At 35.9% G+C, this 72,089-nt stretch overlaps 4 protein-coding genes across 4 annotated transcripts; all 4 read left to right on the forward strand.

Annotated features, from left to right (window-relative positions):
- Positions 1 to 11,661: 11,661 nt before the first annotated feature.
- LOC117340588 (cell wall protein DAN4-like) lies at positions 11,662 to 13,534 on the forward strand (the record flags this gene model as incomplete). Its single annotated transcript, XM_033902348.1, has 3 exons — positions 11,662 to 11,850; positions 12,586 to 12,807; positions 13,053 to 13,534. Coding segments are annotated over exons 1-3 (879 nt in total), but the record flags the coding sequence as incomplete, so codon positions are not given.
- A 10,590-nt stretch (positions 13,535 to 24,124) lies between these two features.
- On the forward strand, positions 24,125 to 26,164 carry LOC117340589 (zinc finger MYM-type protein 1-like). The gene has a single exon (XM_033902349.1). The coding sequence runs from the start codon at positions 24,125 to 24,127 to the stop codon at positions 26,162 to 26,164; it is 2,040 nt and encodes a 679-aa protein (XP_033758240.1).
- A 3,500-nt stretch (positions 26,165 to 29,664) lies between these two features.
- Positions 29,665 to 34,970, forward strand: LOC117341154. Its single transcript, XM_033902999.1, has 3 exons — positions 29,665 to 29,890; positions 33,293 to 33,511; positions 33,845 to 34,970. The coding sequence occupies exons 1-3, from the start codon at positions 29,719 to 29,721 to the stop codon at positions 34,171 to 34,173; spliced, it is 720 nt and encodes a 239-aa protein (XP_033758890.1). The 5' UTR covers positions 29,665 to 29,718; the 3' UTR covers positions 34,174 to 34,970.
- Positions 34,971 to 38,418: 3,448 nt separating this feature from the next.
- Positions 38,419 to 60,100, forward strand: LOC117340590. The gene is made up of 6 exons (XM_033902350.1): positions 38,419 to 38,428; positions 40,974 to 41,150; positions 41,743 to 41,902; positions 51,575 to 51,867; positions 52,544 to 52,723; positions 59,417 to 60,100. Exons 1-6 carry the CDS (start codon positions 38,419 to 38,421, stop codon positions 59,629 to 59,631), a joined length of 1,035 nt encoding a protein of 344 aa, XP_033758241.1. The 3' UTR covers positions 59,632 to 60,100.
- The last annotated feature ends 11,989 nt before the right edge of the window (positions 60,101 to 72,089 follow it).

Raw genomic sequence — 72,089 nt, forward strand, 5'->3', positions numbered from 1 at the left:
GTGTATTTTCATTGTGTTAACTAGATATTACTTGGCGCACATTAGCGCATAAAAGACATCTAGCAATGGAAAATAAAACATATGCATACACATGTACATGTATGCATGAAACGTACAGTTTATAAAATAGTGTGAATAGCGTATTCTATATATAGACTGAAATCTCCCGCTTGAAGCACAGAAGAACATTTGCTATGGCATTTATGGACTAATTCCACATTGGAATCATTTTCTTAGAATATGTAAAATCTGAGTTAACTGCCGGATCTGTATCAACAATAATTAAAGACGGATAATGCGGGAATATTGGCACGACAGTTTTGTGTTGCCCAATGTACAACTAATCGTCTCTATATACATGTTTTCGTGCCTCTGTAATTTATGTAAAACGACCACACAACAAGAGAGGGCAATTCGATTGCTGCATATGCATGACGAATTCAAGATTGCTACAGAGACTGTGGCCCATTCCTTAGCTACGCACGGCAGACCCATCAACACTCAAACTGATTAGATAATAACCGCGCGCCGACTTTATGTCAGGCTACATCTGACGTCACGCGAAGGGCAAGAGCGTCTTGATTGGATGAACATACACAACCTGAATTTGGGATGCGTTTCCATTTAGGGCCAAATTTCCAATATCGCTCCTTCGACCTAAACGCGAAGGAGCGAAGGAGCCAAAAAAAAAACACGATGGCGAAGGAGCGAAAACACGATAGCAAGGGAACGAAAACACGATGGCGAAGGAGCGAAAACACGACGGCAAAGGGGCGAAAACACGACGGCAAAGGAGCGAAAACACGACGGCAAAGGAGCGAAAACACGACGGCAAAGGGGCGGTTTTCGCTCCTTTGCTATCGTGTTTTCGCTCCTTCACGTTTAGGTGGAAGGGGCGAAGGAGCGATATTGGAAATTTGGCCCTTACGGAACAATATTGTATGATGTTGACGACAAGACTAGATTCTCACTGGATGACGATCTATTTCTCAGAAACACATTCAAAGTACTGATATAAGTTCTGTACAATTCTGTTAAGTAATACATTGTTTATGTCATATACATATTAGTGGCCGTGGAGTTTTTGTATTCTAACAATGCATATGGTAATACTGAAATAAATGGCCAAAATGTAACAAAAGAAATACTGAAAATACATTTGACTTGTAGTTTTATGCAAACATACGTTGTATGTGGGGTGAATATAAAGACAAAATTCCTCCAAGAAGGCTCCATCGACTTCTGTCGATAAATTTAACACTTGTATAAAAGAAGAGTATAAATATTTAACTAATTTCTATTCAGACACAGAGAGCTTTGTCAAGTAAAGTACACATGACCGTTAAGACTTCTGTAACCAGTAATTTGTAAAACAAATATGTATATGATACTTGAATAAATAATTATGTTTACTATGTACATGCACTTTCCTCAAATACAGTATGCAGTAATAAAGTTAAATCATTTTACTTTCTTCAGTCCCGGGAAACATAATTACATATTATAGAATGGAACGTAAATGGATGTCGAATCGGTAATGGAGGTACATTTTTGAACAGGTAAGTTATTTCGTAATAGTTGCGTCTTTCTCAAACAACAAATGCAATACTTATTCATGTTTTCATAAACAATGAGGTAGACATTAGTACGGATTCTAAATCTTCGGAGAAATACGAATTCAAACTTCAATCACGTGTTTTAAAGAATTAGGTAATTGTTTTATCATAAGATGCATACGGCAAATTACATTTAATTATAATTAAATTGTTAAGAGCTCACCTTCTTCAACACCTTGAACGACTTTTGACTGCATCTTTTGCTCCTTCTAGTAGGAAATAGATTTCTGAATTTTGTAATGATCAAATTAAGGGAAATCAGAGCATAAATAGTCAGGGTCTTGTGAAGGTATCTCATTCTGAAGATATATTGTTTAATTAGTAAAATTATGTGATTGTCAACTTTGTATGCTACAGAATTGTTATCACTGAACTTTACCAAAAAGCAATGTCTGTTTATTTAATGTAAAAGATATGAATAGGGCTTCCAACGATAGATCAAGACTCTGGATAAGATTTTGGACTTGATCACGTTCCCAAAATAGATGTTCAATGGTTTCCCTCTCAGAGTTGCACAAATTACATAGAGGACTATCTACAAGCTTGGCTTTAAAAAGAAATGAGTTTGTGGTTAAGAAATGATGTGAGATTCTAAATTGAAGCCATTGTAGTTTCGAAGTTTTAGTACTTTGAAAAGGCAGTACATATATATTTAGTCAATCTGTATCATTGAAATTAAAAACTTCACCCCACTTTTCCTTGCCCTTGGCCGTTAAAGTTTTTTTTACTGTTTAACAATTCATAGAATAATTTAGAACCTTTGGTCTTTTTTAAGAATATAGCAATGTTGACAGGTAGAACTGGGCGGGCCATGTTGAACTCTTCATTTTGATAGTCTTGTAAACATCTCCTAATTGCTGTAACTAATCCATTATATTTTAAGAAATCAGTATTTATATTATATTTGTTTATAAATTCACCATACAAAAATAATATTTTTGTACTATAATCTTTGAAAAAGTCTCCTATTAAATAAACACCTTTTGCATACCATTGTCGATAGAATACAGATTTACCACTGATAGTTATACTTCTGTTGTACCATACAGGTGCTTGCAAGAGTGACTTACCTTTAATTCCTTTCATATTATTTGAGCTATCTAATCTATACCAAGCCCTAAAACATCCCTCCAGAAGATATTATTACAGTTTTCTACACATAAATTAATTTAATTACCACCAATATTTAGCAGTCTATCCAAGTTAACTAATTTCACCAAAAAGACTTTCCATCGGCTTGGAGACTGAAACAATCTCTTAATCCAACTTACTTTTAGAGCATCAGCAAACTTATTAATATTGATCATTTTTAAACCACCATGAGCATAATCTTGTACAATAACATATTTCTATGGTGCTCTGTTTTGTCTACTCAATGGTCAACCAGTTTCCAGGTCTTATTTTGACCGTACACTCCAGGCTTGTTTAGCTTTTTGTCACTTGAATTCATCCCTTTACAAGGGACATAGTTTCCGGATAGTAGCAGCCACATTTGCTGTGGAGAATGGTTTATCTGATGCTCAAATTCGCTCTTTTGGGAGATGAAAGTCTAACGCTTTTAAAAAATAAATAGAAATATCATCAGCTTAATTTTAATTCAGGGATAATCTCTAACAGTTAATTTTTTGACACCTGTTACTGCCAAGTGAATAGATTAATGTGGTGCGAGTCTTTTTGGAACTTATAACGCTTTTGATTTAAAGCTCTTGCTGGAGCCGGTGCAAAACATCAGCGGAATGTATGTGACGCGCACGTAAGACTTGTGACATTTTTTTTCACGGAGACGTCTAACATTTTTTAAGGACAAAGTTATGTAGCGACCTTATTTTAGGGGTTTGTGATTTAGAATGTTATAACATGAAATCACTTGTTTGAGCCGGTGATTTTTCTTACAGTGTAATAATATCACATTCATAATCTTGTAACAGTTTTAGCAAGGCAATATCACATTTATAATCTTGTAATAGTTACAGCAATGCAGGTATGTTAGTTGTACGCTCTTGCTTGAGCTCGTGCTATTATTATTTGTATTTCACATATGTTTTATGCATATATATATGTTGTTTGCAGCAGAACGTCAGACTATAACGTATATAATTGGTCCACATGGAGTCACCTGCTTGAGACAGTGATTTTTCATATAAGTAACAGCATTCTCAAATTGTTGCTTTCAGTAATTTAGGCAAAGTATGACTTGCAATCACACGCTTGAGCTAGTGCTCCACATTGGTGGATAATGTATCAAAAGTCAGATGCCCCTTTTGTTGCCAATCTTGTTTCTAGCAGTTTATTATTGGCATGTACTATAAGAGATACTCGCTTGAGCTAGTGTTCTCTAGTTCGGGGAAGAGAAAAATTTAAACATTGTTTTTTGTTTGTTGCTTAATGCGTACAGTTACACATTTAAATAATGTCGGCTGTGAGTACTTTCTTCATTTGGCATACTTCATATTACATTACTTTTCCATATGAGCTAGCGTAGGCACCCTGAGTGTCTGAATATTGGGAAGTCGTACATGTGCCTTCGTGAAAATTGATGATATAGTATAAGCTCTTCTCCCGAACTCTCCTAGTCAAGGATTTGAAGTAAGAATTGTTTGTTGACTTTGAACATAATTTTAGTTTTTGAGCATTGCTGGCTGCAGAATGTATAACACTCTAGTGTATGTTTTGTCGTTCTTATATTGTCTAATATGCTAATATGCTAATATCTATATATGTCTAATGTTTGTTTCACGCAAGCAGACAGGAGTTGCAACTCAGGGAAGCCTTCTTTTCATGCATGTTGCATAGGTCACATAACTACCAGTCTGGAAAGTTAAACATTAACGTTTCAAACAGTTATATTCGCCTTTGTGGGGAGAGTTGTGTTTGTCTGTTATACATATATACACACTTTTGTTGACGGATTTTCACATCCCTACTAAGGCGAAATTTAATGTAACTGACAATTGGGGAAAAACTTTACTTTGAATTTATGCTTTGTTATGTATTAAAATGTCACTTATGATGGCTATTTTAATGTCTGTATGTATTTTGTTATTTCTAAGTTTGAGGAACATAAAAGGCAGTTGATTAATTAGCTTGATTTATGCTTACAAAAACTTAAGAATAATAACTTATTGATAATATCGAGTTTAATATTACTAGTTTGATGTATAATGTATTGATGCACACCTAAGTTTACTGATTTGCTACAAATGTATGGGTTAAGCATTTTTAGCATGAGATTATTTGTAAAAAGTATGGGTTAAGCATCTTTGACATAAGAGATTGGTAAACAAAGGGGAACATAATTCTGGTTTATTCGATTGGTCTAAAATCAAAGCTCAATGTTACAGCCTTCGGCGCATGCGCATTCATATAAAGAAAAGAGAAATCCTTTGTTTATACCAATTTGATCGTCATCAGTTTTTTCATCAATTTAGTGCCTGCTGTCAATTTTATTAACCCACCCACTTGCCAACCTATTCAATATACATTACTTTAGTGTTGTGTATAAATGATTTAACTTGTTTTTTTAGTTATGACGGGTTTTTACACCCCTACTTAGGCGAAATGTAATGTAACTTACTTGTGGGGAAAAAACTTTACTTTGAATGTATGCTTTGTTATGAAATTGTTTCAACTGATCTAGAATCATTCTTAAAATGTCACTTGTGGTGTCCATTTCAATGTCTATACGTATTTTGATATTTCTAATTTTGAGAAACATAGATATATTTACTATGTACTTTCCTCAAATACAGTATGAAATAATACAAGTTAAATTATTTTGCTTTCTTCAGTCCCGGGAAACATAATTACATATTATAGAATGGAACGTAAATGGATGTCGGATCGGTAATGGAGGTACATTTTTGAACAGGTAAGTTATTTCGTAATATTTGCTTTCTCAAATTCTAATAACAAATGCAATACTTATTCATATTTTTACAAATAGTGAGGTAGACATTAGTACGGATTCAAAATCTTTGGAGAAATCCGAGGCTTCGGTTCCCATGTAATATGATACAAATTATTATAACGATAATTTATTCAATACAAGTTTTAAACTTTCATTACGTGTTTTAAAGAATTAGTTAATTGTTTTATCATAAGATGCAAATTGTAAAGAGACACAATTGTTCACGTGCTTCTGAAGTAAACTTCTTGAATTTCATGTACATCCGAATTGTTGTGAAACGGCAGTGAAACTTTGGAGAAGAAAATGTAATGTGTATATAAATGTCGCTAATGTTTTATATGAGTCCATGAATCATGATTTAGCGAGAACAGTTAACGTAACATTACATTCATTTTAATTATTGTTTAATCCCTGGGCAAGTAGTAAAATAATAGGGCACAATTTGGAATTGAGACCTTAATGGTTACTTATCTAATCATGTGGAATTAACATAATGTCTGGCAACAGTGAGCATCACACATGACAACAGTGAGTATCACACATGACAACAGTGAACATCACACATGACAACAGTGAGTATCACACATGACAACAGTGAGTATCACACATGACAACAGTGAGTATCACACATGACAACAGTGAACATCACACATGACAACAGTGAACATCATACATGACAACAAAGCATCACACATGACAACAGTGAACACCATACATGACAACAGTGAGCATCACACATGACAACAGTGAACATCATAAATGACAACAGAGCATCACACATGACAACAGTGAGCATCACATATGACAACAAAGACCACACATAACACCAAAAAACATCACACATGACAACAGTGAACATCACACATGACAACAGTGAACATCACACATGACAACAGTGAACATCATACATGACAACAAAGCATCACACATGACAACAGTGAACATCATACATGACAACAGTGAGCATCACACATGACAACAGTGAACATCATACATGACAACAAAGCATCACATATGACAACAGTGAGCATCACATATGACAACAAAGACCAACACACATAACACCAAAAAACATCACACATGACATCAATGTGTCAACACAACATTCAAAGAACTATGATTTATCAAAATATACTAATGACACCTTCCATGAGTAATAAGATATTGATCTGCAATAGAGTGTTTCACGAAAGAAGCAAAATATTTAACATTGAAAATAATACTTACGTTTAAAACCATGGTGGCTTCATCACCTTATAAAACTGATACCAATTCAATTCATCACGCTGTAAGTATTTGAAATGTAGTGGCTTGGTACATCACGATGCCATTAAATACCAAATGATTGAACAATATAATTCATTCTTTATATGTAAAATTGTCCTCCACATCAAAATGACAATTCAACTCCCGAGGTTGGTGGTTTCCATATCAGGGCTATGATTTTTTTACTATGTACACTGAATAACCGAAGTCTTACGAAAATGTTCATATTTAATTGTAATAAAAAGTTTTAAAGTTTTCACAGGTACACCAAATACGTAAATATTTTATTTTCGTCTGTTATATATCTCATTTCTAGAGTTACTTTATATAATGATTTTAAAGCTAGCTATTGTGAGCTATAATTTTGAAGCTATTGGCGAGCTATAAGTTTGAAGTTATCCGTAAGACATAATTTTGGAACTATTTCTGAGCTATAAATTTGAAGCTTTTGTGAGCTAAATTATGAAGCTATTGTGAGCTATATCGTAATGTTTCATTCCATAATGTTTTATTTCAGTGAGAAGATGAACGCTTTAAAAATACATTCACTAATATGGGCATGGTCTATTACCTTGATGTACACCAGTGGAATGCATGGTAAAGATAACTAGCCTCATTTTCTCTCACTTTTGTTGTTAAAGATTATTCATAATATATGATTATACTGTCATTCGTTTGAAATCCAGTATTGATACTTACAAGATTTATTGAATGGAGGGGCAATGCTCCTCATCCTCATCCAGATTTGAACATTTCTGGTAACTTATGTTAAGTTCCCCCATTCGCCTCATAGGAAGGATACATATTAATTCATTTTGGTACCACTGAATCTAAATCTCAGTTTCCCTTGAAATGTTACATTATCGAGTGTATCATTAGAACAATCCATTGGTTGATATGGACATCGTTATTTAGATCAAAACCTAAAGGAAATCAAACTACCTTTACCGAGAAAAAAAACATGTCAGCCATAAAACTACACGCATCAGATTGGCTGGTGACCCTTCTTCATTGTTTTTTTTTTTTTCAAATAAACATGTTCAGTTTTCAAAAAAAGTATGTAGTTTCATGCTCAAATTAAACATCGGTTATGTGAGATAAAATAATGAACTGTTCACTTTTATTACATAGCTACCACTATACCTGTTCAAATTTTATTGGTACTTTTATGCTTAATGTATTTTACAATACGACACGATTTTCCGGTTGTTTACTTTATTTATTTTAAAATACTTGAGTATCTGTTGAATGTTCATTTATTTGACTTGTTAAACGATATATATCACTTGTTAAAAATATCACTTTTTCTGAATTGACCAATCAAATCACTTCTTACAAACGACAAAGGGAAAACGTTAACGCTGCCCGGTAAATTTTGTATCTTCAGTACTACTAAATATATTTTACTCGTGTGGCTACGCAATCGTGCAAAATATCATAATATTAGCCTCACTCGTGAAAAATATTAAAATATTAGCCCCACTCGTGAACAATATTAAAATATTAGCACCTCTCTTGAAAAATATCAAAACATTAGCCCCACTCTTGAAAAATATCAAAATATTAGCCTTATTCGTGAAAAATATCAAAACATTAGTCCCACTCGTGAAAAATATTAAAATATTAGCCCCACTCGTGAAAAATATTAAAATATTAGCCCCACTCTTGAAAAATATCAAAATATTAGCACCACTCTTGAAAAATATCAAAATATTAGCCCCACTCGTGAAAAATATTAAAATATTAGTCCACTTGTGAAATATATCAAAACATTAGTCCCACTCGTGAAATACATTAAATACTAACCCCACTTGTGAAATACATTAAATACTAACCCCACTCGTGAAATACATTAAATACTAACCCCACTCGTGAAATACATTAAATACTAACCCCACTTGTGAAATACATTAAATACTAACCCCACTTGTGAAATCTATTTAATGTTATTGAAGGCATTGTTGGATATCCTATATATCATATGATGAGACCACAGTCTAATTCATCATCCATTACACGTTTTTATGGTGAAACAGATTCGGACATGACAGTCATATTTTGCAATGATGGACATTTGTACCAAGTTGACGAAGAAGCCGAGGCAATGTATGCTGACGCACGCTTGGCGTGCGAATCACAAGGTGGCTATCTCGCTCACATGGAGACCGAAATCAGAACAGGAATGGCTAAAAGATCAGCTAGATTGTAAGTGATATTTTATTTCAATATAGGCCTATGAAACATAAAAAAGACAGAGTCTATGGACGTAAAATATTCCCCCTTCCCACTGCAATCTGTAAGTAGCCATAGCGAAAATAGTGACTATTTTATCATCCAAGAAATGTAACAATTATTGCACGTGTGGTGATTTTGTTTTCTTGGTATGAATATAACAAATGGAGGATCTTAGTTGAGTTTTAATTTGATATGAGATTTTATGAAGGAGTCTTAGAAATTTTTATCTTTGCGATCCTTGGCGAGGAAAAATTACAACTTCATCAAACGCATCATCGAATGAAAACATTAAATGGAAAACCATTGTTGTTGGGCCAATCAGAATTTGTTACGCCACGTTATTTTCTATAGTATGACATCACAATCGATTTCTGACTGACGCTAATGAAAAACGCTCAAGGGTATGTATTTTACACTAGTGACTGATGCAGTATTATAAGGGCAAATTCACTGAATACAAATGTAACAGGCCGACAATATGATAAAGATAGATGTAGCATGGAAAGAGAAGATGAATGGGTTTTTTTTTTCACCTCGTGGAATGAAATATGTGAAACCAATAACCATATTACAAAACAAACCAGTGTGATCAATTCATTAGATATAGCATAGATTTGTAAGAGCGCAGACATGTTTTATTAAAACAAAAACAAACAAAAACAAAAACAAAAACAAACAAAAACAAAACAAAACAAAAACAAAACAGGGATGCAAGCCCTTGGGTTTTTCCTACATTCATAGTAGACAATGCAAAACTATCTTTTGGCACTCGAAAACAAGAAATTAACTGTTTGGAATGAAATATTATATTCATACATACTGCCATAAAAAATATCATACTCCAATAGTTATTTTCCAACGTTTCTTCCGGTGGTCTGAGAAATGAACGCATTGGTTCCGTGATATGCCCAACTAGCTTCAGGTGGTAGCATAGTACCAACCCGATAGCCAAAGAAACAAAGGTCAGCTTATCTAGAAAGAACTCAGAGCTATGCCTTTGTCCTGATGGCTTTAGAATGGAATGCATATATCCTACATGTCTAGTAAAATCTTTTAATAATCAAACCCACCCAGTGGGAGAAAAATACTGGTATATCTATAAACTAACACTTCAGTGCAGAGTAACAATTTGTATAGCTAACCTGCATTTAAAATCAAGATAAGATAAAAACGACACCGTCATCAAACGCATTTTCTTATAATAAAATTGAAAACCAATATAGATTTGTATATGACAGCAATTAATCTGTCTTAAATTACTATAAACACTCTTATTTGAGCGATTTTCACTTTGTAAGATTTTTCTTGATTGCGCTTAAGGTAATCTATCTACATTGGTTTATATGGCAAGATTTGTCGGCGACTTAATTTATCATTCCGCTAATTCGTTTTAAGTAGGTTTATGCTAAAGATTTGAGCACGCCAACAAATATAGGCTTGCAGTAACTGTGTTCATGTTTCAGTGTACAATTTGAAGACGGAATACCTTGTAGGCTTAGAGCGGCCGAGTACTACCAGTACGGAATGGTACTGGGTAGACTCAAACACACAGACATTGGCCACAGGACTCGACACGCGCTGGGATATTGATGACCCCAGACCCTCACATTCAGTTGCCAAAGTTGACAGATTGAAACTTAAATCATTATCCTCAGATAATAAACGAAATTATGTTTGTGAGTTTGAAGGTAAGTAAAAGTGTGTTTTTTTTTCTTCTTAAAACATATTACAGTAAAATCTGTTTATAATGTTTGTGGGTGTAACGTTTTTCTGCATTTAACCTTTTTTTTATTTTCAATCCCCGATCGAACATATGTTAAAATATACTCTTATAATGTTTCTTGATACAACGTTTTTTCTGCATATCAGGTAATGATATTTCTGGCCAATTAAAACAAACTGTCGTCTATTACGTTTTTTACCTGGCTAACATCTTGTTACAAAAACAATATACATTTGTGTATGTATATTGCGCGGTTATTTTTGGACATCTGTGCCATCTACCTCACAATCACGTTCAATGACTCTTGCTGTTGCTAATTACTGGTGAACAAAAGAACAAGTTCAGCATCAATACATTTGTTCAAAGCATTTCATTAGGGCCTCGTGTGCTTTTGAATTCAGGAAACGCGTGTTGTACGGTATTTTATTTTTAAACAAGCAAGGTTACTGAAAAAAGAGTTTCGCTTGAAGCATATATCTGCTTAAATATTGATGTCTTTTTTTTAAGTTTCATTGGGTTATGAAAAAAAGTGTTTGCAAACTATATGAATCCGCGTAGAGGATTCTAACAAAAGTTTGCAAAATTTTTTTTAGGAAACTAAAAATAATTGACATCTACGCTTATAACTATTTTTTGAAATTGATTTTCAAAATTGAAACATGTTTTATGTACAATTGAACTGATCTTATAAGGGATTCTTTTTCACAAATCAATACGCAATGTCAATGGCCGTTTTGTGACGTCACATATTTTGCGCCATTTTCGATTTTTGTTTTTTTTTCTTCATATCTATAAAAAAAAGAATCTTAAGCAATCAGAAAATCCGCATTCAGCGTACAAAACACAGGACAATTAATTATAATTGTATAATTGAATGCGTCCTCTCTGTTACTTCTTCTTTACAGATGGACCCATGCTTTCTTATTGCATGACTGATTCTGTAGTAACATTTTACGACAACACACTGAGAAATATTTACAACGCATTTTCATATATGGTCGATCTTGAAACTGCCCAAGATATCTGCGCAGGGCATCCTGGCACACACTTGGTAACCTTGGAGACGACGCAGGAACAGGATTCAATGAAGGAAATGATTGATGGTAAAAGCGAAAACAGAAAAAACAAGACACACACACAAGCTCTATAGAGGATTTCTTGTAACTTGTAAAAACAAAAACAAACTCGAGTCTAAGAAATGCCATATACAACAAACACACGTTTTGAGACCTATTTTTACCGCTATGAAAATGCTATTCCAAAATTTGTTTACTTCGTGTTTTTTATTCATGATATCATGTACACTGGCCGATTTAAGGCCCCTATTTAAGTAGCTTGTCCTTGTCTGTATTCAACCTGATTTGGAATGTTTTATGATGACCGAAGTTATAACTATGCTCTCCAGGTCACTCGTATGTTTGTATACTAAGCAATTTGATCTCCAATGCTAAGCGCTTGTCTGACAATGACCGACGTATAATAAAGTGCGATGTACCAGACAATATGGCGTATTTTATGGCAAAGTTGACATGATTTGTCACGTAACTATTGTAAATTAAAATAGCTTTAAAGTAACTATTAGAGTTCCCGATTCTTTAACAAAGTTGGAACGTCCAGCTCGTTCTTAAAACTATTAAATACTCATCTATCAAATTGTCTTAATTACTGAGTTGATGCATATTTGGACCCATTTTTTCCTATTTTAACATTTGGTCCAATTTTGAGTCACAGAAACTTACTGCACTTTGCGATATATAACAAAACCAATTACTATCTTCCATTCATATTCTATGTACTAATCACGTATGCGTGTTAAAAAAATTCTGGTTTGTTTCCAGAACTGGATCTCCCTTACGAGCAGTTTTGGATAAGTATTGAGCGGGACTCTATAACAGAGGTCTGGTACTGGGTTTATCCGGACGGAACTTTATTACCCGTCACCGACTCGAAATTTGGTCATGGATACAGCTCGTCTGATCCACCGAATGCATATGTGGACCGTCGAGATTGGTTTCAGGTGGATAAGACAACACAAAAATATTTCTTTTGTGAAACAGAAGGTATTATCAACACAGTTGTCTGTCCGTAAATTGATTTATTGCAGGAGAGAAGAATTAATTTAATACTTTAAAGTTTTTCATTTTTCAACATAACAAATGTGCGAAGCAAATAATATTGCAAAGTATGATAAAAACAATTTTTTTAAAGTGAGAAATTCAATCATTGAAACGTACAATGACGACCCTATTTAACATGGAATTGTATGTCTATTTGATTCCTTTCTGTTCAATCATTATTTTTTCAGTGACAAATGTAACCGGCTTACTTCCAACAACGACAACTACCACCACTCCAACAACTACAACTACCACCACTCCAACAACAACAACTACCACCACTCCAACAACTACAACTACCACCACTCCAACAACGACAACTACCACCACCACTCCAACAACTACCACCACTCCAACAACAACAACTACCACCACTCCAACAACGACAACTACCACCACTCCCACAACGACAACTACTACCACTCCCACAACTACCACCACTCCAACAACGACAACTACCACCACCACTCCAACAACTACCACCACTCCAACAACTACCACCACTCCAACAACGACAACTACCACCACTCCAACAACTACCACCACTCCAACAACGACAACTACCACCACTCCAACAACTACCACCCCTCCAACAACGACAACTACCACCACTCCAACAACTACCACTACTCCAACAACAACAACTACCACCACCCCAACAACTACAACTACCACCACTCCAACAACAACAACACCACCACCCAAAAAAAACCAACCAAAGCCCCCAAATACAACACCACCACCCAACGACAACTACCACCACCAAAAGACACACCCACCACGACCCACAACACCACCACCCACAACTACAACACCACCAAATGCAACCACAACCACCCACGACCAGACCACCAACAACTACCACCACCCCCACAACCAACCACAACACCCCACAGATAAAAAACGCAAAACAGACCCCGCCACCCCCCAAAACTAGAAGCCAACGCACCACAAAAATAACAAACAAACCGCACACCCAAGAACCATAAACACCAAAAACCAACAAAACATACCAACTACCCAACAACAAACCCCCACAACAACACTACCACCAAAAAGCCACCCCAAAAAACCAAACCACCCAAAACACCACCACCCAAAACACCCGGGCCGCAAAACCACCCCCACCCCACACACCCCGCCCCAAAAAACAAACACCCCACCAACACCACCAACCACCCCACACACCAACCACTACCACCAACCACCCCCCAAACTACCGCCAAACCCCCCAAAAACCCCCCCTCCCCACCAAGCCTCCACCCCGCCCACCCACCCCCACAACCACCCCCTCCCAACGACTCCCCCCCACCCCCAACACCCCCTCCACAACGTCCCACCCCCCTCCCGCACTCCCCCCCCTCCCCAACTACCCCACCCACCTACCACCCCACCCCCCAACACACCCCAAAACCCTCCAACAACTCACCCCACCCCCTCCCCCCCCCACCACACCACTCCACAACCTCCAAACCCACCACACAAAACCCCCCCCCAACAAACAAAACCACCCTTCCCACAACACAACTCCCACTACCCCAACGCCACCACCCCACAACTACCACCACCCACACCACCACTCCCACACTCCAAAACCCCCACAAGCAAACCTACCCCCCCAACACACCCCACCCCCCCCAAACCCCCGGACCCCCCCAACACCACATCCCCACCCCCCCGCAAAAACTAAAACTAACCAACTCCAAAATCCCCACCACCACTCCCGCAACTACAAACCCCCCCCCGACCACACCCCCACAACACAACTACCACCACTCCCACCAACACCTACCACCCAAAATCCCCACCCCTAAACCCAACAAACCACCATCCCCAACTACCAAACCCCCATTCAACAAAACCACCCACCACCCAACAACACAACACCTCCACGCCACGAGGCCAAAACCACAAAGGAAGCCCAGCCAACACACCACCACCACGCACAAACAACACCCAAAAACACCCAAAAACACAAACCACTTACGCAAACAACAAAACACACCTCCCACAAAATACCAAAATCACACAGGGCACCACCCCCACCCCCCACTCCAACGCACTAGCCACCCTCCCCACCCCCAACCCAAACGACAACTACCACCACCCACACGACCAATACCAACCACTCCCAACTACCTACCACCCAACCCAAATAACAACACCACCACTCCAACAAGAACACCCCACTCCAACAACTCCCACACACACCCACGACCCACGCCCACACGAACAAGACATCCAAGCCCCACTCCCACCACCCCAATCGAACCCCCCCACCCACCAAAAACTTTCGCCACCCTCCCACAACTAGCAAACCACCACCCCCCAACAAAACACCCTCCCACCATCACCAACTCCCCCACCACCCACCCACAACCCACACAACGCCACTCCCCAAACCCCACACCACTCCAACCCCAAAACAAAAAACCCCCCAAAAACCCCACCAACAATAACCACTCCCAAAAACACAACACCACCAACTCCAAAAACACCACCACCCAAACCCAACACCAACTACCCCACAAAACAACAAACCCCCCATCCACAAAGACTACCACCCCCAACAACTGACCCTCCACCACCCAACCCCACAACTACCACCACTCCCACAACGACAACTACCACCACTCCCACAACTACAACTACCACCACTCCAACAACTACAACTACCACCACTCCCACAACTACAACTACCACCACTCCAACAAACCAACAACTACCCACCACCAAAAACCGACAAACCACCCAACCCTAAACACCCCACCCGCAACCATACCAACAAAACGAACTACCACTGCCCCCCCAAATACAAAAGACACCGTAAAACCAACCACAAACCCACCATAAACTATCCCCCCCGCCAAAACCACCCCCCAACTACCACCACCACTGCCCCAAATTCAATCCCTACCCCCTGCGCAAACCCCGCGGGACAATCAACAACCACCCCAGAATAACCCCCACCACCCACCCACCAACTACGAACAATCCACCTGACCAACCACTACCAATCGCGCAAAACCCACACTCCAACCCCGGGAAAGCCACCAGCTACGACCCCTGCCAACAACACACCACCACAGGCCAACGCCCCTGCCACACCGGCACCACTCCGAAACCTAAAGTCCCCCTCAAGACCAAAACCAAACCCCCCCAAAAAAACAAAATAATCCCTGTGGGACCACCACGTCCCCGAAAGCCGCTCCAAAACACTACACCCCCTTAGAAAAACTCACAATCCGAACGTAATTTGACCCCACTCCAGCTACGGCCACGCACCAACTGTCCACTCCCTCCAACCTCAACCCTCACCACCACCAAAACGCCCCCGCCTCACACCCCCCCCACGACTCGCCCACAAATACACCCCAAAGAAAAAAAACTGGACACCACCAAACGGGGCCCCAAAAACTCAGGGTACGACGCCTCCACCCGGTACCATCCCAGGACACCCCCACTCCAAACCCAATCCCTACCCGAGATGTCGCACCAACGCAACTCTAAAAATCCCAAACCTCAATAACTCAAAACACCCAAAACCAACAGGGGGGAAAAGCACCCTCACAATAAAAAAACCCAAAAAAAACCCCCAAACTACCACCCCCATCCGAAACCCCAACCACCTCCCCCCCCCCCCCTCCCCCCCCCAATCCCCCCCCTTTTCCCCCCCCCCCCCACCCCTATCCCACTAAATCCCCCAACCCACCTTTCCCCGGGGGTTTCCCCCCCTCCCCAGGTTTTTTAAAACCCCCCCCCAAAACTCCTTTCCCTGCCCCCCCCCCTTCCCCCCCCCTTTCCCCCAAAAAACCCCCCCCTCCCACCCCCCCCCCCTTCCCCCACCCCCCCGTTTCCCCCACCCAACCCCCCAACCTCCCCCCCTTCTCCCCCCCCCTGGGGGAAAATCCCCCCCCACCCCCGGCCCCCTTTAAAAGGGGGCCCCCCCCTTTTCCCCCCCCTTTCCCCCAAACCCAAACCCCCCCCCCAAGACAACTCCCCACCTGGTACCCTTTAAAAAAATAACTCACCCCCGACCCACCAAACCCCCGGGGTCCCCCTTTCCCCCCCCCTCCCCCCCTTTCTCCCAAAAATAAGCCCATCCCCCCCAAACTCCCCCTCCCCCTTCCCCTCCCCCCCTAAGGAAACCCTACGCAACCCCCCGATCCTACTTAAACGGCCCCCCCCCTCCACCCCAATATCCCCTCCCCCGAAAATCTCCTCCCCTTTTTTTTCAAAAATTCCCCCCCCAAAACCCCCCTCCCTTTTAAAACTTTACCCCCTCACCTTCTTTAATCCCGCCAAACGACCCAAAACCCCTGAATGACCTCCCCCCAATAAATACTATTTTGCCCCCAAAAGTTTGTAAAGGGGGGCCCCATTTTTTCCCAACCCTTCTTTTGCCTCTCACCCTTTTTTTCCCAAACCGGGGTTTGGGGCCCCCCCCTCCCTTTCAAATTTTTTTTCCCGTTTTGGTTAGATTTGGGCCCCCGGTTAAAAAGATTCCTAAGAAAAAGGAAGGGTTTGGGGTTTTTTTGGGGATACCCGGGGTGGGGGGTTTTGGAATTTGTTAAAAAAGGGGGGGGAGGGGAATTTTTTATGGGGGGTTATTAAAGGGTTTTTGGGGTTTTATTTAATTTTTTTCTGTAAGAAAATTAAAAATTGATTATGGTTTCTTATTCTAATTTAATACCAATTTGGAATAAAAAGCAAAAGTTTATTATAATTAACCTTTTCGTATTCTTTACTCAAATACCAAATACATTTTTGAAATCAACCATAGTTCACAACAGAAATGCTAACAATATATATATATATATATCCTGTATTTCATATTTCATTTCCAAGATGTGTTTACCACAAGAAACAGCTTTAAAGTGTGCTTATTGACAATTCCAACGTTCTTATGAATACATTATGAGCCTCGTGGCAATTCCGAATGATAAGATATAGATAAGGTATAGGTAATTATCATTAGTGTAAATGAGCGTATTTACATAAGCTCGAAACTTAACTGTCCAAACTCCTCTATTACACAGTGAATACCGACAGGGAATCAAAAACGAGCGAAAGTATGAAGTAGATATTTACATGGAGACCCTTGAAAAAGTACAAGGAAAATAAAACCATGTGTTACAGGAGACTAAGCGTCTTCGGCTTAACGGGCGGCACCTGTCATACCAATTTACAGGTAAAATCAGGGTTTTAATCACTCTTTCCCGATTAGAACCAGGCCGGTTCAACAAGACCTTTAGATGTATCTACAAGCATCAAACACGTCAGAACTCATATCGCTATAGAGGAAATATTTTTTTCCCGATGAAATCATGATGTCGACCACATCACTTGATCTTCATCAAACAGCAACTTAAAATCCGGATAGTTTATCCATCAGAACGGAATTCATGTAATGGAAATATGACCTTGAATACCGCAGGTATCGTAACCAGGGGGTATCGACATGCCCGTCACAATGGAAGACTAACAATCGAGAAATTGAATCCATCACTTATAATACAGGGTGTAAGCTGTCACAATTTTTTTTTATTTTCATTTTCGATTTTTATTTCTCTATCACCGAAAATAAACGTAGAGAAATTGACATCATGTAAGAAGTTTCGCATTCAAAATTCATAAACATACATGCAAATACACCTCTTCATACTAGTTTTCATTTATTTACTTATATTGATAAACAAATAAACTAGCAAATAAAAAACAGTATTTTCACACACCTTTGAATATGTAAAATCGATTGTATTTGATTACCATCTAAATGAAGATTAAGGTAAGCGGCTCATGTCGAAGGGTATGTAGAGTATATCAGATCAAATTTGTCTTTTAAGACATCGCAAACAGAACAGAATCCCGTGGGTTCACGACCATGATTATAAGCCTTCAATACAGTCATCTTCATGGATATGCTTATAGTCTGTTGGAAGATCTTGTTACCAAGCTCGACAAGTTTTTCGGAAATGCATGGTATCTTATCACAAGTGAAAAGTATCATAAAGAACTTATATTGAATGAATTTTCGATTTTCACTGGTAAAAATGTTATTTATTATGACTTCGTGGTGCTATTCAGCAAGAGTTATTGCCCTTTGGTATTTCTATCGTCAAAATCCATGGCAATATGATGATCATATTCACTTATTTCTTATTTAATACATCCAGCGCATTGTCAAATCCTCATGTACCCTTCTCCCTCTTATTCAACAATTCTTTCTCCACACTAACTTTCTTTTTTCTTTAATTTATTTTCTTCTATCCCTCGTTTACAGTACATACCATTTTTTAAAAAGCCACATTGTAGATCATTTATATATCATCTTCAATATACATGTACTGTTGAATTTTAACTAATTATGAAGAATGGAAGGATTGTATTATGATGTACGGATAAATTGAATTGTAAATGCCTTATGTAATGTTGAAAAATCTTCAAAAATTTAAAAAATTAAAAAAAAAAAAAAAAAGAAGATTATCTGAAATTAAAAGATTTCATCGTAGATGTATTTTGTTCCTTAGACCAAGTATGGTCCAGTAAAGTCCACATCTATGGAATTTTAGCGTAGCTCCGTTTTCTTGCAAAAAAATATTCATAACTAGAGGAAGAAGTCGTGCTTTAACCTAAACAGTCTTCCTAATCGCCGGATAATTGGCCTTACCGACTGTTACGGGTAATCCCTCTGGATGAATCTGATTTATTATTTATGGTTGCATATTTCTGCCATCGTGTTATTTTAGGTCGCGTTACGGTAACACGACTTGTCGAGATAATTACGTGGACAAGTCGTGTTACTAACACGGCAAGTCGTGTTATTATGACGACCTGTCACGAGATAATTACAAGTCGTGTTACCGTAACGCGACCTAAAATAACACGATGGCAGAAATATGCCACCATAATTTTTATAAGTTCAGCACGTGAGGAATTGTTGTAAATATTCAACAGCAATCAAAGATACGCATACTATGGTGGCATATTTCTGTCATCGTGTTATTTTAGGTCGCGTTACGGTAACACGACTTGTCGAGATAATTACGTGGACAAGTCGTGTTACTAACACGGCAAGTCGTGTTATAATGACGACCTGTCGCGATAATTTATCACGACCGGTCAAGTTAGGTTATCACGGATCCCGACCTAAAATGTGCATTTGCCCAGATATGCCATCTACTTACGTTGTCGAGATAGGTTTTAAATGGACACCAGCCGTTTCGGAACGTCTCGGGCTTTACACTGAGGCATGGGTATATCAGCTCAATTATTTGGTTTAAAAGTGTTAATAATAATACTTCAGATCTGAATATTGTCAAAAACAACATTGGACAGAGCACACATTATGTTAATAATAAATATTAAAAATTATAAAACGCATTCAATCATAACTAAATTATCCATCAATTTTATTTCCTTACTGTACAGTACCTCAATAATATACTCACAGTCAGATTATTTATCCAAAATGGTGACCTGTATGATTTCATTTATTTTTTTAAAGCAAATCTAAAAGGTATGGAAAGAAATTACAAAACACATTGGAATAAAATTAAAACAAAAGTTAATGTTCAATAAAATTTTAATTCCAATCAAAATCGGAAGAAACAGAATTCAAACCCAAAAATGAACCATATAATGTGTTCTACAAAGGAATGTTATCAATGATCAAATGTTGCATACCAACCTATATAGATATATATAGTTAAATGCCTGTGGAAATCAATAACTTGTTAATAGTTTTGAAAAAAACCTGAAAGTCATCAGTATCAATTTAAAGCTATTTTTAACCATTAATATATATATGGAGTATCTGCAAATCAATCACACAAATTTGTTTGTGTCGGTTATATCTAAAATATCTTAAGCCCGAGACGGCTGTGTGTCCATTTATAACCTATCTCGACAACATAAGTAGATGGCATATCTGGGCAAAAGCACAATTTAGGTCGAGATCCGCGATAACCTAACTTAACCGGTCGTGATAAATTTTCGCGACAGGTCGTCATAATAACACGACTTGCCGTGTTAAGAACACGACTTGTCGACATAATTATCTCGACAAGTCGTGTTACCGTAACGCGACCTAAAATAACACGATGGCAGAAATATGCCACCATAGCATACAGAAAGCTTGTTTGTACATTTTTTTTTTCATGTATTCCAAGTGTAAAATATCAATAAATATCTATATATATTTCAAAATTGAATTCATTTGACATGAAATATACAATATTTGAATTCATAAAGAAAATTTGGAAGTAGAAGGATTATTTATGATCATTTGAAAAATAACACGATATTATTATACTAGCTTGGGAATATTAAGGGCCTGAAATTAGTAACAGATGTTTTAGTTAAGGAAATATAGATATTAAAAAAACAATTAATATAATTAGGAATGTATTGTGAGTGTATAAAATCTTAATGAAAGACGAATGGAGCATGAAAGTCCTCCTGTATTTGAGGACATTTAATGTACAGGGGATGGATCCCAGGGCCTCTCAACCCTGACAATCCTTATATTTGGAAACTAAGCACATGCTTTGATACATAAAAGGAGCCGCGGTGGTTGAGTGATTAAGGTGTCCCGACACTTTAACACTAGCCCTCCACCTCTGGGTTGCGAGTTCGAAACCTACGTGGGGCAGTTGCCAGGTACTGACCGTCAGGCGCGTAACTGCCTGTACGCAGGTACGCAGGTGAATCCACTCAATTTTTTCAAGAAAACAACTTTTGTTAATTTAAATGGTAAGATGAATACTTTATGAAAAGTAGAATAATAAATGACTCTAATGAATAGCGAGAAACAAGTTAAAATAAACAAAATGAAAATAATCTCTGCCGTATACATATGAACTGTCTGATCAATCTCTACCTGAGTTATCGTTCCTAATACTCACTTGAAAGTGTAAGGAACGATAACTCTGGTAGTGATTGGGCTATGGTAAGACACCATTTCCGGTTTAAACATGGCGCAGACAAAGATTAAAGTTTTCTTCGCGCCAAAGATTCAAACAGAATCGCAGGTTCCTTCTAGGTCTAGCGATGAAATCCCTACAGTGCCTGAGGTGAAGGATGTTTCAACTTCTTTGTATTATAAGTATCCTGACATTGCTGTGGTGGCTACAGGGGCCTGTGATGACCATACCAAAGCACTAATATTGCAAAATGATATGGAATGGACCAAATCATACATCTTTCCGACAAGGTTAGTTAATACAATTTTTCTTGTATGTCGTACGTAGTAATTTTTTTCTATTAGACGATCTATATGAGAAACGTGGTATTCTATAGAATCAGAGCATAATTTAAACTACACTGACTGCCAGGCTGGTATTTTCCTATCTGTGAACTTGAGCAAGTCTAATATTTATACCTGCTCAAAAATACCTCGATGTAGACCTAACGGAACCAAAATCACGTATAGGCCTACTTCACAATTTATCTCGCACTGTATCCTAAAACACTCCTAACGCCAGCAGTCCACTATTCCATAATTCGAATTAGTGGTGAATCCAGTGCCCTCTAAAAGGACATCCATTTCAGAAAGCTAAAAAATGAAAGTTTCAGGAATTTTCTCTCTACTGTAACTGCCTTAATTATTTAGGACACTGGTATCGAATTAAAAGGGTCTCTATATACTACAGTATACTCTATGTTGTGTTTGTGCTCATTAAGCCTACTTGATATACATATGTATTATAACTATATGTTAAAACAACATTGTCACTCAGACAAACCCATAGCACTAACGTTAACTTATGTTTCTTTCGCACAATGTTTGATTTCACAGATTACCCGTTGCATATATTTACAGAGAAAATGCACCGGGTAATCTAAGAAATCATAGTACGAAAGGAATGTTATGATACGTGGATATTCTACATGTATGTTTGTCTGGGCTCCGTGAGTGTTGTCATTTTAACACTAGTATTGTAACATGTTTGATGTGAATATTAAATTCATTTGACAATCGCATATACCGAAGTGCAGAGATACATGTATATCAGGTGTTGACGTACAAGTAGATTGCCACCCCTGCATGAACAAGCAGGATTCATGGTTTATAATCACATGTGTCAGTTTAATATTTTATAACCAACCAAATTTTGCATTGTTTTTAGATATAAGATTCAAATCGGCATGTTTCTGGCCATGAATGCTATCATAATATGAATGTATGCAAACAACATGCAAACAAAAAAGGGAAAACGATTAAAAACGATTCAACTGGGATTGTACAGGTACTAAAGAAACATCGTACACGTATATAAATTATAATCGCCAGGCCGATGTTCGATGTACGTTTAGTAATACATTCACAATTATAAACAAATTTAAGATGTGCTCTTTGACATTACATTGACACCTACAGCGCATAAAGAACACGACACTTGCTGTGCGTTTTTTTTGCAAATCTGTACCAGACTGTACCGTTACGAATCCGCTGTATATAATGGAACGCGCCATACCAGCGGAACCGAATCGAAATATTGTACGTTCTTTTTCTAAGGCTTACCAATTGGATCCAATATAACGGAACTTCGAATCTGAATTGTCCCTTTAAATTAGGGCTGTTACGAGTACCCGAGTACCCGGGTTGGAGAAGTAACCGGGTCCGAAAATGTGTACCCGGGACGGGGTACCTGTCAAAATAGGAAAAATGTTGTCACACGACTGTGTCGATGTAAAACTTCTATTAAAGTAGTACAAAATCCCACTCATTATATCAGCTTGTTAGATATTGTGTTTTTCTAATTAATACAGCTATAAAATTGTCGACTGGTGCATAAAAATTGATACCACAATATCGTTCTTGAAGCATACTCCACTCAATGCCTTGACTCTCCCTCGGTAAGCCTGTCACCCCACACAACAAACAAGTTAAACGTAAAGAAAGCTAACTTACAACTATATGATTTATGTTTGTCGAGTACCCGGGTACGGGTGGGGTACTAAAATTCGGGTACCATGGGCCAAAATTCAGTACCTGTGACAGCCCTACTTTAAATTGCCGATGAAACAATTTACAATTTTTGCTAGGTTAATAAGAAAAATATCACGTTTTTATATTTGAAGCATAGCTTTCATCGGCGTCGCCATCTTAGGAGAAACTATTTGAGATCCGATTGTGTTCCATTAGACGGTGCCACCAATGTAGTATTACTGGTACGAATTCGCAGAAGGAACGCATGGTCTGTCTTTCTAAATCATTTCATATCCCAGTGAAACGGAAGTGTGTTTCTTTTCCAGAATGGAGTACGGTGTTCGTAGACAGTTCAACGTGGATTGGTTGAAAAATTATAATTGGCTTCGGTATTCAGTGTCCGAAGACTCAGTATACTGTGCACCATGCTTCCTGTTTGGCTCTCGCAATGTCGACGCAAGAGAGAAAACGTTAGTATCAACTGCCGTGTCGAAATGGTCAAATTTGGGGAAATACATCAAAAGGCATATCATAAGTAAATGTCATGACGGAGCCTGTAACAGTGCAGATCAGTTCATGAGAATCCATAATGGTAAAGAACCTAGTGTTCTCAGTCAGCTGGATAGCGGTCATGCTGCTCTTGTCAAGAGGAATCGACATTCCCTTCAAGCCATTATTGAAGTCATCATGCTTTGCGGCAGACAGAATATATCCCTCAGGAGCCAAGATGACGAAAACAGTAATTTTATGGTGCTCTTGAAAGATCGTGCAGTAAGGGATCCTATTTTGAAGGCACATTTAGAGAGCATATCTTCACCCAAATACACATCCCCGGCAATACAAAATGAAATAATAGGACTGTGTGAACAGGCTATTCGCGAACACATAGTTGAAAAGTGCAACAACGCTGTGTGCTATTCTTTTCTAGCCGACGAAGCAACAGATGCTTCTACAATGGAACAGATCGCCATGGTGGTGCTCTTTTATTCCGAGTCTGATAAGATGGTACGAGAGGATTTCATCGGTTTTGTCACAGCAGAATCAACAACTGGCGAGGCACTTGCGACGAAATTCATTGACGGACAAAGGAATGCTGGATTGAACATTCATAAAATGAGGGGACAGGGATACGATGGGGCTAGTAATATGTCAGGGCGTCACAGGGGTGTCCAGGCTAGGATTAAGGAGGTAGTTCCCGAAGCCATATACATCCACTGTAAAGCACACTCGTTGAATCTGGCAATTGTACATGCATGTAGGGAAGTTCTCGTGCGGAATATGTTTGATACTGTCCAGCAAATTGGCTTTTCTTTCAATTATTCAGCGAAGAGGCTTTTGGCATTCCAAGAAACTCTGCAAAACGATGCCGTAGCTAAAGAGGAGATGGCAAAGCGCACCAAACTCCAAAACTTGTGCGAAACCAGATGGGCCAGTAGAGCGGACGCGCTATACACCTTCAAGTCAGCCTTCTCGACAATCGTTGATTCGTTGGAAGTACTTGAGCACGAGGGCGACTCAAAAGCCAGAAGCTACCGCTGTAGTATCCTAAAATTCGACTTCATCATCTCGCTAGTAGCCGTCGAGTTTGTTATCCAAAGCATTCTACCACTCAACAAATTGTTGCAAGGCAAAGAGTGCGATCTGGTGGAAGCCTCGAAGGAAGCCAGCGTGTTGATTGCACAGCTTAGGGCAGAGCGCATGGATGATGATGTTTGGGACGCCCTATACCAAAAGGCAATTGACCTCGCCAGTCCACATGACGTTCGTCCGTCACGACCGCGAATCGGCGGCAGACAAGAACACAGACCTAACCAACCTGCGGAGACAGTCTCTGAGTATTGGAAACGGGCGTTATACATACCATTTATGGATCATCTGACCATGGAATTGCAAGATCGCCTGCTGTCAGCAAATTATCGGTTCCTCGCACAATATCTCATACCGAGCTTACTGGGACAGTTGACAGCAGGACACGTAGATGAGATCTACGAGGGGTATAAGACTGACCTAAGCGGTGACAGGGAATTGTTTCGTAGAGAGATCTCACGATGGAGAACAAAGTGGTCCGTAGCAGATGATCCCAAACCCGTCGACCTTCTCACCACAATCTTGGCAACAAACCGCGAGTTATACCCAGACATTTTCACATGCTTGGTCATTCTGCTGACGATGCCCGTATCAACTGCTTCGGCAGAAAGATCCTTTAGTGTGATGCGGCGCGTGAAAACGTACCTCAGGTCGACAATGTCGACTACCCGCCTCTCTGGACTAGCCATGTTGCATTCGTACAGACATATGCAATTGGATATCGAAGATATTCTCGATAAGTTTGCTGGGAAAAAAGGCCGGACAATGGATTTTTTTTAAAGATAACTCCTTGTCGCAGAAATAGATCAAACCAGTACATAGACTGTACAGAAAAGTGAAAATAATGTTGTAAAGTCCATTACATCGACGCGAACTATCAGACAGTTTCATATGTAATTCAAATATACAGTCGGAATTATTTCGGAGCACAATCATTAAAAAAACACCAGTAAATAAATAAAGAGATGATGAATCTTTTGAAGAGAGGTGCAACTTTTGGCATTGTATCAAATATACTATATATCAGCTTATTCCTGTTTTCAGTCGAGTGATGTTTTGTCAAAGCGAAGTGTTTTACAATAAAATATAAGTGGATGGTATTCCAGACTTATAATGTAAACTAGAGCGTCAATAATAGAATTAATTACATGTTAAAATACATCTGTGAAATAAAGCAAATTACTCTCTGGAAAGCTTCCTTAATGATCACAAAGTTGCTATAATGATTTTCCGCCGGGGGGCTTCGCCCCCCTGGGCCCCCTACCAGGGCGCTGCCCTGGACCCGCTGGGGGCCTAGGCGGCCCCCAGACCCCTCGCCTAAAATTGAACACTCGCGCCTGCGGCGCTCGTGAATCCACATAACAGAGCAACCAGTTACGCCCCTGACCGTAGGCCGGTGGTTTTTCTCCGGGTACTCCGGCATTCCTCCACCTCCAAAACCTTGCACGTCCTTAAATGACCCTGGCTGTTAATAGGACGTTAAACACAAACAAACAAACATATATACATATACATATGTTTGACATATCTGAGAAAATAGATTAATTAAACCGAATAAATAAATAAATAAATAAATAAACTCCCCCAAGCTGGATTTTGTATGATGATTGTATATAGGATTTGATTTTGTTTTCTTTACTTCACACAAACTGATGCCAGTTTATTATGCTAATTAATTAATTTCAGTCAATATATTGTATTTTAAACTGTTTGTCTTTGAAGTATTCGATACCTCTCTAAACTTCGGTCTTATAATGCTGAATACGTTAATCAATGAAACAGTTTAGGAATTCATAAAAACTTACATCGACCGAGAGTGTGGTCATTAAGTACGCGATACCAACAAAAGTGTCCTAAAACGGGTATAACCTTGTCGTAGTAATCAACTTACTCGCTGAACCAGCAGGAAAAAGTCATACGTACTAAAATATTCATCGCCAAAGTATTCATGCAGGTAAGAAATATTTCCATATAAAAATGATTTGTTTAGAATTAATATTTAACTGTCTATCAATTCACATGTAAAACATCCTATGATATATATTCGTCACTCGATAATGGAACATGCGCATAGCCAGGTTATTTTGTATGTGTATGCAGAGAAATTAAATGATTGATGGATTAGTACCGTATTATGATATATAGAGTTAGGTGTTTGGACAATTTAAGTCCGTCCTTTAACGATGTATAGTAACGTTCATTTTAAGTATGAAAGCAAATAATTTCCTTGAAAATATTTATTCATGTCTGCATTTTACCAGTAGATATGAAGATTCCAATAGTGAATTGTGTACTCTATGCACATATGTAACCCCGATCTAGTTCTTTAAGTTAATGTTTTATAATTTATTTGAAAATAATGATGTGTAAAGAGATTTTCAGATATCCACTTTCCTCATAGAATTAATTGAAATCTACTTTTACCTGAGATGTACGTCTAAATGAAACAAAGCAAAAACGTGTACTTGAGACATATTTAAACAATAATCTGTATTGTATAAACAAATCTGTATTGTAAAAGGGAATGGTACGAGAGATAAACAGGCGAAATTTAGGAGAGCGTTGAAAACAATTTGCTCTATTTTGAAGGTAGAGCAATACCCAATAGACTCATTGGTCAAGACAAGAGATCACAGAGGGATTTAAGCGGCCACAATTTAGAAGAATTTCTAAGAAATATTGATAACAAATTTCAGCTGTCAAAATCCAAGATGGTCTCCTGGCGGCCATTTTGTTTTCCCCTTTTTTAGGCTCAACACTGAACGGATTCAACAAGGGACCCTTAACTTGGCCATTCACAACAAGGGGTCGAATTTTATCGCCTTGTTCGTGTAACTGATTTCACTAGACAAAGTGAGCGTTTAAATTGTTATACCTGCATGTGAAGGAAGCCAAACCAAAACCAAGTTGATAATCATTTCGTAGAATAAACTTACAACAAAATATTATTGAATTGTTATATTTTTTCTTCTAATTTTTCCTACGTTTAGGACTTAACATTTTGTATCAAAGCTCATTTTAAAGCTGTCGAAAAACTTTTAAGTCTACATAAAGTCTTTAAGTCTATATTACATGTAAGTTTATAAATATCTGGCATCTTTTTTGACAAATAATTTTGAAACCATTTGGATTTATTTTCATTTTCCCATATTTTGTGTAAACCGTTGAATATCAAAACTAATTTTTGTGTGTTATTTGGAATTTATTTCAACTTCTCTATAATGCATGTATCTTGCAAATTTAGTATATAAAATGCATAAATTTGGCATTGATGTTTTATGTCCTGAATATTATGAAATGTTAACGTAATCATTTTGCAATTCTGACAGCCACCAGAGAGGTTTATTACATCAGGTGTACCATTTTGACTTGTTTCTGATACTGATGTTTTTGGCGGGGCGAGCTGAAATGTCTTCCAAATAAACAGGTCTTCGGATTTTTATTTGGCCCACCTTAACCGACCGTTTGATTGTGTTACCTGCCACGTAATGACTAGTTGTATCAAGTGTTTGACTAGAACCCTCACATAGGGACATCATTCGTATTCTCTAGATAAACTCATTTGAATTTTGAAAAAGAGAGCTTTTTTTGTGTGTGTGGGGTTTTTTTTGTGTGTGTGTGTGTGTGTGTATGTTTTTTTTTTTTTTTTTTTTGATAACTGATGTGTACGCAACTGCGTATTTACGTATAGGCAGCTATGCGCCCGTGGAGTATTCATTATGGATGTGTTTGATTTGATATACCTCAATAGATTTATAAGTAAGATCATCTATGTGACACTCGTAGATTCCCATAAATGTTTACCCTGAATATCTATTACAGTGAGGAATATAAAAGAGGAACTCAATCGATTTGTTCTTTTTCGACGGCATCAAATGGAGTCACAGTCAACGCCAACAAAAATGACATGGTAGGTATATATGTGTCTATAACTATGTAAGAGAGAGAGAGAGAGAGAGAGAGAGAGAGAGAGAGAGAGAGAGAGAGAGAGAGAGAGAGAGAGAGAGAGAGAGAGTATTTCGGAATAACACATGTACTTTAATTTCATTTACTGTAGATGAAAAGATACCAAGACAAAATTTGACAAATATTTGCAAGAGAATAGAGATTTTATCTTTTTATTTCATTTATTGATTTATGTATCCGTTTTGTTCCATTATTTTATGAGTTCATCATATTTATTTGTTTATTTGTTTATTTCTATTTTTTTTTTCAAGATATTGTTAAATTTTTTACTAAAGCCTTTAAACAATTTACAACGTTATTTCCACAGCAAACATTTCCTTCTACTGGTTTCCTGTTTGTGGCGTGTAGCGGCTGATCACGACTTCTATATGCCCAATGCTGATATAATTGACAATCTTTACACCGGAAGTAGGTACGCAGTCCACACAAAATGTACCTCTTACGCCAACTCTAAAAGTACGTGTCAAAGTGTTGAAAACACACACCTGGTTCACCTCGAAACTGAAGCTGAGCAACAATGGCTGTATCAAGAACTAACGTGTAGGTATATTTCCCCTCGTAATTGGTTAACAGCAAAGGTAGGGTGAAAGGTATCGGTTTACACCACCTAATGTAGCACCTCCCCCCCCCCCCCCCAAAAAAAAAAAAAAAGAGAAAGAAATCCGACATTATCCGGCCATATTTGTAATTTGAATCATTCTAGACTTTATTGTGTGCCTGCGTGCGTGATGAAAAGTTAGATATGTACATTTATGATGATCATCGAAAGGCCTGGTAGATTATGTTTTCTCCCACCTTTCACTGATTTGTCTCCCGTTTTGAGTGTACAAGATTTCTCTGTCTTTTTTAGCGCGTGCATTCTGTCATACCCTAGGGTGCGACAGATTGCACGCGCTCACTTTCTTCACCGGAAGTACTACCGGAACTACTTTTTTTGTTTACATTACGTCGTCTGCTACGTCAACAAACAAATTGTGTACACAATAATACAAAAATCCCCAGTCTCTAAACAACTACAGACAACTGAACAGTTTCCAAAAACAAAAAATGTCTGCCATTCTTTCAAATACAAATGAATCCCCCAACTGTAGGCCTACAACTGAAACTGAGAGCACAAGTGCACCTACCTGCACCGATCGCGACAAAATTGTTCAACTGTCACGAGTAAAAAGATCGCACAACAGCATTTCCTTGTGCCCAACTCCGTCCGATGTCACAAGATCGGTGTAACAGTTAACATCCATTTCCACAGCCATAATGACAACACAAAGTCGATTTCAAGGCGACCTCGTGTGATTTACTCGAGTCGGACAGTGATGAGTGAGTGACGTCACCCCACGTGAAATGGATGAATGGAAATGTGTGCATATTTCCCGCGGTTTTTTTGACATGTGTACTTGTTTACAAACAGACGGAGATCGCCGATGGGAAAACACATAAAGAAAAGAGGTGGGAGAAAAATAATCATTCCCTACCTTGAGGGTGTAACAAAAAAATCTCAACCTTCGGGGGAGATTCTTGAATGTCCAAACCCTCGGCAAGCCTCGAGTTGGACATTCAAGAATCTCCCCCTCAGGTTGAGATTTCTCTGTCACACCCTCAAGGTAGGGAAAGATTCTATTAGTCTTCACCCCTGTTAAACATGACATTACCTGGATTTGATCTAGATTTACGTGCAGGGTGATTCTGAAGAAGCAGAAGACGTTCGCTCTTCCGGCACTCTTGGTAGTATTCTTAGTGTATGCATTCAGTGGTCTATGTTAATCTATGTTTTGATAATATTTACTGTTGTTCTATCAATTTTTAGTTAAAATTCATTTTCTGTAATAGGAAGGAAGTAAATGAAAAAATAAACTGCCGCTTTTTGTCTCGAACTAGCGACATCTCGCTCTCATCCTAGACAACATCCTACCACTAGGCTAAAGTGAAATTCCCTCTAGTCTGAGCTAGTCAGGTAGCCTTTGACCGTTCATGTTTACGTCTCCATCAAATAGTTTACCCTATAACGGCCCTCACACATAGTATTCTCTTGTATGTCTATAAAGAAAGTTGGACACAGGTATTAAGTCTAGATCAATAGTCATTATTCAGAAAAAATAATTGATTGTTAATCATGTTTGCTCCAGTTATTAGCCAGCGTGACCTAAAGGCTTTTACCTACTTTAGTTTATGGATTTTTTTTTTTAAACTTCACTGACCTTATATGTATCCAAATACGTAACTATGTGTGAGAAATTGACATCTGGAAACTTTATATATTACATGTACCCTATATATATTACCTACACAGTGTATATATTACCGCATATAGACCTAAGTGTGCTCTAGATATTGGAGAAGGTGTAATCTTAGGCAAAATAAAAGATCCAAAGACTGTCCAATATAAGACAAATATTTGTTAAAATAAGAAAAATATTACTCCAGTAAGATCTTTTCTTCTCTGTATAAAGGGAAATGGTATAGATGTTGATGTTTCGTCACTAAAATACTACATCAGAAAAGTCTTTTTCGTCTAACGTAAAAAAAGGAATGGTATAACTGCAGATGTTTGTCACTAAAATACTACAGCAGGAAAAACTTTTTCTTCTCTCGTATTAAAAGGAAAAGCATATTTGCAGAAGGAAGATGAACTAATTCTAATGGGAGGGGGTAAGCTTTTAACATCATTCTCATTCAACAAAGGAAATTGAAGTAAATTCTATAAAATGTCATATTATTATCGTTGGATCAAGATGTTCAATTTGGTTATCAGTGAAGCGGTCCAAATAAGGGTAATGACGTTAAATGAATACATTATTTTCCCTTTGGTAAGAAAAGGGGATGCGTTATTGTTATAAATAATCTGAGAGCTACAAGGGACGGGGCAAATATGTTCACTTTCTCCCGGGGTTGTGATGGCGTACAAACAGATTGCTGCCAAAACAAGACATTTACTGTAAACAATTATTGCCGTAGAAACCTAGGTAGATAAACTGCAGAACAGCAGTCATAATTTAGCGGAATGCATCCAACAAGAAAAATGCTAAATTAAGATTGTCGCTAAAATAAGAGAACCGCTACTGTAAGATTACCGCTGAAATAAGATAACCGCTTAAATACGTACGTTTTCAATAAGAGGATTGTATGAATGACACCAAAGTGGTAGCAGCTATCAATGAGTATGTGGTAGGGCAGTTGAAGAAATGTCATTTAGGTGTTAGTGCCGAAATGACCGCTCCGGCTATTTGCTTCCCAGTGAGTTTAGTAAGACATTGACTGTTTGCTAAAGGCCCAATAACTACGGATACTATTTTGTGAACCGCTTTTAGACTGTTGGAGGAAGTTGGAGTGTAAATTCAGTATGAGTAGCTATAGATAAATGATTGCTACAATAATTTCACATTTGTTACATAACATCATTATAGCAAGGTGTTTTTTGTTTCTTGTCTTTAAGAGGCAGTTTGGGTTACGCGCTGTAAATGCCATATCCGTGAGGAGCCTCGATCGCATGCATTTTCAAGTACTGTCACATGACGCTCAAAAACAAAATGGCGGTAAACATGACTCTATCAATTACCGATATAGCGGTCATCCAGAGTCCATGTCTCTAATGATTCATCAAAGGCAAATTTAAAGTCATTTCTAATTCAGCGTTCGTTCGCGAAATCATATATTCGCGAATGTTATAGAAGAGGTAATTTCGCGAAATGAAATATTCGCAATGCTTCAGTGATTGACAGTATATGAGGCAATGTTTATATCAAGATTGCAAGTCACCACGACCTTCATAAACAGACAGACATCCACTGCGACCTGACTAGTTCATTACTTTCAGGAAGCATGGCATAAACGTTTGAATCCAAATCACATAAACGTTTAACTAGTAGTACGAATGCTATGCAGTACAACTACCGACAAGACCCTTGTAGATCTACATAATAACAATTTTGACTTTCATTCCAGCCCGTAGTTTGCCTACACGTTTCTGGATTGGACTGGAGAAGGTCAGTGGAGAATGGAGCTGGGTGGACACTCATGGATCTACTCCGATAACTAACATCCAAAGGCTTAGCTCCTATAATCCGTACGGTCCGAATAATTGTCTGACGTACGGCGACACCAACTGGCAACAGATGAACCCCAGCAATTGCTTTTGTTACATATGTGAATATGTGGTTCCGGGTAGGTATTAATTATAGTAAATGCTGAAATGCCCTGACAAATTTCAAATATTGTTGGTAGATATATGTCGATAACTTTCCATGTAATCACCAACTTAAAATGATATATTGAAATTGATTGTATTGAAAATACTGCGTCAATATGAACTGCTAATCCTGTCAAAGGGAGGCAACGCAAGATGTTTTATGTAAGGAAGCTAAATATTGCGTGTCTTTTGAATAGCCAGTGGGAATCCCTAACAATCATGTTGATGTAAATCGTAGATTTGCGGTACCATTTGCACTGTGCTTGGCTTTGCAATCCAACTTCTTCACAATCTATTCACTTCCACAGTTGTTGAGACAACAACAGAGGCAACCACAGCACAGCCGACTGCCGAAATGACAACTTTACAGGTATCTACAGGACAGTCATCATGTAGCGTCATGGACAGGTACTCTGGTGTAATTCCAAACGCAGCTGTATATATAGTTGTACAAAGACCAAATGCTGTAAGCTGTTCGCTCGACTGTTTCTCCAACAACAAATGCATTGCCATGCAGTTTGACACCGGCGACATATCATGTTCTCTGTATAGACCCGGAAGTGACGCACTCGAATGTGGAGTCGGCGCATTCACACTATGTCACGTGAATGCAGAGATCGCAAATGGGTTGTCTTGACTGTTACTTAAACAGAAACCTGCTTGTTTTGGACATGTAGCAGTATTTATGATAATTTGAAAATTGTTTCATACTTAAACCATTGTTTGAATATTTATATTTTAGTTTATGTGTAAAAATAGTCGATATACATGTATATATGTATGTACACTAAATCACCGTTGTTTCGACTATCCAAAGTCGTAGTTCGTTTTCTGGTCTATGCTGTAAATCAAACATATTTGCTCAATTTTCTCAACTAACGGTAGGATGACAATTTCTCGGTACAAACTAAAAAGATTTGTAATTCAAAGGACCATGAATACCATCCAGTGCGTCATATTTCTAACAAGGAACCATATCTCAACGTCAAAATATCTGTTCCATCAAGGATCACCATATTGATAATGAATAACATTTTTAGCTTTAAACTATCTAGACTATATATAGCAAAATATAGGAAACTGAAATAGCAGCAGCAGATAAGCAGTTAATTGTCTTGTTTACAGCATATTTTTTATTTTATTTTTTTTTACATTCAACATTTTATTTTCAATTTTTTAAAATATCATGTTTCAAGTACGAGGAGCAAGAAGTATGATATCTGTTTTCAGAATATTTTATTGTTAAGATAGTTCATGCAATAGAAACTAGGAAACGGACAAACACTATGAAAGCATGAAAAGCTCTGTCACTTATATAGCCTATGAATGTCATGGGAAGTTTTCTTTCATATACTTTTATATCTTAAGTAACAAAGGTAAGCGGAATCGCGCAAAAAAGATGCATGGCGCTTAATAATTTTAACTATGTTGGTAAATCTTTCAATATGTAATATTTAAAGTTACTGATTTGACAATAAATGATATTCTAATTTCACATCGACTTTGAAGTTACATTATGACCGCATTGTTGATATTAACATGCCTTAATGAGGCTTAACATATAACCAGAAGATATGAGTGCATGATCGACACATTCATTATAAAGCGTAACACGGAACACCACCGTGTTAAACAGTCTACCTCCAACCATCACACGGGAAAGATTAAAGGTTCGGATAACCGGAAATAGTACGAAGATTGTAAGGCCGGAAGGTGTTTCGAAGAGAGGATGGCTCGGATACCTGGAAAAAAGTACGAAGATATTAAGGCTGAACTTTATAAAATGCCATTAAAACTATTCGCATAAAAGGTTGGGTAAATATTATAACAAAAAGCCTAGGCATGCTTTAGAACATAATCCATAGGAGGTAAGATGGGGTGGAGGAGGGAAAGTTGAAAAGTTTTGTCTCCGCCAGTGAACATAAACAAAGAAGTCACGTGACCGTATGGACGGCCGAACTAAAGTACGGCAAGGATAAGAAAACAAATCCGGAACTAGAAATTCTGGAACCGTAATATAATAAAACAAAAAACATATAGAATAATAAGGCAAGGTGTTCCGAAGAGAAGTGGTTCGGATACCTGGAAAAAAAGCACGAAGATATTAAGGCAAGAAGGTGTTCCGAAGAATATATGGTTATGATACCTGGAAAAAAGCACGAAGATATTAAGGCAAGGTGTTCCGATGATACATTGTTTTGATGACATAGCCTGATGCCCGACGATACCCATTAAAAGTATGTAGCTCATATTAATATTGTCATAGAACAGCATGACAAAGATCACTGATCTGATATAGGAAGACGCCACTTTTCATAGATAAAGCTTAAGCTATATTTGTTGAAATTTCACGGTTTTATAGATTTTTAGTTCGAGTTATACATACATTTTCTATTACATGCCAGCATTGTATATTGTTTCGTGTATCTTCATGTTGCGAAAAAATTGTCTAGCAATAGGAAATTATGAAGATAGCCAAACTGATTAAAGTAAGAAGGAATACGACATCTACGAAGAGGGAAAACATTATCAGTCGTTGCAAAAAGGGAACTTCGGCCTCTCGGATGATATTTTGTAATAAATATCATCAGGCCTAAGGAATGTTATACTTATGTAAAAAAAAATATGAAACATTGGAAAAGACGTGTTTAACATCAGATCCTATGTATGAATCTATATTGCACACAGTTAATGATGATTTGATCTGTGAACATCTAAAAGACACAGAAATCTTAGCTAGCCAGGGGTTCATATACACCGAATTCAACTTTGGCGGAGTAAGTCTTGTTTTCATGTATCATTCCACTGATGCAGGGTGGAGACACCGAGTTATCGTTCAACTATAGCGACTGGAAAGCTCATAGAACAAAGCTAAGTTCACCAATGGAGAATTTGTTGTAAACAAAATGAACCTTTGTCTAGCGAAAATGCAGACAACATAGTTTACTCGCTTAGAAAGACAGAGTTGAGGCTCCCAGGCAATCATTCATTACAGGGTTCTGACTAGTGTGAATTTTTATCATAATCGTTTATTAAATAATTCACACTGCATACAAAACATATACATCAAGCCTACCGGAATATTTCTATATTATTCAGATAGTTATCGATACACCTTCTGTAAAGACCATTACATTGTGTTTGTATTTCAATATCTCCCGTCCTCGTACGGCACTGGCTGATACAGCAACGTAAAACCCCTAAAAACAGAACTTTTTAATAACTTAACCAGTTATGACTTCATTAAGCATAACAAAAAGATAATGATTTAAAGGGTATTCAACATTGAACCTGTGGCTTTTTAAACAGGTATGTAAATAAGCGAAAGTGCGATGTTCACCTGGGACCTATAATGAACATAATCCAGTAAAAGATAATCCACTGAATACGTTTACAAAGAAGCTAATTATACATCCCTCTAAAAACCCACTGAATAAACTTATCTATAGACATGCTGTCTCATAGAAAATATTTTAACAAAGAAATAAAGGTTGGTAACTTGCATTATTTAACCGTTTTAAATAACATTGTACGACAGCCAAGTGGGGCCTGACAGTGTGTGGCGATGAAAGCTGACAATAATCCGGAAAAAGAATAGAACGTTACGCAACAAAGGATAAGATAATATGTATTTTCCCAGTATAGCTTCTGCAGACAGTTAGCAAAACGAAAATAGAACTCGCCAGGACGATTGGTAGGCAATTATTATTGGTACGATATTAATGAGTTGGTGGAAAGCAATCAGCAATTTATCTTAATACTTATTTAATAGGTATTCTGTATTCGTTTATTCAACTTGAAGGTCGTTTCACTGAAAAGTTGAATTTTTCACATGAATATCTTAAACCATATGACTTAAAGAAATAAGTCAAGTGTCAACTCGCAGTAAGCATAATGGAAGATTAAAAAGCAATGAGGTAATAGGTTAGAACCAACTCTCAAAAAACTCTGAAGCATTAATATAAAGAGAGTGACTGAAGACTTCTGCGTTAGTATTGATTATTGATTATTGATTAATGATTGAGGTCACGAGATACGGCCATCAATCTGATCAGTTATGAGATAAAAAAAACTAGAATTTGTTTGGAGATGTAACCATTCCTCTTAAAGAAATGACAATGAAGTGCCATCAAACAAGCTAAAGCTGTCAACGACACGAAGACAGTGATTATGTGATTCTGATCTGAAGAGGACAGTGTTCTTATCAAATATCAATAAGATCTTTGTCTATTTGTAAAATTCACATTAAAACAGAGAATATGACAGGTAGAATTGATATTACTTATCGATATAAATCAATAATATTATAACCGATCGCTAATGTTTTAATACTGATTTCAAAATAAATAGTAACATTAAAAACACCAATTTAAACACAGTGGCGAAAAAAAAAAAGTTATTGATTTATTCATCATGATTTAAGATGTCACCAATGACAGGGATACTCCGTCACGGAAACGAACCTATCTCAGTTTATAATCAATTAGAGAAATAAATACATAATAGTTGGTACCGTCGTAGTAATGACAAGATCTGTTTCAAGTTAATATTTACATATTTGCGTATTAATGAGACTTGATCCCCTCCTGTCGAGCTAGTCCCATTATCATATTTCCTGGTTTATCACGCGACCAGGCTTAAAACTGATCCACACGCTCAGAGACAGTCACATCAGGCTCTGAAGAAAAATTTCTCCGGGCATTTTTAGAATAACTGGTGTTAAGAATCATTGGGAATTTCATCGTTTTAATAACATATCTCATACTTTTTTTCCAGACTGTCAGAATAGGGATCATCGACTAATCTACTGTGTCCTGTGAATATAGCGACTAGGGCACTTTCAATGTTTTCAACCTATCTGATAGGTGGCATCTGTGCCATGATGACAATCGGTGAGTACGTCAATCTCAGTCAGTTTCCATGTTGTCCTGGTTTTTGTTTGGTTTTTGTTTTGTTTTTTTGGGTTTTTATTTGGCAAATTATCGAATAGATATCTACAAATTTCCTGAACATATATTTACAAATCATTGAACAAATATTTGCAATTAATGAATAATGATTAAGATATTAAGCATCAATTGAAAATATCTAATATCAATATGGAATTATTGAATATTGCATCGTTTGAAACGCCATACAACGGGTTCGCAGTCTTAATGTAGCGGTTGAGTTGGAAGCATAACATAGCTGAATAGATGCCGTATTTATGGTCTACTTCATTTTGTATCAAATAGAAAGAAAAGTCTATATAGTGTTATCAGTACAAAAAGACACCAATCCATGAAAATGTCAAAAACGGAAGTTGACAATGGCTGGTGTAACAAATGCGTCAAAAATACAGCGACAACACAGTAGTTGTATTAAGAACACCGATGAAATACTGTCTCATCCAAAGCATAACTGTCCCATTTTATTCCAGAGATTAACCGCATAATAGTGATATTCCGGAACTCGTCTTGTCAATGCCCTTTTTAGTCACGCCTTACACAATGATTTTAAAACAATAGAATAAGTTCATTTTTATTGTTGGATATTGTTGAATATTCTCTAAGCACAAGGTCAATTTATAATGGCGCCTTAATAGCAATAATTTGACTTATCGCACACCGGAACCATGATAACAATGGCGTCACGTGGTGGGCACATAGGCGTAAAAAACTTTTGTCTGATATACCGACAACACAGCAAAGCAACATCGTAGTCACAATGGTGTAACAAGTCTTTCCAATAGTTATTTTTTTGAATTCCGATTTGTTTCTATTTCACCGCGAACAAATCAATAATTTACGTCTTCTTTCGATAAATACTTCTGCTTATTGTCTATGACATTATTTTCATAGTGAAAGTAACGTTATTCCGCTTATATAAAATAGCATCACTTCTCAAGTTCATAAAGTTTCTGAAAACATTATTTACAATTATTTGAAAAAGCATAAGTTTGATTTTTTCTGTCACTTTTATTGACACAATCTGTATACAGGGCGCAAGGTGGATTGTTTTTGTCAACATTATTTACAAAATATTTGTACGTGGCGATACTTTCAAGATTCTGTCAACATTACTTACATAATCTTTGAACAGTGCGTGAAGTTTAGGTATACGATTTGGTGGTTAATATATTTCTCTTATTTCAATTGTATTTTGTCTAATTATAACTTAATAGAGCGCCCTTCTATAAAAAAAAAAGACACACAATAATAAATAACGGAATCCAAAGGACCATAATCACGGTCGCAAAGTCTTCCTAGCGCTAACCATGCATGTACGTTTTGTTTCAATAGTTGTCCTTCACGGCCCTGTGAGGTCCGAATTCCTTGGGTGGAATTGGTATAGAGATGTAGACTTATCTAAGAAGAACTTCAGTTCCCTAACACTGACCACGACAGCGTTATCGGAGGTCAACTGTCTGGTCATTTGTACACAATGGGTCACTAATGTCGCCGCAACATTTGATTCGGACACAAGTACATGTGGCTGTTATGCCGAACTGAACGGTTTGCCGTCAAATCCTGGATATCACATTTGGAAAAGTAAGTCTAATTTTTCCTCAATATCTCGGCAACTGTTAGGTATATCTTCAGCATGATAACAATGTATGTAGGTTTTCCATTTCTTTTATTGAGGCTGTTGAAGGGTGTACGATATTGTATCCGTATGATGATGTACGGCTAGAAGTGACAATGATACAATGTACAAGGGAAATATGGTACTTTTGTACTACTAAGATGTGCATTGGCCGGACAGACTAATCCCCCCTCCCTTTCTTAATATGGTCATGTGGTTCGTGACCTGAAGTGTACTTGCAAATACCATATTAATCACTACCAGAAGATAATTGAGTACAAACAACATTACATTGTCTAATTAGTGTTAAATTGGTATTTGCACATGACGATCTGATGATTAACAGATCAACAGGTCCTTAGTATAAATATACAAACTGCTACTAAACATATTACAGTAGATGGGATACGCTTTATAACGTACTATAATCACATATCGTACTTAAGTATTGGTGCCTACATCCATTTACATGAGGCCATGCTAGATGGCATATTATGGTTTGTCTTGTGAAAAGCACATGAGCTTGGCATTCTTAACAGGCAACTGTTTATATGTTACTTTATAATGAACTTAACATTAAAATAACCTTGTTTGACCCAGATGACTTATAGCACGCGTGTGACAGGTACAATCTTTTTTTTTAAGTTAAAAGTTTGAAGACTTCAATCCTCGGACAGGGGACCCAAAAGACTACAAGGGTTGAAACGGACGAAACCTTAAGCAAACACTGAATTACAATCAATTTAATACTCCCCTGACTACTTAACGCAACATTACGAATGTTGTTACTTATAACGATCATTTTGACTGATTAAAAGTCCAAAATTAATGTCATTTGTATAGTTATTGTGTAATGTTCATTGTCTTTGGCAGAAATACCTCTGGAGTATGAAGGTAGCACGTCTCTTGGATTTTACATCAGATTATATAATAATTACTGGTATACCTATGAGGAAGCCAATGACTTCTGTGTGCAACAGGGGACGAGACTGGCTGTCGTAGATACGACTGACAAAATCAACATCATTATTGCTTTACCTGGTTTTGACAGTAAGTTTTGAAGTTTAAAGTAAAGCAATCCCATCTGATTTGTACTATCATTCATAAATGATTTTCATAGTTTAGTATTTTGATTATATAGCATAGTATTTGTTTGAGCATTTTCAATTATCATTGGGACAAATTTCCAAATCATGTTTTTTTTCCGTAAAGAGCACTCTTCTGTTGTTGGTCGTTGTCGGCATTGACAATTATATATATTTGTTTATACAAATATTTAATTTTAAAACTAAGAAGCTAATTAATGTAACAAAAACGTATTAAAACTTTTGACTCTAAAAAATACTAGTATGTACATGTATATATACGTATATATCGCACAATGAATTTTTAACAAACAGCCGAGAATGTTCAAATGGTCAGCACCGGTGTAAGAATTGCGGAAGACCGCTTGTCAAATTTATATATGGTGTGAATAATAACTAGTTAATGTTATTGTGACGTCATCAAAACTTTTAGAGTTATAGAGTAGATATACCATTGATATGCCTATTACCAACGAAAACAATGAAATTTGTTCATTTAGAATAGCTTGGCATACTCCATTTATCCAATGCTCTATCTCTCTCTTGTTGTATTCCAGTTACCTATTACTACTTGGTTGCGGCGACGGACAATGTTAAAGAGGGCTCATTCGTGTGGAGTACCGGAAGCCCAGTGTCACGTGATGCCCAGCTGTGGCATGACTATCAGCCAAACAACGCCGGAGGAAACCAAAACTGTTTGACTTTAAAACAGTCAAAGTTCGACGACGTCACGTGCACAAAAGATTACAAATTTATTTGTGAACTAATGTGAAATGTTTGATTCAACGGTAAGATTTCCTTACAAATCAGCCAGATATCTACAGAAAGACAGTGTGGACTGTGTGAAGTTTGAACGTTTTCCCCGAAGCACTGTACACCGGATATTGGTAACAAGGAGGCGAATCAGGAACAGCACACGGATGGGTTTTTCAAATATTGACAGTATTCCATACATTTACATCGTATGTAGCTATTGTCCCTTTCAAACCTATTTTTATGATTCTTAAATTCCATATATAGGACACTTTCTTAATTCTTAGAATTTTTCTTATAAGGCGTGTGTATAGGTAGTGAAAACATAATGCATTGTACCGATCTTTCGTGATAATGCATGATTAAAATCTCCTTGGTAACATTTTTCATGTTATCTGAAAGTATAATTCTATATAAGTGTGAATGTATGTCCGGATGATTTGCTGACGTTATGAATTCTTTAAAGAGAACGGCCATACACAAAACTATTGGCTATCAAAGCGTGGCATACATGTATATGCCACCAGCTGATCGTAGTTCCAACCAACCATAAGTTATCATGGCTCATCTTCAACTCTTCCTGTGATTGCGGCACTTTGCAATATGACTCAATTTTAGCATCCACGTTTCTCAAGAATTGCCTAATATTAAGAGTCACACATGGATCATACATATATGTTTGAAAGGGAGAGTAGGTTGCTTCATATCGTGTAAATGCATAAAATACTGCAAATCATTGCTCGGCCTACCCGTGTGTCGGTCCTTTGCCGCCACCATGGTATCAATTTCCGGTGTACGGGTATACGAAGGACAGAGACTCTTTGCCGGTGTTAGTAATGTCCTGTATGGATACACATAGTCTGATATCGTCGTCTGTATGAAAACACATACCATTTTACTGATCTCATATTATGTTGATCAAGTAACAATAAATTTATTTTTAAGCTTATAGGTTGGTTATAATCCTACTGATAGGCGTAATTGTATTTTGATGTAGTGTGTAAGTGTATTTGAATAAGATATCGTTAAAAACAAGACATGTGCACATATATATTCGCTCACAAATATGATTTCATTGTGGCCAGTATTCTAAACAAGGATTTATATTTCAAATGGTGAAATTAGTTATGTCTAAACCCTCTTGACACCATGTCAATGGCCTGCAATATGACGTCACGACATGACAAATCTGTTTTTGCTAATGCACCAAAAAGACCAATAGTGTGTTAATGTATGTTAGCCTTGTCGTATATCTTCATCTGTTACAACAACTATTTGATTATATTTGATGAAGTTTAAAGATCGGGGTAAACGGCTTATGTTGTTCTGTACTGTCATTGATTTCAAATCTGTATAGTATATCAGATCAAATTTGTTTTTAAGACATCGCAAATAACAGAGCAGAATCCCGCCAGTTCCTGGCCATGGTTCTAATAAGCCTCCAATGTAACCATCCTCATGGATATGCTAATAATATGTTGGAAAATATTGTTACCAAACTCAACAAATATATCTTCTACCGGAATACAATCATCATCCCGATTTCACCATCGACATATTTCGTGCCACAGGCGAAGTATACTCATCTACAGTTTACAGTTATGGAATTTTAGCGTAGCTCGCTTTTCTTGCAAAACGAATGCGTACTTCAACCTAAACAGTCTTCCTAATCACCGGATTGGCTTTACCGACTGTTACGGGACATCCCTGAGGATGAAATTGATTCATTATTGTCTGTTCAGCGTGTGATAAGTGTTGTTAATATTCAACACCAATCAACGATACACACACAGAAGAACTTGTTTGGCACTGGTTTTGATTTGTGGAATGCATTTCCAGATTATATAAAATACAACCCGTCAATGATATACCTTAAACAATTCCTAAATACTGGTCCTATTATTGTTACATCACACTATTATTACTGCAAAAGTAGACACAGACAGATTCATCATGCATGCCTTAGGATGAATTGCAGCTCATTAAATCGTCACTTGCACTCACATAACTAAGTTGATAGTCCCATTGTACCAATTACCGGCACCAAAAAAAAATATTTTATGAGCCTTCCTCCTGATTATACGCCAAGAACAAAATGGTGGTTGATATGACGTTTTCAGTTACCGATATAGCGGTCTTGCAGAATCCATGTCTCTAATAGCTCATCACTCACAATTTTTAAATCAATTTCTAGATAAGCGTTTGTAGGCAAAATCATGTATTCGTGAATATGGTTGAAGAGGTAAGTTCGCGATAAAAACTATTCGCGAAACCTAAGTTATGTACAGTATGTAATGTTATGTTTGTATCAAGATGGTAAGACACCACGGCCTTCATAAAAGACAAGCATTCACTTTAACTTTGCTGGTTTGTTACCCTCATGAAGCATGGCAAAGACGCTTGAATCCTAATCACATAAACGTTTGACTAATTGTACTGAGTGATATGCTGTACAGTAGGGGTGACCGCTGCCGACAAGACCATTGTAGGTAAACATAATGCCAGATTGTTACAATGTTCGACAGAGAAAGCATTTTGCTAATTTAACGTTCATTCCAGCCCGTAGTTTGCCTAAAAGTGTCTGGATATGACTGGAGAATGTCAGTGGACACTTAAACTTCTACAATATCGTTCAATATATCATTTTAAAAGAAACATACCGTTTTGTCAAATAAACTGATTTAGATTACGACAATTGGTTTGACAGATAATCAATACCATTGGTAGATACATGTCAATAACTTCCCATATTTAATCACAAACTTCAAAATGATTCATACTATATAGAAATGAATTGTATTGATAACACTTCGTCAATCTGGACTTAAAATCCTGTCAAAGGGAGGTAACTTAAGATTTCTAAGGATGCAAATGCTGTACAATTTGTACTTTGCTCGACACTGCAACGAAATTCCACACAATCTGTCTTTTGTATAACCATTGGTAATCCCTACCATAACGATATAAATTGTAGTTTAGTGGTACATTTGCACTTTCTTGACATTGCAATCCAAAATTAACTCAATATCTTTTCACTTTCACAGTTGTTGATACAACTACTACAGAGGCAACCACAGCACAACTAACTGCCGAACTGACAACTGAATAGGACGTTTTCCGGGTATCCACAGGACAAACAACAAGTAGCGTCATGGATAGATCCTCCGGTGTAATTCCAAACGTAACTATGTATAGAGCTGTGCACAAACGCTGAAGGCTGTTCGCTCGACTGTTTCACTAACAACAATTGCATTGCCATGCAGTTTGACCCCACCGCCATATTATGTTCTCTGTGCAGACCCGGAAATGACGCACTCGAACGTGGAGTCGGCGCCTTCGCATTATGTCACGTGACTGAAGAGATCACGAACGGGTTGTATTGACTGTTACCAACATAAGTGATGGTGACGCAATACGCTTATTTTGTACGTGTATTAGTATTTGAGAGAAACCGTTGTTTAAAGATATGAATTTCAGTTCATATGTAATTATATTCGATATAGGGTTTTATGTAACCGTTGCCTTTGTTATCCAAGGTAATATAACTATGTTTTCTTGTCCCTTCTGTAAATAAAGCATTTACTCAATATCCTCTACTTTTGGTTGACAACCACTCGGTACAAACTAAAAAGATTTGTGATTGAAGGAAACGTGAATCACAGTCAAGGGGAACAACTCTTATTACTCCGACTTTATGTTATATAGCAGCATGTGTAGGAGACTGAAAAAAGCAGATAAACAGCTAACAGCTTTGTTAAGATACATATACAATATTTATTATTTTAACCTTAACATAAGTAACAATATAAACCGGAATCGCGCAATATGGAGCTTAATGATTTAAACTACTTTGCTAAATGTTTCAATGTAAAAAAAAGTGATTTGACAATAAATGACATTCGAGTGTCACATACCTCCTTTACGTTGAAGGTTGGTTCCGATGTTGACGGCATATTATGATCATAATACAATAACATTGACAACACCGTCAAAATTAAAATGTTATTGAAATGCAAGGCAAGTCCGAAAGATGCAGAATGGAGAGACATTTAAAGGACAAACAAAACCGGGAACAGAGGGCATGACCATTCTACAGGATAATGTTACCTCGCAATATCCAATATATCTCCTCAGTGTTCTCTTGTTAACACGCTCTCAGGGGGTGATAATGGCATTAACTTCCATAATCTGGAGATCATATTGATATTGATTTTATACCTAAAGTTGAATACGTATACAAAAAAACATCCCTCCATATGTATAGACATACTGCCTCATAGCAAATATTTGAACAAAGAAATGAAGGTTAGTAACTTGCATTGTTTAACCGTTTTATATAACATTGTATGACAGCCAAGTGGGGCCTGATCATGTTTGGAGATGAATGCTGACAATACTCCACAAACAGAATGGAAGAGATACGCACCAAAGGGAATGCTACTATGTTTTTCCCAGTATAGCTTCTGCAGACTGTTAGCAAAATGAAAATAGAACTGTCCAAGACGAGTTTGTTGACTGCAAACACAATAGAAGTACACCTCGCAAAGACGAATAAAGGAAGAATAAACCTTACAAGACGAGTAAGTGAAAACTATGCCTCACTCTCAACCCAAAACGGAAACAAAGCACATCAAGAGGTATAATGAAACATGACATAATCTACTTTGAGAAAGAAAAGAAAAACGGAAATAGAACACATAAAAATGTTTTAACGCGTAAGATCCAAGATTATCCTCACAAAAACATCGCCCGTTCCAATTGATATAATTATGTAATGTATATATTATGTGTACGATGAAAATGACGGAAAACAATCGTCAATATATCTTCAATACGATTATTTGAGTGACAACAAATTGATAGGTATTTGTTTATTCAATATGAAGGTCGTTGCACTGACAACTGGACATTTTTCACATCAATATCTTAGACCCTCTGACTTTAAGCAATTAACAGAGTGTCAATTCGTAGTAAGCGAAACAATATTTATTCATCTATTATTTATTTATTTATTTATTTATTCATTTATTTATTTATTTCTAATATCATTCATATTGTAAGACAATATATACTCTGTCACGAAAATGAATCTATTTCATTAAGAAATAAATTACAGAAATCAATAAGTCACAGTAGATATATATGTAATGAGACGTCTTTGATTTTCATTAAAAAACTATATATATGTACTTTGTCATCATATCTGAGTCTGTATAAAATATATATTTTACATCACTATACTATACATATTTAAATACACAGAGGATATATACGGTATTCATGTACTGTCGTTGTATTGAACAAATCTGTTTCAAGTTAATATTTACATATTTGCATATCAATGGGACTATAACCCCTCTTGTCGAGCTATTCCCATTATTATAGTTCCTGATGTATCACGCCACCGGACTTAAAACTGATTCACACGCTCAGAGACAGTCACATCAAGGGCTGATGAAAATTTTCTCTGGGCATTTTTGAATAAGTGGTGTAAAGAATTATTGGAAATTTTCTTCGTTTTGATATCAAATCTTATACTTTTAGTCCAGACTGTTAGAATACAGATCACGTATTCTTTGTCATACACTAATCTACTGTTTCCTGTGAATATAGAGTCGCGGGGGACTTTCAATGTTGTCAACCTATCTAAAAGGTGTCATCTGTGCCATGATGACGATGGGTGAGTACTTCTGCAGTCATCAAACTGTCAATTTTAATTTTATGTTGTTTTTGCTTTTGCTTTTTTGGTATTTTTTAATTTTCAAAATAATGTTAAACACATCTTTAAGCAAACCTGTATTTCTGTATTTTCAAAATAATGTTAAACAAATCTTTAAGCAAACCTGCTTACTGTAATTATTTCGTATATTTTTTTTTTCAACAGTTCCACTTTTCATATCAAATTTGGATTTTCACATTTTATCTTGCTTGGTGATAGTTCATTAAAATCATTATGTAATATACAGTATTTTTAACAGTGAATCTATTCAGACACAATAGTACTTAACAACGATTTATTTTGACTTATTTAGTATCAAGAAATATAAATATAATATAAATATGATATAAATATAATATAAAATAGTAGTAGAATGCAATATGTGAGGTAATATTACGTTGTCAGATAATAGGTGAAGAATCTTTATCAGCCAACACACTCTACGACACCTTGTGTCCTTATTATTTCCATATGATTTTATACAATGTATTGAGGACATTGAATGGCTTCTCGTTGAATATTATATATATGTCACGAGTATGACAAAGAACTGGTAAATTCTGTCATACGAGCGTAAATATGATGTAATCAACTTGAAACCACTCAATTTTCAATTTATTTCATTTTAAATGCGAAAATAAAATCAGAAGAAAAAAGCATGGTAGCCATTAGCACAATATTTCACATCGTATTTTTATGATGTTGCTCTTGGCAAGACAACGCAATTTTGATGAGGCTGCTCAACTCAGCTGTTACCTGGCAAGCTTTGCTTTGATTAAAAACTGCAATGTTTATTGCACAGGTGCGGCAGAATAACTTCTTCTCTCGTCTTCATTTCATTTGGATCTGAACCGGACATGTTGGATTTTAACGCACTGAAAGGAAAGCACCATTCTGATTGGTCAAAATCTTAAGTTATATCGCCCCTAGTGATATAGGAATATCTAATCCTCATCACTAATGATAATGTCAACATTGACAATATATAAGATACCTTGTTGATAATTACTTATTTTTTTATTGTTAACAATGTAACTAATACAGAATGACTGTCGGGTTTATTTGAAGAATACATATTACTCCATAATTACCACGAAAAACTTGTGTTTCCTCATTATCATTGGAAAGCAGTATTTCGTTCTTCTTCGTAGTGTTTGTCCATTTATTACAAATCTACATATTGTTGCTTCATCCGGAATTCCTTCTTTAGTTCTTGATTTAACATATAAATTGACATAAAAATGAATATTTCTCCAGTTTGTCTTAGTCTCGTATGTCTTTACCGTTTTATATAAGCATTATAATTCATTTTTGCCATGTCTCTTATTATGGACAAAACTTTGACAAAATAGCTGTAAACATTGATCAGGTATATACAATATATACAAAGAAACCTCCAGCAGATTCTAAGAAAGGTTTTGTTTCCAAGGCCTACATTGGATGACATACACTTTAAAATGTAAAGATATTCTTTATTTTTTCACATTTTATTCATATTTTATACAGGACTTTTCTTTCCAAACTAAAGCAAAGAACACATAATTATGTATTATATACAGAAATGTTAAGACTGATACTCCGGAACTAGCTTTGCTAAGCCCTTTTTAGTCACGCCTTGCGCAATGCTTTTAATGCAAAAGATCAGCTCAAATATGTCGATTATTGTTTGATATTGTTAAAAAATTCTATAAGCACAAGGCCAATTAATAATGGCGCCTTAAAAAGCAATACTCGACTTATATCTACACAGGAACCATGGTAACAATGGCGTCACTTCGTAGATACATACATGTATGCGTTCGTTATAGCGACATTGGAACCACAATGAGTCACGTCGAAGGTACAATGACCTTACGACTGTATATATTATAGCAACACCCAACCACCATAACAATGACGTCATATCGAACACACAATGGCTTGACAACTGTGTCTATTATAGCAACACCGCAACCACCATAACAATGATGTCATATCGAACACACAATGGCGTGACAACTGTCTGTTATAGCAACATCCAACCACCATAACAATGACGTCATATCGTACACACAATTGCGTGACAGCTGTGTCTGTTAAAGCGACACCGCAACCACCATAACAACTGTCTGTTATAGCAACATCCAACCACCATACCAATGACGTCATATCGTACACACAATTGCGTGACAGCTGTGTCTGTTAAAGCGACACCGCAACCACCAGAACCGCAATAGTATTGATGAAATTAATTCCAATAGAAGATATCAAAAATTTCAAAACACCATATGTACGCCCTAAAACTGTTGATCCTAATGATTTAATCCTGGTGCCATTTATGTGATCATATTTGGTCATTGGCTTATTTCTGCCTCAGGTAGCAGGTAGCAGACAACAAAAAGATGCTTGGCCGTGGGTACTTTTTTTGTTTAGCAAATAACTATTTATTTTGGTTTATTGAAGTCGTTACCATGGTATTCACAGGTCTGAAAAACATAGAAAAAAATAAGTTTACTTGTTTAGAAATTGCCAATGTTGTAAAGATCACAAATATGTATACTTTATTATAGGTAATATGTACAGTTAACTTGCTATATATCTAAAACATGTGCCTTATTTTTCATGTTTACTGTACACTGCTACATCAATCTAGAATCTAACTGCTCTGATATCTCTGCTGGTTGATGACTGACGTCTCCTACAATCTGTCTACACCATAATGTTATTTCGCTATATTTCACTCTCATTGCGAGTCGCTCTCTTCCTCTGGCGTCGAGTATTCATAAAGTGCATGACACCTTAATATGTTTGGACAGTCTACAATACCCTCCCATATGTAAACATTGGGCATATTTACATTTCTCTTCCACTGAATTAGTTATTATTCGCCTTCTATTAGCGCGAAAGGTAAAGCAACTGATAATCAATTAAGCTCTGATTTTGTATTGTGTTATACTGAAGGCACTTATCTAAAGTTATTGTGGTTTGTTGATAGCTCTAGAAATGATGACAACAGTGTGTACTTACAGTGTAGGTATTATATATCCTATATAAAGGCTTCGCACTCTTATCCACATCAAAATGATGCTTATTTTACGAGCAGTCTTCTGCATCATTTCATCAATACCTTTGACCTAGTTTTAAATCGGTATTTGTTTTGAAAATACGAAATATATTGATTTACTTCTTGATGTATGAAAAGGTGGTATCAACAAGGCGTAATTGAACATTTATGTAATAAAATGTTTTATATCATCAAAATCCAAACTTGTAAGATTTGACAGTCAACATCGGGTAAATCGCCAATTGAAAGTTAGAGGTTACACTGGGAATGTCAAACGTTCCTCGCCGTGATGAGCCTCTAACATTGTTGGAGTAATTAGATATAAGATTGAAAATGTCAATTAATAAAATTCATAAAGAAAAAAAAATCTTCCAAATTGTAAGTCCATTTTTAAGTGCTCTTTTTTTCTATTTCATCGCGAAAAAATAAATGATATACATCTCCTTTTGATAAATGCTTCTGTTTATCGTACATGATATAAATTTGATACTGAAAGTAGGAGTTATTCCACTCGTAATTAAGGGCATAAGTTCCCTAACTCTAAACATTATCTACACAATCTTTGCACAAGGCGTAAATTGGATGGCTTCTATCGACATTATTTACGCAATGTTTGAATGTGGCGTCACCTCAAAGATTCTGTCAACATTATTTACACAATCTATGTGCCGGGCGTCACTTACAAGACTCTGTCGACATTATCTACACAATCTTAGTACAGGGAGTAAATTGGATTGTTTCTATCGACATTATTTACACAATCTTAGTACAGGGAGTAAATTGTATTGTTTCTATCGACATTATTTACACAATCTTAGTACGGGGAGTAAATTAGATTGTTTCTGTCAACATTATTTACGTAATCTTTGGACAGGGCGTCACTTCATGACACTGACCATGTACGTTTTGTTTCAATAGTTATCTTTCCCGGCCATGTGGAGTCCGAATTCCTTGAGTGGATTTGGGATGGTGATGTAGACTTCTCTAAGAAGAATTTCAGTTCCCTCACACTGACCACGACAGCGTTATCAGAGGTCAACTGTCTGGTCATTTGTACACAATGGGTCACTAATGTCGCCGCAACATTTAACTCGGACACAAGCACGTGTAGTTGTTATGCCGAACTGAACGGCTTACCGTCAAATCCTGGAGATCGCCTTTGGAAAAGTAAGTCGAAAACTAATTTGTCCTTAATATCCCGGTGATGAGAATAGGTTCAATATTATTGTTTCTGGAAATCATGTCTTCTATAGCATTTCCTCTACCTTTTTTCAGGTATACGATTTCATTATCTTTTTCACAATATTGGATTGTTTGTTCCTGGTACATGAATAAAGAAACCTGTGTTTGGTTTTAAAGTTTTAAACGTTATTAAGCCTGATTAAAGTGCAACCATCACATATCATACTAAAGTATTAGTCCACTGACAGGAGGCCATGGTAAATGGCATATCCTGGTTTGCAATGCCACAACACGTAATTGTGGCATCTTAACACCCCATTTCATTTTTGTAGTTTTTTATTGTTTTTTTTTTTTTAGAATGATTTATCATTAACATTAAAATAAACTTGTTTGACCCAAATGACCTATAGCACGCCTATGACAGGTACATTCGTTCTTAATTTCTTTTCCTCGAACTGGGAACCACAAAAGACGGCAACTATTGAAAAGGACTTAACCTTAGGCAAACATTGAATTACAATCAATATCATAACTCACACCCACCCTGAATACTAAGCGCAACATTATGAATGCTGAAGCTGATAACGATCGTTTGACTAATTAAAAGTCCAAAATTAATGTCACTTGCAAAGTTATTGTTTAATTTTCATTGTTTTTGTAGCTATACCTTCGGGGTATGATGGAAGCATGTCTCTCGGATTTTACGCCAGATTATACCATTATTACTGGTATAACTATGATGAAGCCAATGACTTCTGTGTACAACAAGGGACGAGATTGGCCGTCTTAGATACGACTGAAAAAATCAAAATCATCGTCATAGCATTACCTGGTTATAGCTGTAAGTATTGAAGCTTGATATAAACCAATTCCAACTGCTTTAGACCATCTTTCATCGCCTGTCGTTTTGACGTAAACCGACCACATCAAGTTTAAGCAGTAAACATAGTATTTTGTTTGGGCATTTCAAATTAGCATTGGTGTGCATTTCAATGATTGAAATATATCTATAAAGATTTGTTGTGTCAAAAAAAACCTGAAATTGTTGTCTGAATAAATCGCTTAACGTTTACGGTAAAGAGCACTCTTCCATTACGGTCAATGCATTGCAAATTATTGTAAGACTAAGCATATCTTTATCTAGTATATTTGTTTATACAGATATTTTAATTCTAAATCTAAAACGCAAACCACTCTAACTAAATTTATTAAAACTATAGAATCGAAAAACATATATTTATTTATTGCAGTTTGGCCAGTTAAATATATAAATTTAACGTCACAAACAGATGCCGTCATGAATAATGTTACTGATTCTCGTACTTTTTGACACTTAATTTCTCGATGTTTCTAATTTTGTTTGTTTGAAAATTGAATGGTTTCTCGTTTAATATAACATATTAACATATATTATGAAACCAGTCATTATCTTCTCTCTATATATATATCCCGCAATGAATTTTAACTAACAGCTGAGAATGTTCAAATGTGTAAAAATTGCGGAAAATCGCTTGAAAAGCTGCCTTAATGATGGTGTGTAAATAGTTATTGCATATATTATGGTACATGTATATATGGTGTATAACTACTTATTGTATATATATGGTATATATGGTACATGTATATAACTAGTAATTGTATATATGGTATATATGGTGTTTAACTAGTTATTGTATATATATATGGTATATATGGTGTTTAACTAGTTATTGTATATATATGGTATATATGGTGTATAACTAGTTAGTATATATATATGGTATATATGGTGTATAACTAGTTATTGTATATATATGGTGTATAACTAGTTATTGTATATATATGGTATATCTGGTGTATAACTAGTTATTGTATATATGGTATATATGGTGTATAACTAGTTACTGTATATATATGGTATATATGGTGTATAACTAGTTATTGTATATATATGGTGTATAACTAGTTATTGTATATATATGGTGTATAACTAGTTATTGTATATATGTGGTATATATGGTGTATAACTAGTAATTGTATATATGGTATATATGGTGTATAACTAGTTATTGTATATATATGGTATATTTGGTGTATAACTAGTTACTGTATATATATGGTATATATGGTGTATAACTAGTTACTGTATATATATGGTATACATGGTTTATAACTAGTTATTGTATATATATGGTATATATGGTGTATATGGTGTATAACTAGTTATTGTATATATATGGTATATATGGTGTATAACTGGGACTGTATATATATGGTATATATGGTGTATAACTAGTTATTGTATATATATGGTTTATAACTAGTTATTGTATATATATGGTATATATGGTGTATAACTAGTTATTGTATATATATGGTTTATATAGTTATTGTATATATATGGTATATATGGTGTATAACTAGTTATTGTATATATATGGTTTATAACTAGTTATTGTATATATATGGTTTATAACTAGTTATTGCATATATATGGTATATATGGTGTATATATGGTGATATATGGTAGTATGTACTAGTATGGTATATACTATGGTATATATGTATATAACTATGTATATTATATATATATGGTATATATGGTGTATAACTAGTTATTGTATATATATGGTTTATAACTAGTTATTGTATATATATGGTATATATGGTGTATAACTAGTTAGTATATATATATGGTATATATGGTGTATAACTAGAAATTATATATATATGGTATATAAGGTGTATAACTAGTTATTGTATATATATGGTATATATGGTGTATAACTAGGTATTGTATATTTATGGTATATACGGTGTATAACTAGTTATTGTATTTATATGGTACATATGGTGTATAACTAGTTATTGTATATATATGGTGTATAACTAGTCATTGTATATATATGGTATATATGGTATATAAATAGTTATTGTATATATATGGTATATATGGTGTATAACTAGTTACTGTATATATATGGTATATATGGTGTATAACTAGTTATTATATATATGGTATATATGGTGTATAACTAGTTACTGTATATATATGGTGTATAACTAGTCATTGTATATATATGGTATATATGGTGTATAACCAGTTATTGTATATATATGGTATATATGGTGTATAACTAGTTATTGTATATATATGGTGTATAACTAGTTATTGTATATATATGGTATATATGGTGTATAACTAGTTATTGTATGTATATGGTGTATATGGTGTATAACTAGTCATTATATATATATGGTATATATGGTGTATAACTAGTTATTGTATATATATGGTGTATAACTAGTCATTGTATATATATAGTATATATGGTGTATAACTAGTTAGTATATATATGGTATATATATGGTGTATAACTAGTTATTGTATATATATGGTATATATGGTGTATAACTAGTTATTGTATATATATGGTATATATGGTGTATAACTAGTTATTGTATATATATGGTATATATGGTGTATAACTAGTTATTGTATATATATGGTATATATGGTGTATAACTAGTTATTGTATATATATGGTATATATGGTGTATAACTAGTTATTGTATATATATGGCATATATGGTGTATAACTAGTTATTATATATATATGGTATATATGGTGTATAACTAGTTATTGTATATATATGGTATATATGGTGTATAACTAGTTATTGTATATATATGGTATATATGGTATATAACTAGTTATTATATATATATGGTATATATGGTGTATAACCAGTTATTGTATATATATGGTATATATGGTGTATAACTAGTTATTGTATATATATGGTGTATAACTAGTTATTGTATATAAATGGTATATAACTAGTTATTGTATATATATGGTATATATGGTGTTTAACTAGTTATTGTATATATATAGTATATATTGTGTATAACCAGTTATTGTATATATATGGTATATATGGTGTATAACTAGTTATTGTATATATATGGTATATATGGTGTTTAACTAGTTATTGTATATATATGATATATATGGTGTATAACTAGTTATTGTATATATATGATATTTATGGTGTATAACTAGTTATTGTATATATATGGTATATATGGTGTATAACTAGTTATTGTATATATATGGTATATATGGTGTATAACTAGTTATTGTATATATATGGTATATATGGTGTATAACCAGTTATTGTATATATATGGTATATATGGTGTATAACTAGTTATTGTATATATATGGTATATATGGTATATAACTAGTTATTGTATATATATGGTGTATAACTAGTTATTGTATATATATGGTATATATGGTGTATAACTAGTTATTGTATATATATGATATTTATGGTGTATAACTAGTTATTGTATATATATGGTATATATGGTGTATAACAAGTTATTGTATATATATGGTATATATGGTGTATAACCAGTTATTGTATATATATGGTATATATGGTGTATAACTAGTTATTGTATATATATGGTGTATATGGTATATAACTAGTTATTGTATATATATGGTGTATAACTAGTCATTGTATATATATGGTATATATGGTGTATAACTAGTTATTGTATATATATGGTGTATATGGTGTATAACTAGTTATTGTATATATATTGTATATACTGTATGGTGTATAACTAGTCATTGTATATATATGGTGTATAGCTAGTAATTTTATATGGTATATATGGTGTTTAACTAGTATATATGGTGACAAACAAATTATCGTGTATATTTGCTCTAAGACACACCGAGGGATTTCTCTGTCTATCTGTCTGTCTGCCTGACTGTATGTCTGTCTGTATTCTTGATTCTCAATGTGATAGCCTTATTGATAGATCCAATTCTGACCCTAAAACGTATTGGCAATTGCTCAAACTTTTACTTAAAGGGAAGAAAAACACTGAAATATCTCCACTTTATAGTGAACATTCATCGAACTATATTTCTGATGACACACAAAAATGCAACCTTCTAAACGATTACTTTACTTTATCTATATCGACACTAGATGACCAAGGCAAACACCTACCTACATTTGATACACTAACTGACTCCATACTTACCGATATAGTTATTACATCCGACGACGTGAAAGATATATCATGTACTTTAAGTATAAATAAAGCAACAGGGCCTGATGGAATAAGTCATAGAATGTTGAAATTGATTATTAATGAGATTGCTCTACCTTTATCTATCATATTTAATGTGTCCCTTCAAACTTGTTCCTATCCCGAAAGATGGAAAATAGCAAATGTTATGCCTATATTCAAAGGTGGGGATAAACACAGTGTATCTAATTATAGGCCAATATCATTACTAAGTTGTGTTGGAAAAAATATTTGAGCGTTTAGTATACAAACACATTTACAATTTTTTCAACCAAAACAATCTCATATACAAGTTACAATCAGGATTCTTACCAAAACACTCTTGCACGCACCAACTGATAGAATTGTATCACTCTATGCTGTTATCGTTGGAAAATTATGAACACATAGCATTTATTTTTTGCGACTTCTCCAAAGCCTTTGATAGAGTTTGGCATAAAGGCCTAATATACAAACTTAGACAATATGGACGAAATGGAAAATTACTTACCTGGATAGTTAATTATTTGTCGTGCAGGAAACAGTCTGTTTATATAAATAATTCCAAATCTTCTTCGAAAAATATTAATGCTGGTGTACCACAGGGAATCTGTCCTAGGGCCTCTATTTTCCCTCATTTATATCAACGATATATCCACCGAACTCACATCATTATGTCGTCTGTTTGCTGACGACACTTCATTATCATACTCTTCAAAAAATTTAGATGATATTACACGTGTTGTTAATACTGATTTAAAAGCTCTTGAAAAATGGTCAAATGACTGGCTTATGTCCTTCAACCCCAAAAAGACAGAAATCATGCTAGTATACTTTTCAAATCTTCCTTACCAGCCACTTTTTACATTCAATAACACAATTATAGAAATAACAGATAAACATAAACACTAGTAATTTTAAGTAGTGATACTAAATGGTCAAAACATATAGACGAAATCATCAAGAAGGTTTCTAAATATATAGCAACTCTTCGTAAACCGAAATTTCTACTAAGCCGAAAAACATTAGAAAAAATGTATTTAACTTACATTAGACCTATCTTAGAGTATGCATGCGAAGTTTGGGATAATTGTGGCGTTACCAATTCCAATAATCTTGAAAATTTACAACTTGAGGCGGCTCGTATTATTACAGGGTTACCAGTATACACAAAAATAGAGTTTATATATAAAGAAATTGGATGGCTTCCATTAGCCAAGAGGAGAGAAATAAGAAAATTGACCCTCTTTTATAACATAAAACATAACATAGCTCCCCCATACTTATGTGATATCTTACCGGATAATACTGGAGTCTGAACAAATTATAACTTAAGAAATTCCCAGCAAGTGCGGCAACAACGTTATAGACTCCAACGCATATTAAACTCCTTCTTTCCTTCAACTTCTTCTCTTTGGAATAATTTAGATATATCTATTAGGGATTCTCCAACTTTAAATTCCTTTAAATCAAATTTTAGTAAAACGTTCTTTACAGAAACTGATGTATGCTTTCTAAATTTTGGTACTCGACAGCTAAATATTCTCCACTGTAGATTGAGAAATAGAGCAAGTACCCTGAATTACGATCTTTTCAGATCCAATCTGTTGCCTTCAGCACGATGCGTATGTGGATCCGTGTGCGAGGACTCGTATCACTTCTTCTTTGCGTGCCCTAAATATCACATTATACAACAGACGCTTTTAAATGATCTCCATTGGTACCCTGGTAATATCACATTAGATATACTTCTAAGAGGTGATGCAGATCTAGAAAACGATGCAAATCTTAGTATTGCAAAAGCAGTCCAACTTTATATTGACAGTACTGGCAGGTTTTGACTTTCTGAGCACCTTACCCCATTTCCTTTAACTACCCTGTATCTTAGCTATTACCTAATTAATGAATTAAATAATTAATTAATTAATTATATGTTATACTGTATATATGTCAATAGTATATACCATTTGTACATGTATCTGCTGGCTGGTATGGTTGAACGGCTCAAGGAAAGGAATGGTTTCGAGTGGATCTACAGAGTAAAGTTTTTCATGGAATGTGCATAACGGACAAAGTTTTAAGAAAGTGTATTGATCGATGTTTTCCAGCCTGTCAGATAACTATTTACAACTTATCGCTACTGCTAAAATGTATGTGTATGTAAAAGAGTATTTGTACATAGGAAATGACTATAACCCCCCCCCCCCCCCCCCCCTTCTTTTTCTTCCATCTTTCCCTTTTCTCCTTCTCTCCTTTATAGATTTTTTTTATTTATATATATATATATTGCATTCACTGCTGTCCATTATGTATTGATTTATATTATGTACTAGGGAGAGGGCGTCACTAAGTTGGAAAAACTTGTGTCCAATCCCAATTGTCAACAATTTATTACAATAAAAATATGTTTAAATCAAATCTCAATGTGACTGTATATATTTCATTCTTATATTCCAGCTACCCACCACTACTTGGTCGCGGCGACGGATAATGTTCAAGAGGACTCATTCGTGTGGAGTACCGGAAGCCCAGTGTCACGTGATGCCCAGCTGTGGCATGACTATCAACCAAACAATGACGGAGGAAACCAGAACTGTTTGACTTTAACACAGTCAAAGTTCGACGACGTCACCTGCACAGATGATTTCAAATTCATTTGTGAATTGATATAAAAAGTCTTGAGGAAAATAGTTAAGATTTCCTGGTGAATCAGACTGAACAGATATCCACAGAAAGACAGTTTGTGTCTGCTAAGTTATACGTTTTCCCCGAAACACTGTACACCGGATATTGGTACTAAGGAGAGGGATCAGGAACAGCACACGGACATGTTATACAACTATTTGCAGTATTGTATATTTTTACACCGTATGTAGCTATTGTCACTTTCAAACGTATTATTTATGATTCTTAAATTCCATATATAGGACACTTTCTTAAAAAGATATGTTACGTGTATATGCACTGAAATAGTACTGATCTGTACCACAATTACAGCAGCAGTTGTCGATCTATCATGATAATGAATTATTAACATCTCACTGGTTGCATTTTTCATGTTATCTGCTGAACTTATAATGCTATATTTACATTCTGTGTTGCATTTGCCTATATGTCGTTAGTAAACCAAATTGTATTCATGAGACTGTATACTACAATTTACAGTGATTCGGTCAGAGTAGGGATACAGCCCCAGGTGTTGCTGGTCAAAACAATGGTCCCCAGTTACATTCGGCCAGGAGATATTTCGAATGCTAGCATTTATCTACATAAACCACCACAAAAAAAGCAACGCAAGTTATGAGAGTAAAAGTTAATAATAGAAAAAATGAAGTCGACCAACTCGACACAAAATTATTATAAGCTCTATTCCTGATCTAGAATGGAAGTAATCAAATTGTCACTGTCGTCACACAGGGGCTCATTGTCGAATTGTCAGAAATGCTAGACACGACAACATTTAAAGTCCAGCATTAAAAAAAAAAAAATCTTGCGAAAAATCAGCAGTATCGACATGGTTTCTGGTTGTGTATGCATACTGAATTATAGTTATGTGGTTATTCACTGATGTCAAAGGCCTACAGTACCTTACTCCAAAATCGAGCTCCTGTGAAGTTGAACATATCGTCTGCTAAGTTAGCGACACTGATGTGACCGGTTAGACTGGATTCTGTTTCTAATGAAATATCCTTGAAATCGTTTTCACCTGCTGTCAAGACGACGCTCATTTAAAATTTAAGAGATGATATTCCTCTGAAAATAACGTAAATCCAGTCGAAAGAAACATAAGTGTTTCCGAGGAATCGAGTCTGTCTGTGCAGTACCCATTCAACGCCGCATCACTTCAAAATGTTAACCGTATATCATGCGCCGAAAAACGGCTTTATTTTTTAACAATCAGAATTTATGCAATTGTGAACAATTTAAAGATATTTACAAACTTTTATAAAATATAATATAAAGCCAAATTGTGCAAAAAACATTTCATGTGATTGCTATTGATAACGACATGAGGGACTATATTATTCCTTCTGGAAATTTCGGCTGTTCCGGTATTTGAACTTGATGACGTCAGTGATAGGGGGAAGCGGCCAATTTAAACGCGTCTTAAGCTACAGTAAATAAAATAAAATTATGAATGTAAATATAAGCATTGAACTGTTACCAAATGGTAGTATACAGTCGATATGAATACAATTTGGGTGACAGATAAATATTTCATGTCGCCCTGACGGGCGACATTCTATTTATCTGTCACCCAAATTGTATTCATATCGACTGTATACTACCATTTGGTAACAGTTCAATGCTTAAATATAAGGTTGTGTGTATATCCGATAGATTTGCTGACGTTGTGAATTCTTTAAAGAGAACGGCCGTACACAAAACTTTGGCTACCAAAGCGTGGCAGCGTGTCATACATGTATATACCACCATCCAATCGTAGTTCCAAGCACCCTTGGTCTTGATTTGTGTTATACAAGGGGCCGAAGAATGACACATTGTTCACATATGCTATATATTTTAAAGTGACAGTAAGGACGTCTGTATGGAAGCACATACTATATTACTGATATCTGATATCATCTTCGTGCCAGCACACGTGGTGTCACTTTTCACTGTATAATATAGTCACTGTATTTTTTCTTAAACCTTACAGGACGAATTTGGAAACATTTTTAAATGGAAAGTACTGTATAAGTAGATTTGAATAAAATATGGTTTTAAAGATGAAAAAACAAGACATGTAAACAGATATATTCGCTCACAAATATAGTTTAATTCTGGGCAGTATTCCAACAAAGAAAATTGTATATCTAAAACCCTCTTGACACCATGTCTATGGCCTGTAATATGTCATCATGTACGTGTGTACTCTATCTTAATTGTATTTCTCGTTCGCTCGTGTGTTAATAAATAACGTACCTATAGTATTCTGGACCTTGTACTTACCAAAGACTGCCCTGCAGGTAGGGCTTATGAATTGTACCTGCTGCCCCCATTGCATGATCGTAAAAGGCGATTAGATTTGGGATCTCTTCTTTTCTTTCTGAACACACATACGCACTCACCATATGCATGCATATCACAAGCGCGGAGGCCGTCCTTGAATGATATTGGCTGTTGATAAGACGTTAAACAAATGTAACCAAACCAACTTACCAACGAGGAAGGTACGGCTTCAGACATGAATATCAAAAATGTTTTAGGGAAGATCGATCATGATCATTCGCTAAAACTAAAACGACCAACGCCAGTTACAACAAAGGAAACTATGACGAACTAAGACAAGAACGTAACATTTAGATAGCACTTCCAGGCGATATATATACAGAGACTGACAATGAAATCAACTGGTATATCCTAACCCAAGCGATGAATAGTCATATCCCAAAAAGTCCACTACCCTTTTATGGAACAGCTTACAATATGCTACCAAAAAGTCGAAGACTTTATCAAGGACCTCTTTCAAGAACAATAGAATTTTGCCCATGCACGAACCCATTTGACCTTTTGAATTTTGAAACCTATTTCAAGTTTAAGTGTTCACTCTAAGTGTGCCACAAATAAAATCGGGTTTAGGTAGAATTCATTTGTTGGAAAAATTATTTTGTTCTGGACAGAGGTCCTTTCAGGTGATTAAAACACACCTGTTTACGCCTGTATTTTCGAACCTGCTGCAGATGTCATGTACAATTTACTACCAATTTCCTTGAGTTGATATAATAATTATGTTTTTTGTTCTGTACATTTAACTACCCATTTCCTGGAGTTGGTATATGTTTTTTGTTCTGTACATTGTGAAACACTTGAAATGCGAGGGATGATTGATATGTTGTTGGCCTCGTATTGAAGGAGGTACTCAATGATGTTCTTTTTAAGTCCAGACTATATAAGGCCGTGCACCCAATGACTGGTCTTATTTGGTTAGTTTAAATCGATGATCAAATTATGCATTTTGCACATTCGATAATTAGCTATCTAAATTTACATAATTACATAATTATTACTGTTATGTTATGATCCACTGTTCAGAGAAAATTTCTTTCAGTTAAACCCCGACAAAAGAACAATAGGTAATGATTGATGTATTGTTGAAGTGCGCAGCAGGCTAGATATAGGGAAGTCGTCATTTACCAAACAAGGTCATCATCGCACAAACACCACATTCGATAAAACACTCCATAAACATTGAAACCCGGATTGGCGTTTTAGTCGATGGAGGACAATGATCTGGATAGAGGTCTTTTAACCTGTATTTACCTTTATGTATAGTCTACTTTTACCAGGATTGTAACCATCGATTAAAAACGTCTAGACATTTTTCTATGAATAATCTGTTCTTTACAATAGGTTGGATTGGTGTCATTCAACCCCCAATCATTACAATTGTTTAAAGCGTTTTTAAAAGTTGACACGGTGACCTTTGACAAGGACTATTTTTAATCACGTGGTTCAATGCGTTTTTATAGGTTGACACGGTGACCTTTGACTAGGACTATTTTTTAATCACGTAGTTCAATGCGTTTTGATTCGCTAGTGCTTGAAGGCTGCTTCACGAGGTCTTGGAAATGATAATACACAAAAAGTAGTTCGCAGTTGTTTTCTGTCACTTTTTCAAGATATATACAGTAAAGAGTTCTGTCAGTTTATGGCCAAACGTAACACCTGTTTTCTGAGAAAGGTGATAAATCATCCCAATCTAATTATAGACCGTTATCCTTACAGTCTATATTTGGTATAATTATGAAAAGACGTGCTTACAAATATGTACAGTCAAACCTGTCATATGTGACCTTCCAAGGGAGTTAATGAAAAAGGTCTCATATGACAGGTGGTCTCTTAATCCAGGTTCAAAATAATTACCCGAAAAGTAAAGCTCATAGTTATTCTGCCACATATGTAAAGTGAATCAGATATAAGTATCAGTATATATATGAAAAGGAATTTCCTCAGTCTTCAGTTAAGATTGTGAATATTATAAAATCTGTAAGAAACCTCTCGTGGGAAAAAAATAAAAATTAAAAAAAAAAAAATTAATATTCACTTAATGAAATAAAATGCCTATAATAATGACCATATTGTAAATAACTTTCTCTTCGAAAATTCTCTTTTCATCACCAAATAAGTGTGGCTTCAGAACAGAGTCTTGCTAAAAACCAGCTTATTTCTATTGTTTATGACGTAACATCAGCGTCAGATAGAGACAAAGAAATTCGTATGGACTTCTACGATATCAACAAGGCATTTGATAGAGTTTGGCACAGTGATTTAACTTTAAAGTTATCCTCTTTACGGGGATACGGGGGTTGGTCGCCTGAGGAGAAATTTGCTATCCGAGTGACTAGCAATACCGCCAATTCGTGCCCTGGCATTGGTGGAAATTTGAATGAAATCGTTTAAACATTACTGATATCAACGTACCCAGAGATCCGTTCTAAGTGGTAAAATTTCAAATTAGCGTTTCATATTAGCTGGTGTACTACAAGGATCAATTTTAGGACCTTTGATGCTTTTGATTTTCATTAATGATATTGTCAATGCCATTATCAAGCTTTTCGCTGACGACAATTCTTTGTATACATTTGTTGATACTCCAGCAACTAGTGCAGATCTCATTAATAGAGACCTTCAAACTATGTATTCCTGGTCACAAAGAGGGTTAGTTGATTTAATCCCTTAAAAACCGAAAGTTTAGCAATCAGTAGGAAAAGTGGACGTGAAGCTCTTCCCCCGCTTTACCTGAACAACATTCCTATAAACTAAGTCAATTACCACAAACATCTAGATGTATATATGTATGAGAGAATTCAAGTTTTCTCTAGATAGGCAATCCCTCCAAACACTGTACGTTTCTTTTTTTTTTTGTCCAGTATTAGAATATCCTGACATTGTGTGGGACAATCTTACAGTAATCTAAATAAATGTATTAGAAAGTTTACGTCTAGAGGCCGCTAGAGTTGTAACGGGATAGACAAATCGTACGGATAGATTTATGTTGTACAATGAAACGGGTTGGTAAACACTTGAAAAAAGACGTCAGGCGCACAAACTTCAGATGTACATACTCATGCACCTAGAGATGGAGAAATTCGTCCATGACTTTGTCATACTTCTTGATTTCAGAATTCGTTCATTCCATCCATCTTAAACTGCTGAAACTCTTCTTCCTTTCGATGTTAAAGCAAATCCGTCATTGCGGAATCATAAAAAAACATGTACCTTCCATAAAATGCTATTATACCTCTCATCTGGAAGAAGACATAGCCAGATCCTACATGCAAGATTCAGAATGGAATGTAGCTCCTTGAATAGTTACCTTTACTCGAAATGCTTGATTGATAGTCCTCTAATAGGAAAAAGGCAAGTCTGTGCTGTTATTTCCTTGGGCAAGTCCTTTTACCTTAATTGCTCTGGATGGCATGTATATAGGCCTCCTGTATTTTGTTCAGTGAAATAGTTACCAAACACTACAAGGAGACCGCGCTTTAAAATAATCATGGCTGTTCACTGGGCAATAAACCCAGAAAAACATGCCTGTCAGCCATTTTGATCCATTAATTCAAAACTGATCATGCACTTTGAAACTTGACAAAAAGTCAAGTGCCTTCTGAAAAGATGGCAACCTGTCAGTCATTCTTTTTTTGTGGGGATTGGGGGTGTTAAACAGACATATTGAGTTTGACAAATATCCTGTAAGTACTTTTCAAGATCCAAAATCCAAGATGGCTGACAGACAGTCATGTTGTTTTCCTGTTCAGTCTTATCAAACTTGAACAGGCACAAGGAACTGAAGAGAACCTATATATCCTATATATAAGTTTAAGAGATACTCTTTCAGTTATTCTCCAGAAATAACTTTTAACAAGCTAATTCATAGAATTCCTATCCCCGCTTTCCCTCCTTTCATGAGTGAGTAACCTGATAATATTTGTTGCAGTAATTGCACGGAAACATCCTAAAATTACATTCTCCATTAATCAAGGGGCCATAACCTTTACGAAAATCTGCAATCTTACTTGGCCGAGTCATTTAGGCATTTAATGTTGTTATCAAGTGGTATCTCCGGTAACATATAAACTAATCAACAGAGAAAGAAAGGCGCCACATTTACCTAGTACTGACACAAACTACAATCTTAACACACATCTCACAGAGCACCACAGCGTTTATTATTCAAAGTACACTTTATTCGCTCATGAAAGTGCGTATGAATGCATATTGAATTAAATTCAACTGTTGACATTTAAAAATAACCATGAAAGGAAGTCTGAGAGAGATCTTCACAAACGCAAGCCTGTCATCTGGAGGAGTTTTCAAAAATAACCCAGTGGAAAGAACAACGTAATATCACCTAATTAATTAATGCCTTCAATTTATTTTAATTTAATTTGATATTATTGCCGTACATGTATGTGTAACAGGTCGATTTATCGTGTGGTATTACCGGTCTATAGACATCCCACCTATCGTGCTGTGTGATTCGAGGGCATAATTGCAACATCTCGGCCAATTCTTTTGATTCTGAACCTTGACTGAATTGGCTGATTTCCCGGGGGTCATTGGCGGCTGATTCACGGGGGTCACAGGCGGCTGATTCCCGGGCGGGGGGCACAGGCGGCTGATTCCCGGGGGTCACAGGCGGCTGATTATCGGGTGTCACTGGCGGCTGATTTTCGGGGGTCATTGGCGGCTACTTCCCGATGGATTATGCTGACTGGTTTAGGGGAACTTTTGCGGCTGATTTCCGGGGGATATTGGTGGCTATTTTCAGAGAATATCGATGGCCGCGAATTCTGATGGACACTGGCGTTGGCTAATAACGGGGGACACTGACAACAATTTCCCGAGGAACACTGACGGCTGATTTCTGGAGGGGGTATTATTATATATATAATCCAGCAGGCATTACGGCACATTAGATATATATGTCGTACTTGAAATGAATAAATGAACAGTTTATTCAACATTATACAAGTTCACAGATAAAATTCATGATATCGCTGCAGAAAGCATCGTCATACAGCCATCTGTATAATACTAGACAGTTCTGGGAGCCGAGGTAATTATCGGGTTGATTAGTTTCCCACAGGAAAGATTGTCTCGACACTACACTTCCGGTACTCCAAACGAACGTGTCTTCGACTGCCACATCGGTCGCACCAAGATGGTAGTAGTTATTATCTGCAAATATTCATTATGCAATTAAAATCGTTATTTCTAAAACAATTCAATGCAAGTGTTTCATATCCCATTAAAGAAAAACATTTATAAAGTATTAGATAATATATAAAACAATGTTTTAAAAAATTCATAATCATCGAGAAAGTTCCCTGGAATCTATCTGAAGTTTAATATTGCCTGATATCAATTCATATCAATTGGAACCCGCGTCAATTTTTTTCGAAACTAGCCTACGTTCGCTGACGGAGGCGAGGTGCTCCGATTGTGTTCATATTGCAGTAACATGATTCGTTTAGAGACAGGAACCCGAATTCCGGAATCTCGTCGATAAAAGTAGTGCCTTCTTAGTTATTCTAAAATTCTACAAAAGCGATGGAATAAACGTGCATGACTTTTTGCGTGTCTTTTACGTGATGAATTTAAGTCTATGACCGTTAAAGCAATTGATGTTCTAATCGACACCATTTTGATATCATATTCAAAGATCATTTAATAATTCTAAAAATGTTTATGCCTCAATTTTCAAATAGTTTTTGAAACATGTCCAAGATTTTTCATATCTATTTTGAGGCTGTTCAAGACAAATCATTTGGGGGTTTGAGAAATAAGAATTTTAAGATAAATTTAAATATTTTGAGGGCTTATAACATTACATTATTAGTTTATTTAAAAGCTTTTTTGGTTTGTTCATTGAGCTATGGTTCCATTAACCTGTTGACTGTCTAAAACAATACGTACACAACACCTCTGGTAGTCCGGTAATATACGTGTGCTTAGCAACGGTATCCAAAACAACCAACCGTCCACCATCCGCCGCGCAGTCGCTCTCGGCATCCCAGTGTGAAATCCATTGGTCGGTAACAATTTTTATATACAAGCCAAGTTGACTGTTGTATAAATATCCTTCGAATTGACCTGTGGAATAGATGATATCGATATCATTAAATTTTGTATATAAAAAGTAACAAGTCATAATTCTACCTCAATGAATTCGTTTTTTACTCCATTGTTTACAGAAGTTTCTACTGGATAATATATATGTATACGTCTAAAGTATGATAACCTTACAATGGTAATTCGTCCGCCATACACATGCAGTATATGGTAAAGTTATGTTATTAAACAGCTTGTGTTTACCGCCACTGTGTTAATGCTATAATAAAAGTTTCTTTTAGATTGAAGATGCTAGAGATTGCTTCAACTTGTACGACAGGAATTGAAAGAAAGATTTTTGTCCTTACGATTCCAAAGCCGATTTCCGTTCACTAACGTCGAAGTGGTCAGACTGTCGTAACAATCACAGGTACTGGTCAAGGTGTTATAGGTAGAGGCCTTAGATGTTTTCTCTCTGACACAGGTAGCCAGACAGATGACCAGAGTCGCGGCAGTCGTGGTCAGTACGGAGGAACCGTATGATCGATCAACGTTGGAGACGTCCTCCAGCCAGCTAGATCCTTCAATTGTCACCATCACTTCGCAAAAATGGATTTACCTAATTAACCTAATTGAAGTACAAATTAATATATCGACTGCTAAAAAAAGCTTAATCAAGATTCAAGATATTCTTTGAACACTCAGAGACATGGCATTGTATTACATGAGAACCATAACAATTTACATAATCACAAAGTTAGCTACGTTACAAATAACAACAAAATAATGTTGTCAAATATTAAAATACATACAATATATAGTGTATTGATTATCATACAAACACTTTAGGTACAATAGCATTATATTACATAATACATATATCGTGTTTATACAATGTAAAAGATAAAAAGTTTTTGTTTTTTTCCAAGAAAACTAAAAAGTGTTTTTAGGACTCGTTTATTAATAATTGAAAATAGACCTTTCATTTTAGTTTCATTTGGATATGAGAGGTAATAATACAATTTAGTTTCTTTGTAAAGTTGTAACAGACGCGTTCTTATAAGCAAACAGAAAATGACATTCATTCAAAACATTTTCTAAACACAAATTACATATTCTTCCTTCTTTTGGGATTCGCTGCCACCTTCCAGTTTCATTCGAAAATTTTAAATTACATGTTTGTATATACTGATATACTACTCAGTTTATTTTCACTACAAATAAGATTGCTCCAAACCGTGTCATTCTGAAGGGCCTGTTTCCAGTAATGTTAATTATCCATAGGAGCCTGCCCCCGTATAATTTCTTATCTAGCTCAACGTTTTACATTTTTTTTTTCTTTTCCGAAGAATAATTTTACACCTTTCCGATACCCAGATTTCATAATGTCAGTGAAAATGTATTTTTATAAAGTTGTTAATTTGAGCATCAAAGACATAATGTCGTAAATAAAAGAAGGTTATCTCGAAATTGTAATTCGCAACATAGTATAAATTTCTTTTGATAAATATTTCCAAAATATCGTGTTTATTCATAAAACATAAAACAAAAATTTTCTCGGATGAAAATGCACTTGCAGAGACACAATTATGAAGAAAATGCCCTAAAATTGCAATTTTCTCCCGTTTTATAGTTTTGGATGCAAATTTCCATCACAAAATCGGATAGAGCTTTACTTGTTTCATATGTGTACCAAAATTCAGCTAATTCCATATGGTGGGACGTTCTCATATCGCCGCCTGAATGTGGTTGTAAATTGAAAGAAAAGGGGAAATGAGTAACAACCTTGTCTGAAACCCTATTATATAGCTTATTATATACAAAATTTTATATTGAATATCAGAGCGGATATTTTCATGACAGTTTTATGATATCTAACGACTAAATAAACAGTATCGATATAAAGATTTACACTGATGACACCCTGATACATGAATACTGTTCTATCTCAAGTTGTCCTCTTTTGAATTTTCTGATCGTGTGGCCGGCCTTGTACATTTATCCGTATCTTCTTGTCTTTGTCTATTCGTTTACGGAATCACTGACTTGACGCTAGCTATTCTTGTCTCACTTTCCTTATTTTATTGCCCCATCTCCAAAGCGTTGTGGCTCTGTCAGGGTTGGGACCCTGACTTGTCTCACTTTCTTTGTGCCTGCCACCACGCCACATCGAATAGATAGATTATCCATATGAAATACTTTATTTTGTTCTAAGTAATCAATCAAGTCTGCGCTTCTTGGAGGTATTGAATGTGATTTATTATATTGCCTTGTTATTTTGTGTAATTAGTTGTTCGTTATTTATCACACATTTTCGCATAATTGTACCAAACTACTAAGTATTAGCTGTTTACATATTCTCAACATACCGAGCAAATACATCAATAGCATATTACGTACTGTTTAATACGATAAAAATTGGTTTGCATCCAACGCCCATAAAAGGGTGTATTCTCTAAAAAAACACAGTTTTTGTGTCTAACATGTTATCATCGAAAATGGCATTTTTGAGATTGTTTCTTCCATAAAACAGCCAAATGGCGCGATGGAAACATGATATTTTGTCACAATAATGCCATGAATGTATTCTTTACGGTGACCATCATTTGATTGGATTTTCATTAATATTTTACATAACATGCACATTTTATCAACACTTAGAAAGCTTCTGAAAGGACTTTGAGGAGCCATAAAAAACAAACCAATTGACCTAAATCTTTATACTTTATAGATTTGTGACCACAACGGCAAGGGCAATGCACCACCAACAGGAAATTTGAATCAGAGAAGGGGCCATTTTGGAAACAGGCCCTTTAAATTATAAAATTCAGTTCTAATTGTAATTGACCGAGTTCTCCATAAACCGTAAAAGTTGGATTTGTTCCAATGTATTTAACTTTTCAAATCTCCACACTTCGGAACTATACAGCAAAATTAGCTCAGCTATATCAAACCTAAGAAGCTATATATTAATTGGAAAAAAAACATGGTTACAATTTGTTTTTATACAATGCAAATCATGATGTTTGTGCTTGCTCAATAAGTCTATACCCTGCCCTGACAAAGTTTCCATTATAATTAATTACTGCACCCATGTATGTAAAAATGTAGAAAATGTCAAGTGTTGCTTCTTTTGGATGACATTCTAGATTTTGGTTACCTTTTCATTTGCAGAAAATCGTAATTTTTGTTTTGTCAACATTAATCTTTAATTTCCAAGTTTCACAGATTTATTGGAAAATGGCCTGTGCTTTTTGTAACCTGTCTTGCGTTTCAGCAAAGAGAAGAATATAATCTGCGTATAACAGGGCAAACATAATGTCATTTCAATAAAAAGTTGTAGTTTATTTGAAATGTTGTGTAAAAAAATACCACAAAGATAAAAAAAAATGTAAATCAATTAAAAATATGAAAAATAATATGGGCAAGAGATTTTACCCCTGCCTTATCCCAATTGAAATAAAAATCAGATATCTATTCTTGGAAACAAAATGTAAAGTGGATGGCAAAGACTAGAGTGGTATAACATAACAAGAAAATCGATTTACCGTCTATTTCTTATGGATGCGAACGTTGGGTTCATCTTATTGTTTATGACATTTCCAGGATTGCACGTTTTCACGACTACGCCGTTAAACTTAAACTTGGTATACCACGCCGTACAAGGTCGGGTATCACCGAGTCCCTGATTGGCCTTTTCAGAATCTTAGCATAAATTGATAAGAGAAAATTGCTGTTTCTTCAAAAAATTACTGTAATGGCCAATCTTATTTGTCGAAGCAGATACGTTTGTTTTTATATATTGCAGTGCTGGCTCGAAATTCCACAATTAGTCATACTACAGGATACTTCCCATACATAGTTAAAGTGTTCCGGAGATACAATCTTGTTTCTTACTTGGAGACATATCTTCGGTCATATGCATTTCCGTCCAAGCTTCAGTGTTAAATGTTTATTTGGAATCAACTAAAGAGTCCTACGAAAATTCGTCCCTCAAGGAACTATTGCACATGATCAAGACATGCCATTTTTCGGAAAGATCCATTTCTCATATACTCCATACATATATGGC

Source organism: Pecten maximus, chromosome 13 (genome assembly GCF_902652985.1).
Source record: "Pecten maximus chromosome 13, xPecMax1.1, whole genome shotgun sequence".
Taxonomy (NCBI): domain Eukaryota; kingdom Metazoa; phylum Mollusca; class Bivalvia; order Pectinida; family Pectinidae; genus Pecten; species Pecten maximus.

Excerpts from the sequence above, each read along its gene's own strand:
- LOC117340589 (XM_033902349.1), top strand. The coding sequence starts at position 24,125 with ATGGAGTACGGTGTTCGTAGACAGTTCAACGTGGATTGGTTGAAAAAT.
- LOC117341154 (XM_033902999.1), top strand. The coding sequence starts at position 29,719 with ATGCCCAATGCTGATATAATTGACAATCTTTACACCGGAAGTAGGTAC. Across the intron at positions 29,891-33,292 it reads GCTGTATCAAGAACTAACGT|CCCGTAGTTTGCCTACACGT; the intron begins GTAGGTATATTT and ends CTTTCATTCCAG. Across the intron at positions 33,512-33,844 it reads ATGTGAATATGTGGTTCCGG|TTGTTGAGACAACAACAGAG; the intron begins GTAGGTATTAAT and ends TCACTTCCACAG.
- LOC117340590 (XM_033902350.1), top strand. Across the intron at positions 41,903-51,574 it reads TTGACTTTAAAACAGTCAAA|GGCGTCACTTCATGACACTG; the intron begins GTTCGACGACGT and ends ATCTTTGGACAG. Across the intron at positions 51,868-52,543 it reads TGGAGATCGCCTTTGGAAAA|CTATACCTTCGGGGTATGAT; the intron begins GTAAGTCGAAAA and ends TTGTTTTTGTAG.